The following is a 72089-nucleotide window of genomic DNA, read 5'->3' on the forward strand; positions in this document are numbered from 1 at the left end:
AATCCCAACTCTAGCCAGCCTTGAAGATCCACCTTCGTTTTTCTCCTTCTCCCCTTTTTCTTCTTTTATTCAAGTCTTGATCGAACAACAGGAGGAGGGAAGGTAGGGCAGCCAAACCCCCTTGGCATGCCTTCCATCTTCTTCCTTTCCCCTCCCATTCTTCTTCTTCTTCCTTGTCTCTTCTCCTCCACGGTTTGGCTTGGAGGGGAAGAGATAGGAGAATATGAGGCTAAACCTTATCTTTTAAGGGCCAAAAGAGGCCTTAGGGCCTATTTGCCTAAGTGCCTCTAAGACACAATATAGTCTTTTGGGTTTAAATGAACCTTAGGGCCTGTTTGACCAAGGTCACCACCTAATTAGTCTATTTAGTTAGGACATGTTTGGGTCTACCCTAGGTCTTATAAATGACACATTAACTTTAGGGCTTGTTTGGTTCAAGCTAAGTAGAAGAATGCATTATTTATTTAAATTAAATTTTATGGGCCCACTTTCATGGCCCAACTAACCAATTGAAGGTAAGGGTGGGGGTCCATCTTGTCTAAAGGTCTAGTTATGATGTTCGGGACACGAGGATGTGGGTCCCGCACGAAAATAATTCAAAAGGGCAAGAAACAGTACAGACGGATCCACAAACGGAACCATTCTAGAGAGTTTGTTCGTGACTCTGTTGCTACTGTCAGGGCCCAAACCTCAAGAAAAATTGCAAGGCTTTGACCCGTACTTTCAGGGTTTCGAGGGGATACGTATAATGGAAAATTAAAGTTCAAGGTCACAAGTGTTGACCATTGCCATCGTGGCATTACCCGTTGGTAAAAGTCTAATTTGACCCGGGGTATTAGGATATATTCAGCTAGAGGGAGCATCTCCACTTACTGATCGGTCCGCTAGTTCACGCCAATTCGAAGAAGTTATCACAGACGAGCCACATGCAGGGAAACTTGCACCTGTGGTTCTGGCCGGGGTTTCCTTCGGTATCTAATAACCTTGCTTCTGCTCACCGCTGGCGCACCTCTCCTAACTATTGCCCATTTTCGGGTGCGGGTGTAACATAACTACTCATTGGGCTCAGTGGAGCTCACTCCTCGAGGAAATCTTCTTTTAGATATTGATGTAGGTGCAACGGTGCCGGGCGGCTCAGACTATGTGGTTCCCGATGGTAGTATTGACGATTGGTGGACTCCTGAGATTGAGGAGCATGAACTAGACTGGTAATGTGATGCTTGTTCCTTTGGGGAATAGTGATGCTCGACCCCGTGGCCATATTTTTTTGATACATTTATGTATTCTTTTGTTTCCTTTCATGATCGATGTATTATTGAAATAGTAATTAATACATAAGTCTTAATTGGAAAGAATTGTAACTTTTGGATAAACTTTAACAGTTGTTGTATATGATACAACCTAGCTTTTGCAACTTTGATCTTGTTATTATTATATTATCTCCTTCTTGATTTATAGATTTTTGTTGGAATGAGTTAGCCTCTAGATACTGCATCAGTGATCTTGGTGGAAAGTGGAGCGTAGCTGTATGCTCTAGTCATACTACCCTGTGGTACAGGGATCGGTGTGTGACATACTTGCAATTCTATTTTGAGGAGATCAAGACTATGGCTTATGTTGTGAACTAGTAGAGATTCTATATATTGGTGAGGAGATGGATGAACCAATCTAAGAGATGGATTTGGTTCTTGTAGAAGGAGATCAAGCATCCGATTAGAGGGTATGTGTTTAGCCCATTACCGTTGGAGAACTTATTAGCAACTTGCCGGAGATAATAATGTAGGAACAACCAAGAAAATAAGATGAAGGCAAAAACCTATTGGAGGGTCACTAGAAAGAGAACTTTTCAACAACCAAAGGCATCAAACGGTGCCTATTGCTTTCCCATCTTTCGTCCCAGTTTTCATAGGGCACAGGAGGAGAGCTTGGCTCTCCTACAATTGTGGCGGGAGCTGGAGGATCCACCCCAGCCAAAATAGGGGGGTTTGATCATTTTATAGGGGCCCGCTTGTTAAATGACCCAAACACCCCTGTTTTGGCTGAGGTGGACCTCCAGCTCCCACCATGGCTGGAGGAGAGCCAAGTTCATAGGAGGATGATGGTGAGAGAATATTCTCTGACCGATACTTCATAAAAGATGTGTAATTACAGTTATTACCTTAAAGATACGTAGTTTTTTTATTTTTTAATTCAAAGTTGGGAAAGTACATGTCTGTATTTGTTCTGAGTTTTGACCAATCATATTTTTAGTATAATGGGCATTTTAGACCACTGAAAGTACGTTACAACTTTTGTAATCTAACTGAGTGACAATTAGCTTTTCGCTTTTTCTAAAGTTTTGGACTTGAAAATGATGTTACAACTTTTGTAACCTTACCTAGTGACAATTAGCTTTACCCTTTTTCTAAAGTTTTGGACTTGAAAATGTCGAGCATTTTCGATTGGAAGTAATAACTGTTAATATCACCGGAAAACCCAAAATCTCACTCACTCTGAGTGTGTGAGCCAAGCCAAGATACAGTGATGCAGAACCTTGAGAAAGAGAAAACCACAACAGACGAAGTGGTGCTTCATCTTGAACAGCCAAACCCCAAACTCAAAGTCTCCTTTGAGACAGAGCCGCTCAACGACACAGTGACCAACAAAGACGAGAGGTCCCCAAACCCAACAAGAAACCGCACCCTCCGTCGCCTCAACTTCTCCAAACCCAAATCCCGATTCGTCGAGATTAATTATCCACCACCGGCTTCAAAATCTATCCCTGAATTAGATTTACAGGAACCCCTACTCCCCAATAGAAACGACCTTTCCTCAACCGATGATGACGAAGATGACGATCTCTTGATCGAAGGTGAAGAAGATGGAGAAGATAATACGGGAAAGTACCGAAAGAAGAAGCGAAAGATTGGTAAGAGACTTATAATCGAATGGGTTCTATTTGTGATCATTTTGACTTCCTTGATATGTTCCCTCACGATGAAGTCCCTCAAGTACCAAGTCAAGTGGGGGTTAGTGATATGGAAATGGTGTTTGATGGTCATGGTCATCTTCTCTGGTCGCCTTGTCTCCGCATGGCTCGTTGGTCTCCTTGTATTCCTCATAGAACGCAACTTCTTACTTCGCGAGAAGGTTCTTTATTTTGTGTACGGCCTCCGGAAGAGCGTTCAGAACTGTGTCTGGTTGGGCCTGGTTTTGCTTGCATGGACATTCATGTTCAACCCAGAAGTTGAGAAAGACAAGAAGATCTTGAATTTGGTGTTTAAAGCATTGGTTACGGTACTAACCGCAGCGACGATGTGGCTGGTGAAGATTGTGTTAGTGAAGTGGTTGGCTTCGTCGTTCCATGTCGCAACCTTCTTCGACAGGATAAAGGAGAGCGTGTTCCACCATTACATACTCGAGACATTATCCGGCCCGCCCCTTGATGAAGAAGAGGTAATTAATCTATCTATCTATTTTCATATATTCCCACATCTTTCTTACTACAGTATATTAAGTCAGAGTTGTTTTTTTTTTTTTTTTTTTTTTTGTGCTCTTGCCAAAAAATTATTAGTTGAAGGAACAGGCGAAGAAGGAAAGCTTTACACACTCGAAATCATTACCGGCAAGGTTGAGAAGGGAAGGTGGGACGAAGAGGGCAATGATGACGACGACGAGGTCGAAGAGGTTCGGATCAAGGAGGATTGATATAGAGAAACTGAGGAAGCTAACTACCACTGCATCACCTTTTAACGTGAAGAGGCTAATGAACTACGTGAGATCTTCGGGGCTGTCGACGATCTCGAGGACCATCGACGATTTTGCTAACGCTGAGTCGGAGATCACTAGTGAGTGGGAGGCGAGGAACTGCGCCCAACGCATCTTCAAGAACGTTGCCAAACCAGGAGCCAAGTAAGTACGTACAACTCCTTCAAAGTTCGTTCATACATTAATGAATTGCTTCATACTGCTTCTTACTTCACAACCTCCGTCGCCGGTTGTCAGTGCTTCCCGTCGGCCGGCGATGGCGCTTTTTGAGCTGCCACTTCTGCTAGATGGTGCGCTTTGTCTCCGTCAAAGCGGATTTATTACTTTCTCAGTTACTTTTCACTCTTTTTGTCGTACGAGCGAGGGAACACCACTAAGTTGTACAGTTAAAGAGTGTTGATTAGTGTCCGTCTCCCTCTGGTAGGGCACAGATTGGGTCCGAAAGGAAACCGCGAATCTATGAAGGATTCTTATCACAAAACCAAAAAAAGAAAAAGAAAATCTATGAAGGATTCAATTTAACGATCAACATCGCCTATCCTAGTGGACCCTAAGTACAGGTTGGATGCGCATATTAATTCAAAGCTAATAATATTCTTTGTTTCTATCCAAAAATGAATTTTTTCTAACAAAAAATAAAATAAAATCCAAAAAAGAATTTTAATAAAAAAATGTTGTATAAAGTGGTAATTATTATCACTCCACTACATTTAACCTATATTTATTAAAAATATCCTACCTTAAATTTCTTTAAATTTATTAAAGTGGTAATCACTCCCCTGTTTTTAAACTTTTATATTCGCTTTTCTCCTCATGTTTTTAAATACCCATATTGTCCTTCCTTTTCACCTAATAACCTGGTAATCTATGTAAAATTTGAATTCAGCAACTGAGCCTTTTTACTCTTCTTAGGGTTTTAATTTTATATATATATATATATATATATATATATATATATATATATATATCAAAATATGGTGAAGGTACACTATCCTAGGGTTTTAAAATATATATATATATATATCAAAATACCCTCTCGCATGTTTCTAAAGCCCAGGGTGAATGTATTCCCATTCACAGTGACTTATGGAAAACTCAATCTGGTATGTACATAGTACCCTTCTTCTTGTTTCCTATTTTGTAGAGAAGTCCTTCAACTGAGAGAGAGGTTGAGAGATAATATGGTGAGCTCTATCGAATCGAGGAAGCTCTGCCTCTTCCGCCTAAGCAGATTAATTGGATTAAAACTCTTCACTTCATATTACTTATGACTCATCTATTTAAAGAGATATAATAAGTTAAATAACTACTCCCCTGATAATAACTCCTCCCACGATAATTACTCCTTCTGACTTCTTAATGCTTCCAACTCAGCCACTTAGGAGAGAACCATGCACGTGAGGTTGCACGCAACACAATCATGTCTCTCTCCTGTTTTTGTAACCAATATTCTATGAACAGGACAGGTTTCTGAACTGATCTTTTTTATGTGTTACTATCCTATTTTAGCTTTAGTGTAGGTGTGTGTAACCAGGTCGGCTTGGTTCGACACTTCCTGAGTGATCACTAGATCAGATTTTAATTTAAGGGTCGAACCTAACCCATAGGTTGAATAAGCCCAAAAACCCAAATCAAGAAATATTAAGAATGGTCACAGTAATACCGTCAACTCAAGAACAATTGATCCTATCAAAAAAAAAAAAAAAAATTCAAGAACAATTGAGAAAACAATAAAGGACAAAGATTGGTCTCGGTGGAGTAGGCTTGCTTTTTTATATGTCCATTTAGGTGTTGGTAAAGACGTAAAGTGCATAATTATTGGATTGTTCTTATCAAACAAGTGCATAAGTATTGTCTAAAAACAAATACAAAGTGTACATCTCAGGGAGCATGGTATGAAAATTGGCGTGGCTTTGGATGGATTTATCAACCAAGTCGTACAATTTATGTTTTGATTTATTCGCACGTGCTGAAAAAAGTCATGGTACAGTTGGTGACTTGAAAATTCCCTCACTTTTTTTTTTCTTTTTTCTTTTTTTTGTCGTTCCTGATCGTGGTCAGCGGTCAATGGTCAGTTATTAGTGATTAGTGATCCCAACCAGCGAACTGCCACACATTTCAAGGACTGCCTTCACTCTAGGTGCGGCTGAAAGTTGGCGTCGCTTTGGATGGATTTATCAACCAAGTCGGATAAATTTATGCTTTGATTTATTCGCACGTGCTGCTTGGGATGAATGTTCTTTGTAAGAAGAGTGGTTCTATTTCTCGGAGACTCAAGCCTATTATCAAGGACTGCCTTCAATTCTCTCATTCATTTGAGGATATTTAGTTCAAGCATACTTTTCATGAAGCTAATACTGTAGCCGATTGTTTAGCTTCCGTTGGGGTTTCAGTTAAGAACAATCTTGTTTGATACCAATCTCCCCTAACTGTATTCTCCTTCCTTTATACGCTGATTCTCCGAGAACTTTGTTTTCTAGATAATTAACTCTTTTCACCAAAAAAAAAAAAAAACTGCCACACATTTCACTCGACTCCCTTAGAAAAATGGTCCCACTACTTTCCACTTAGGAAGTGCCTCCTGTACGCGCATCATCAAACCACATTCCACCCTTCCTCTCAATTATTAGACTTTTCTTTTGAAAAAATTACAAGATTAACCAAAAATAAGGTTTCACTTTACTAAAATAACCACTCTACCTTTTCTTTTTTTCCTCTACCTACGACTTGGACAATTTTATCTACGGTTTTCTTCTACCTCCATCCAATTATATCGCTACTCAGCAGATCATCCATAAAATGTTCTCTCTCTCTCTCTCTCTGGTAGACTACGGCTACATCGCCGTCACGAGTGCTCTCCCTTGTGCATAGTTCGTGACGTATATTAACTTTGGAATTTCTATCGTGGTCTTCAATGAGAAGAGTCACACTGAAATTGACCTCATTGATTCCGTTACAACGATTACAATGAAATTGGTAATCCCATAAGATAAGAATCAGAGGATATTTACAAGATCTAGAATCTAATCTCAAGGTGAAGAGGGGAGCTTGCGGATCTTCAACTTGTCTTGTAGGAAGCTAAATCGAGAGGTGGATAGAGCCTTGGTGACTTGGTGAAGATATCGACTAACTGATCTTTTGTGGAGATAAATTGAACATTAAGATCTTTCTTCGCGATTCTGTCATGAACAAAGTGAAAGTCATTTTCACATGCTTAGTGCAAGCATGGAAAACCGGATTGGCAGACAAGTAAGTGGCACCGATATTGTCACACCATAAGATTGGTGCTTGTGTGTCAGGAATGCCAAGTTCCCCAAAAAGAGAGTGCAGCTAGGTGAGCTTAGTAGAGGCATCTGCAAGGGCCTCGTAATCAGCCTCAATAGAAGACCGAACAGTCTTTTGCTTCTTGGATGTCTAGGAAATATGATTAGATCCCATACAAATGATATAAACCGCTATTGGAATTGCAATCATTGCCACTGCTGGCCCAAATCAACATCTGTAAAGGCTTGAACTTGAAGATTTGTGGAGCGATTAATAAAAACACCATGAGACTGTGTGTGCTTCAAGTAGCACAGGATGCTTTTCACATGGGACCAATGGACATTTGTGGGTGAATGCATGAACTGACAAACGCGAATCATTGAGTAGGCGACATCAGGTCGTGTCAGAGTGATGTACTGGAGAGCGCCCACGATGGAGCGGTGCTGCATAGGATTATTGTTTGGTGGTAGCGATGGGATCAGACCTGCGCCCTATCTGCTCTACATCGATAACTTGCTTCCCTTTCCCACACTTCGTCAATTTGACGCCTTCAGCCTCTTCTCTGTTCTTAGCAATACAATCTATATTAGCCATCTTTGACAAATGCACGAGAAACTTTCCCTCTTGGATTTCTATAACAAGCCCTTCTTTCTAGTATTACAAAGACCTGGTCTTGGAGGCCTATGTGCAACCCCTTCACGACCACCCCCGCCTCTTCCACCATGAGTAGTGACTCCAGAAACCCTCTAAAACTTCTTCACTCATCCGCTCCCTTTCTTCTTGCCAATAGATTGAGCACCGGCATTATGATGAGAGGAAGAGTCTAATTGGGAGGCTGCCTCAATTTCATATGTTGGGTTAGCAGCAAAGCTCTCATCGCTTGAACCAGAGTTCACATCATTGGAGGCACTCTCACCCATCTTGTTATCTAACCCAACTTCTAGGTCTTACACTATTAGGTACTTGACCGATATGCCAAAAGCTCCGAAGTTGATGGAACGCGTTAAATCAAGCCCTTTAACCTATCGCATACTAGGCTGGCCCAATCTATCGCCCACACACTAGAGTGGACCCCATTAGGCTCATAACATACCACCATGCTTCCGCAACTGTCGTCCTCGGCGGCTCTCACTCTAGGCAGCTCTCACTCTGGCGAAAGGTGACCCTTTCCAATCGACTCCACTTTGCTCTAGGGTTTTTGCCTGGAGGCAAGTAGCCCTTTCTTGACAGCTTTCACTCTACTCCAGGTAGCCCTTTCGGTGATTCGAACCCGTGATGTAGTGTCCAACTCTAATACCAAATGTTAGGTACTTGACAGATACTCCAAAAGCTCTGAAGCTGATGGAACGCGTTAAATCAAGCCCTTTAATCTATCGCATACTAGGCTGGCCCAATCTATCTCCCATACACTAGAGTGGGCCCCATTAGGCACATTACAAACCCGGTGCAACTATTTGGATCCAAGTCCACATCAGCCATAGGATTATCCACCATTCGATTCAAGTGATCAGCCCAAGTTCTAAAAAGAGACCCATGATTCAAATTTGCTCCATCCGAAATCATGGGGAATGTTGTCCCTTCAAAGTTATCATTATGGCTTGGATTCTCCAATTGTGTTTCATAACAGCCAAGCGCCCATGGTGACTTGGAACTCCCCAATTGTGTTTCCATAACGACACTGAGGGATCTCGTGCAAGGAATCATATATATGATCTGGCTAATTAAGGAAAGAGTCCCCTCCATCTAAGGAAAATTTAGGATTTGCTCCCTTGTCAACCTTTGTCGGAGAAGACCTATTGCGTCGGCCAAACTTAGCCCCTTACTTATCAACGTACACAACACCAACCACTCCATATTGCTCCTTTTAATCAGCTCTCTCACGAGCGTCGGCAAATTTCTTCTCACGATAATAGGAGATGAGATGTCTAGCCTTGCTGTAAAAACCACACCATAAACCAGAATCTTCAATAATCACTGCTTGGGTGAATATTTGTAGTTCAGACGAACCAAGTTGAACACGTTCAATCTGTATTTCTTTGAGCCTACTGCTCGAGACAGGAACCTCAACCAGAATCCTTGCAAAACTCCCCACCGAAGCCATACGAGTTCAGCGATCTAGCGTGACTAGTTTACCTACCACCTTTGCCGTCGAGAGGAGAATACACTCGTGCCAGTATTCGAAAGGGAGGTCAGGAAATCTGATCCATACGAATTTCGTCAACACTTGTTCTTCATGGATATTAAAGTCAGCTTTTCACCTTTGAAACTGTTACGTGTTCCACATGGTATGTTGGTTGATTACATGGCCATGGTCGATTAGATTGCTATTGAGTGATTTATTTGCCTTATGATTACGTTAAATTAGTAGTTAGTTATTTAGTCAATATGGGTTAGTGGTAAGTTATTATGGAGTGTGTGTTGTTGAGTCATTGGTCATATTGTATTATGGTTGGTTGTAGAGAACGTAGAGGGAGTAATGAGGAGTTGTAACTAAGAAATTGGAGAAGTTGTGTAACCGCTGCCCTTTTAGCAACCTATTAATTAGTAATATGAAGATAAGAATGTCATTAGGAAAAGTAACCTATTTTAATCTCTATGAGAATACACCAATTAACTCCTGCAATTTCTCTATTCTCATCTACTCTCATCTTCTTCAAGATAGGTAAACGCAGGGAATCCCTTCACGTACCAGAAACCGAAAGAATTGGTTTCCAAATTGTATCGGACTGCATCGCCAAACTGCTGCCATGTCTTCTTCCGAGGCAAATTAAAAGAAAACGTAGCCTCTACCCAAGAATCAAATGAATGGGCCTTTTAAAATGTCTTATAAGCCTTCAAGCTCTAACTCTAAGTTCAAAATATTATATACAATTCAATTAAGAAACTATTTCCAACATCACAAAATTAATGTCTTATAAGCCCTCAAACTCACTCTAAGTTCTCAATTCTTATACTTTGGAGCTATACAAGCCTTCTCACCTGCCTCCTCATCTAAAAAATTTCAACACATAAAGTGATGAGATGATAGCCTAGTGAGGTTAACATGTTAACATACATACATGTGGACATGTGCATAATAAACAGAGCATTTTCATAGATAACTGATTATAAAGCTTCATTTCTTCTTATTTAGATCAAGGTTTGCCATCATTAATATAATGTTCTAATGCTCATCCTAGCCAGTCACCGAAGCACCGAGGAGAATCGATCCCCACCCTACCTGGTTGGACACCACAGCGTTGGGGAAGACCGATCTCCATCCTAGCCGGTCGCCTAACCATCGGGGAAGACTGACCCCACCCTAGCCGGTCACTGAAGCTTCGGGGAGAATCTTCTCTTTAATGGCTCTTGCTCTCCACCCTGGCCGGTCATCAAGGCACCAGAGAAGACTAGTCTTCACCCTGGCTGGTCACCTCAACACCGGTGAAGAGCATTCTCTAACATATCTAGCTAGATCACTTGTTTATTCCATGTATCTGGTCACCATGATTACCAGGGAGACCAAGCTCTAGATTTAATTATATCTTAAATTTACACACCACAGGCGCCCAAAACACGAATGTAATAGTAAGTACCTCTCAGCTATGGAGAGAATAGACTATTAGAAATTCTTGTTGCCAAACACAACTGGCGGTGAACCATTCAAAATTTTTAATGGATCAATGTTCATATTTATATTTCCTAACCAATCTCTATTGGGGAAACATACCATACGGCAACCCTAGAACAAAGTGTCCAAGTCTTTCTGTAGTTGAGAACAAATAACGATATAATAAGGCAGTTGGATAAAACATAACAATTATAACAATTCAATAGTGGACTTAGGATCAACTAGTGGTAGAAGACACTCTACATTTGTAATCTTACTTTAGAGCATGTTCATTTTATTGTATTCATAGGGAGATCATCTCTGTTGCTAACTCCTTAGCAAGGAAGACTCTATTGGTAACATGTATGACAGTTTGGCCAAAGTCCACTCCATGGTTAGAGGAGTCACATGGCTCAACAACTGTGCGTTCTCCTTGTTCTTATGAATGAATTTAGTTTTATCATAAAAAAAGGTAACGTCATTAATTAAATTAGGTTAAATGAACACACATCAAATGTCAAAATATCCAACATGGTTTGGTTTGGGTTCAATATTCATATATGTAGACACAACTGTAGTTCCTCTTTGTGGCATCCAGGTGATTTTTCTCATCCCTGCTAACTAAATATTGATCTTTTAAGTGGAAATCACCGTGAAGGAGAGACAAACTAACATTACGACATATTAAATTAAGAGGAGGTATTGTTTTGAATTTTGTAATTGCAGGTACATCGAAGAGGAGGATTTGATGAGGTTCTTGGGAAGGGAGGAGGTCCATACCATATTCCCTCTTTTTGAAGGTGCATTGGAGACTGGACAAATCAGAAAATCATCTTTCAGGAATTGGGTGGTAAGCCACAACTAATCCCTTTGATTGTTTTGATTATGTTGTAGTAGTATTATGATTAATTATTTAATCACGTACCTGCCATGCATGCTGCAGGTACGAGCTTACATTGAGAGGAAATCTCTAGCACATTCACTTAATGACACAAAAACAGCAGTGCACCAACTTCATAAGTTAGCAAGCGCCATTATTAGTTTGATCATAATTGTGGTCTCCCTTCTGGTGATGGGGTTGGCTACAACCAAGGTCATCCTAGTGGTCACATCTCAGCTGCTACTAGTTGGTTTCATGTTCCAAAACACATGCAAGACTATCTTTGAGTCTATCATCTTTGTCTTTGTCATGCACCCTTTTGATGTTGGTGATCGTTGTGTTATCGATAAGGTTCAGGTATAGTAGTTTTTCAACAACTAGCCCTAGCTTCAATTAATTAATTTATGTAACTCTAAATATTTTGATTCTTCTATTTTTACCCAACTTTTTCCACAGATGATTGTTGAGGAGATGAATATATTGACAACCGTGTTTCTCCGTTATGACAATGAAAAGATTTACTATCCCAACTCTGTTCTGCTCACCAAGCCTATCAGCAATTTTTATAGAAGTCCAGAAATGGCAGACACCATTGATTTTACTATTGATATCTCTACATCTATTGAGACTATAACAGCTCTTAAGAAGGCTATACATGGGTAAGCATCCTTTCTCATGCTATTTTATTTTGTTTTCATTTTCATTTTTCCTTGATTTACAACACATACAAATTGCTTGAGTATAATCCATTGTTTCGAGGTTTCACATCTAAAAGCTTGAAATTGTTTGATTGCCTTAGAATCATAATGTAATATATTGTAGGATTTTGGAGTACTCCAATATACCAAGGACCTAACTCAGTTCACTCAGGGAACTTGTTCTGTATTGGGAAAATAAATGGAGATTACTGTATGAAGGTGTATGAGCTGTTGCAGCTGGGATCTTCCCTCCGTGGTCTGGTCCTGTTCAGTGCAATCCTGCACAAAGATAGAACTAGAAGACAAGGAGAGTTAGTACCCCAGAGTATGTCCCGAGGGAGGTCTCTCCGATGACTAAGTCAGATCTCGAAGTAAAACAACAATTAACGGGGCCAGAGATGGGGCCTTTGGTGTAGGAATAGTCATGTGATCATCTTGGGTTCACAACTATTGGAAATCTCTGGGTCACTCCATGGTCGCCCATGGGACCCTAGGGCAATCCCATGGTTGCCCATGGGAACCCTAGTGAATCCCAGTTAGGGTTTGATATAAAAATTTTACACTAAACACTTTCTGTTCTTGTCCCTTAAAATCATGGGATCCACAAGAATTGAGCAGGTCATCTCTTTTCCATCCCATGAAAAGAGTGATCCATCCCATACTCGAATGCGCAGCGGAAAATAGATCAATTGGGGTTTCTTTCACATCCCATTATTATTAAATAATTAAAATACTTAATGCATAAAATAAAAATTAAGATCTGCTAACCTGTAGAGTCTTAAGTGTTGCTCCTCCTCCAGATAATGGTTCTTCCCCTAATGCGCCGTTCAAGAAAGCCCCAACTTGAATCTCCTTGATGTAGTAGAAGATCCTCAAGCCAAACCAGAATTTCTTCTCCAAAAACACTGGATCCAATCCAAAAACCAAACTAGGGTATCCAAAACCCTAATAGATCTCACAACGAGAGAGAGAGAGAGAGAGAGAGAGAGAGAGAGAGAGAGACAGGGTGTCACGCCCCTATCCCGATGTAAGATATTTTACCACATAGGGGTATGACTGGGACAATCACACATCATCCCAACACCTACCAGGATCGCAGATACAGTGTCCCGAGCCACAGTCCACCCTGTCATGACTATATGACAACAGAAAGGAACGTACCAAAAGGAATAAATCGTTCCAATCACAGAGTTAGCAGAAGCGAAATTAAATTCAAATATGTGAAATTATAGAGCATCAGTTCTCTAATGATAACACATAGTACAATAACAATGTTCGTAACCATGAAGTCTGTCCTAATAAATAAATATACAGTTTATACAAGATTGTTGAAAGAATACAAAAATTTAATAATAATAAACCATTGCCCCAAGGGCACAAATGCTTGAGTGTACATCTACATCCAAGTCACAGTCATCAACTCTACTTGATTTGCATCCAATGGTGCTCGTCAAGAGGCTATCTGCATATAAACTAAAAAGTGGTTATACAACGGGGTTAGCTACACTAGCTAGTGAGGGAGCAAAGGGGAATGCACATACACCATACAATCAATATCAATCAGGATGATGCATGCTAATGTTAGATTCATTTTTCACCTAACACACAATTCTATCGGTCAAGTATATGCTGCTGTGATAACTCGGGAAACACTGAGGGTCACTTATCTTATCGCCCCAGTGAGACCTCAATTATCACAAAGGGACCTGTGCAGGTAGAAGCCATCATGAGCACCTAGTGGCAAACCTCAATAGCCATCACTACCCCTGCCCTGGCCTCTCCCACCTCCACAGACCGCAAGTGCTCAGACTATCCAACACATAAACTGCATAAGGGAACAAGCATCCTAGCCACAGATATACTATATGTGGGTTCTATCATCCCGAGAGGTATTCCGGGTGCATCAACGTCTCATTCCATCTAGTACCCGGATACCAGCACGGTACGACACATATAGTTCAGGATGACATACAACAGTTTTCATAATTTAAATAAATTGGGGTTCCGACACCGGCACACCCAACACTGTAGCCCGATACAATGGTGAGCATGCTATCATAGTCACAACAGTTCATAATTGAATAAAATGCAATGCGCACAATGCTTATAAGTATAAGATAACATGCTTAATATTAACAATTATATAATAATCAAACCCAACAAAGTCACCCAGAACCCACTCACCAGGCATAGGTGTCACCAAACGTGATTGGCATGAATCTCCCCGGGCATCGGGTGTCATCCGGCATGGTTCACATGAATCTCACCGGTGCACCAACCTAACATGTCAAAGAAAGCATTAAAACAAGTATAGGAGGGGTCCCATGCTAGACCCTCAGGGTTAAAACCAAGTTTCAACCAAGATAGCACGAGCGAACTCACGGGCGGTCTCAGCAGAGGTGAATCCGCCCCTGACTCCATTCATGCCAAAAGGTAAAACCAAGGCGAGCGGACCCACGAACGGAACTTCTTACTTGAGTCCAATGGTTGATCCGTTCGACACCTGAGACAAACTTAAAAGGGAGCGGATCCATGGGTGGATGTGCTTCTTGGGTCCGCCCCTGCATCCGTTCGATTTCCTGAGACAGACCCGAGAGCAACAGGTCCCAGGTGGAGGCAAACAGAGTGAATCCGTGCCTTCGTCTGCTCAGGCCAAACACATAGGGTGCCCCTGACTCCGTTCATGCCAAAAGGTAAAACCAAGGCGAGCGGACCCACGAACGAAACTTCTTACTTGAGTCCAATAGTTGATCCGTTTGACACCTGAGACAAACTTAAAAGGGAGCAGATCCACGGGTGGATGTGCTTCTTGGGTCCGCCCCTGCATCCGTTCGATTTTCTGAGACAGACCCGAGAGCAACAGGTCCCAGGTGGAGGCAAACAGAGTGAATCCGTGCCTTCGTCCGCTCAGGCCAAACACACAGGGTTTATACTGGGCGGACGACGGATGGTACCACGATGGATGGATCCGATCGTTCGTCCGCCGACAGTCTCTTCCAAGATTTCAAGGAGTTTCAGCTCAAGCTTGGGGCTTAGAGCTCCTTAGCATCTCAGGAACAGGGAAGGGATGTCTAAGCATTCCTAGGGTCACTAGAACCTAGGCTTGAGCTTATGGATTCAAGATCCACAAGGTTGGGTCTCAATTTGGGGTCTAAGGGTTTGGTTTCAAGGTCCCAAGCCAGGGATCACCAACAATGGCTGCAATTGCAGCACCAAGGGGTTCAAACCATACCTAGGTCAGCTCCATTAGAGCTCCAACTAGGGACCGAGCTTCACCTTGAGTCCCAATGGAACTCTAGGTCAGTCCAAGCTCAAGGATTCTACCAAAATCAAAAGGTAAAAATGGGGAGAACCAGGTTCAGGGAGCTTACCTTGGTGAGATGCTCCCATGGAGGGGTGGAGTCCAAGGCTAGGTGAGCCTTCATGTTCTCCTCCCTTCCTTTCCATCTCTTCTCCTTCACCTTCTTCTCCCTTCTTGGTCCGATCAGCAAGAGAAGGAGATGTGGGGCAGCCAGCCATTTTGGCATAGCTCCCATCTTCTTCCCATCCCCTCTCATTCCTCTTCCACTCCTACTTCTTCCCTCTTTCTTCCTCCTTCTTCTCCTTCTCTTGTCTCTTCTCCTCCACAGTTTTGGGGAGGGGGAGGGATACGAGAATAAGAGAGGTTCTTTTAGCTTTAAGAGGGTAGAAGGGTCCTTAGGGTGTGTTTGGTTAGGGGTCTTTAGGATGTGGTTTAGGTCCTTAGGTTCTAAATGAGTTTTGGGTTAGGCATTAGGCCATGTTTGGTCCAAGTCATGGGCCTTAGGTCCATTTAGTTAATTAGGGTCTGTTTGGGTTGGGTCCATGCCTCACTTAGGCATATTAGCCTTTATGTCCTGTTTGGTTTAGGCTAGTGTATACAGAACCCATTAAATATTTAAGTTAGGCTTTGTGGGCCCCACTTCATGGTCCAAATAATCAATCCATGGCAAGGGTAGGGGTCCATATGGTCCAAAGGTCTAATGGTAGTGTCCGGGACACGGGGATGTGGGTCCCATAGTAAAATAATCCAAAAAGACTGATGACAGCACAGGCGGATCCCCGAGTGGATTCAGTAAGAGTGAGTCCGTTTATGACTCCGGTGCTGCTGTCACGGCCCAAACTTTAAGGAATTTGGCGGGGCTTTGACCCACACTTCTAAAACTTCGAGGGGGTTCTTATTATACTACTTTCAGTTCAAGGTCATCAGGGTTGACTATGGTCATAAGGCATTACTCATTGGGTAAAGGTCTAAACTGCCCCGGGTATAAGGTGATATCTGGGGTGCGAGTGTAACATCCCCCCAACCCTATTAAAAATTTCATCCTCAAAATTTGAGGCAACCCGGGTCTCAGGGCAAGAGCTTGTTGAACACTCAACATCTCAAATTACCCACTACTTAAAAACTAAGTCAAAGGTCGGGTCCAGGTAGGGTAGTGCCTATTTGACACAGCAGGTCGGGTTCCAAAATTCTCTTCCCCACATGGTCACATTACCACAGGGGTGTGGTCCACAATAACCTAGGCTCACTTTGAACCTTTCGAGTCGGTGGTCAAAATATACCAGCAGGTCAAGGGGTATCTCCTGGTCTGGAGAAGTCTAGGGAACTTTCTGTTTCAGGTGGCTTAGTCTAGGTATAGGGCACCATTCTGACCTTCACAACTCTGGTTACACTTGGGTTATAGAACTCAACCCGTCAAGTCCTCATTATAGGGTTCACACTCTGAATGCTTTCACTTCTGGTTATCTCATTACCTTACCCAACTGTAGAATGACTTGGAATATTGATGGAATCTCCTATTGTTCACTCCCAATACGGAGGGAACGCATTTGGTGACCCATTACTCCATTCATATCTGTTGTTGGAGAAGGTCTTGTTACATCCTTCAGTTTCAACCTTCAGATCTCTGTACCCGTCTCACGGTGACTACACAGGAAAAAGTCCTCTATGGTCCTCTTTCGAGAGCCAAACAACCTCCTATGGTAGGTCTAAGTCAACTCATGCTAATTAATCTACCCGCTCATTATTAAATGCACTTATTACTAACCCGTGATCAACATGACCAAGGGTCTAGGTTCAACTAGGTGATCACAGTAAGGTCATACTTGTAGTACCAGAGGATTCACTCTAGTCACACAAGTCCAAGGTCTTAGGGGACATACCTATAAATACATACATATATATCATCAATTCATAGGCAAAATTCAAGAATTACATTCATATCCCTATGGACATATCTGTCATCTAGGTCAGATCATAAGAACAAGAGTCCTCGAGTATGGTTCACTAAGTCTTTTTGGAAGGTCAACTCACGGTGTGGGACTCCCTCTATAAGTCTATACATGGTTTGGAAGAACCAAGTAAAGTACAAATAGAGTCGTCACTAACTCATGCGTCATGGATGGCCTCCAGCTACACATGGCCTCTGTGGCTCATTCAAATGAACCAGTCCAATTTAGCCCATTAGCTCCTTACTTAATATCAACCCACAGGGTTAGGTTTCTTATCCATTAGGTTTAAGTCCATAAGTTCACAGGGTATAGAGGTCTTTCTCCTCAAAAGTAACTCTCCTCCCTTCCAGGTAAGAGGGGAGTCACGACAGTCATCAATGCCTGCCATTTCTCATTGGTTGGCATGGCTGGGTACAAGTCCTAATCTCCTTCAGTTCATGGTATTGGCTAACTTAGGTGGTCCCCACAATTGGGCCACATAGCAAAGGTGTCCAACCTAGGGTATATGCATCAAATCATCACACCAAGGGTTGGCCAAAAGGTCTCAAAAGTCTAGGGTCAAAATCCTAAAAGAACAGCCAGCGGACTCATGAGCGGTATCAGTGCTTTGGTTCCGTTCGTGTTTCCCTCGCAAGACAAGGAGAACGGACTAACGGGCGGATGCGGAATGTGAATCCGTTCGTTCGTCCGTTCTCAGAAGATCATAAGCCCGATAGAAATATGAATCGATCGGATCTACGGGCGGACTCATGGCGGTGGATCCATTCATTGATCCGGTCGGTTATAAAGACACGACCTTTCAAATTCTAGGCGGGATAGATTGGCAAGCGGAGTCACGATAACTGATTTCATTTGTTGTTCCGTTCGAGGAGTCTTCAACAAAAACAGAACCGTGAGTTCAAAATTCACTTTGGCTTCAAGAGGAAACACAACCATAGGGAGGGGAAGAAAGACTCTACAACTTCCTAGAGGAGATTTTGTGCAACTTCAAGCGTCCAAGATCACTTCCTACTTGTTTAAGGAAAAATTCTTCTTCTCCATTTTCCCTTCAATTCTCTATTCTTCTCATTGAGAGATTTTGCTTATGTCTCTTCAACTTCTCTCTCATTTCTCTTTGGATTTGTGATAAATCATTCCAAGTATGACCATGTTTTGACTTTGCTTGCATTCTTATGGCCACATACACCATGTTTATGCCAAAATCGATTTAGACTAAGGCCTTTGGGTTTGGGAATCATGCTCTAATGATCAATGGCACTATAGGAACGGCTTCTTACTTGACTATTGCATTCTCTTAAGCATTTTAAAGATTGTTTAACATTGTTTAGTTAATTATCTTGGATTGGTTCTAGGCTTGATTGAATAACTCTCCCATTCCTTCATACTTTGAGAAGCCTTTCAAGTTCATGGTTAATCCATTGCATATACCTAAGCTTTATCAAATCATTGCATTGATATACCATCAAATACATTTCTTATACATTGCATAATAGTAGATAAAATCGTTGGAGTCTATCTTCTTTTCTCGGTATATCATCCTCTTAATGTACTCCCAAATGCATTTTACACTCTTGAGATTACTTGCACAATCCTTGGTATTCATTTTCTTTCCTCAACAAATGATTCTTGTCTCAAGTTGAGATATTCCATTCCACAACTTGTTGGTTTGACATATAATGAGGTATGAATAAATCAATACATGCTCACTATTTACTTCAGTCCATTCTTCACATCCATGTATAAGGGATCACATGTGGGGCTCTATTTGCATAATATCCTTATCTTTTCTCCTTTCTCCAAACACATTTCCAATGATTTCCACGTTCCCATACACATTTTCATTTGTACCTTTCCCTTGATTTTCCCATCATGCATAGTCTTCCATTCAATTCATCTCCACATCAATTGGCCATTCTCGTACACCATTATTCCATTTTGGCTTACCTTCTTGTTACTCTACTTGGTATTGATTCGTATGGGCAGGTAACTTCATGGCTTCAAAAAGAGAGAGAGACACTGCCATCGTGCCTGCCATTCCTATCACCCACTGGGTGTCTCGGCTGACCACTGGAGGAACAGAGGGACACTCCCAGGGACATCTTTTCAGCAGAAGAATCCTCGTGGAAAGGGACATAACCATTTAGGAAATGATGGCATATCAGGTGGAGATTAGATTTGAGAAGTTGGAATGGTCCAACCTGCTAGTTCTGCCCGAGTTTTACTACCCTGCTCTGATTAGAGAATTCTACTCAAAATTGCTACTGTCAGAGGGAGATGATGGTGATCTTAGACTGTCTACAGTAGTAAAGGGGGTCTCCATCAGTTTTACCATTGAAGAATTGGGAATCATCCTTGACGTTTTGACAGAAGGGAGAAAGGTTTACTATCCTTCGGACGGGCACCCAGACCAAAGCCTGCTTCCAGAAGAGAGCAAAGAGTTGTTCCAAGTGCTAACAAACAACAGATACAAGAAGAATAAGGATCTCTCCAAGTTTCCTCCTTCCCAGCAGGTCCTTACTTTCATTGCCAACACAATTCTGGTTCCCTCCAAAGCAAGTAGCACACACCCTCCTCTGATGTCTGCGGTATTGGCTCACTCCCTCTACACTGGCCAACCTGTTTGTCTCCCTTACATAATCATGAAGCATATGGCTTGCACTATTATGGATTCCACCCAAAGGCACGCACTGCCCTACAGTCAATTACTCACTTGGGTGTTCCTTTGCTTCGAGGTTGACCTTGATCAGGAACCCAGGAAGTCAAGCACTAGGAAGCCTATCGGGTTTGACACCCTGCGAGAGATGAATTTGTACCCTATTTATGACAGTGCAGGAGGACCGATTCAACATGGTAAGGGAAAACGAAGAAAAAATGATGAGGAAGATGACAGTGGGGCCGACTTTGAGATCAGGGGTCCCAAATCACTTGCAGCAGGTACCTTAAAGATCACAGGGGGAGGTGATGACTTATCAATGGCCATCAAATGGCTAGGCGTCCGAGTGGCAGATGGCTTCAACAGAATCAGGAAGTAACTAAATGCCCAGGCTTGGCGTATGTCGGATATGGGGCATGGAATAGGCGACATCAATTGCTTCCTTGGCCGTGGTGTTGACGACAATGCCAACGATTAGTTCTGCTCTTCCTCCGAAAATCCTCAGGAATTATCTTATCAGACCAGTTCTCTTAGTCTCTTGCCCCTGAGGGGTAATTTGTAGAACTATTTCATTTTACTGTCCTTCAGCTTCTTGCATTTCTTTTTCCTTTCTTTTGATCAGACCTTGTGAACAATCTAGGAAAACTTTGGAAACCTTCAAAATCAATAGATGAATATAGATCTTGCGTAACTGCCATCAAGTATCTTAGGTTGAACAGGTGAAATTTGGTGTTTTAGGTTGGGAGAGGGCATAGTCATGCCCAAATAGGGAATGATACAATCATGGTTAGGTTAAAAAAAAAATCTGGGTTAAGCAGAATAGAGTCACAGGCGTCAAATGGTGAAGAACACTAATTATATCTAGGAACATTAAATTCTTTGGAAAAGTTATATTTAGTGTTTACATATATACATATATAAGTTATTCCCTCTTTTAAATCATTGTAGATTATTATGGTTGGTTAAATTAATAAAATACTAAACATAAATTATAACATATATATAACCGCCCAGTATCTATTTAAGACTCAACCAAGCAAATACATAATTATATCTCCAAATCTATGTTTTCAAACTCTAGGTTCCAGGTTGTCTATTATCATCTAGATTCTTACTTCCACTCCAATCAGTCTTCTCCCTAAGTCCACATACAACAGTTTATGTTCTTGAGATTTTTACTTTATAACCTATTTGTGGAGAGTAAATCAAGAGGTTACGTCCAGACTGTGGTCGGTGCAGAGCATCATGGCTCTGATACCACTCTGTCACGCCCTTATCCCGATATAAAATATTTTGCCACATAGGGGTATGACTGGGACAATCACACATCATCCCAACACCTACTAGGATCGCAGATACCGTGTCCCAAGCCACAGTCCACCCTATCATCACTATATGACGATAGAAAGGAACGTAGCAAAAGGAATAAATCATTCCAATCACAAAGTTAGCGGAAGTGAAATTAAATTCAAATATGTGAAATTAGAGAGCATCGATTCTCTAATGATAACACATAATATAATAACAGTGTTCGCAACCATGAAGTCTCTCCTAATAAATAAATATACAGTTTATACATGATTGTTGAAAGAATACAGAAATTTAATAATAATAAACCATTGCCCCAAGGGCACAAATGCTTGAGTGTACATCTACATCCAAGTCACAGTCATCAACTCCACCTGATTCGCATCCAACGGTGCTCGTTAAGAGGCTATCTGCATATAAACTAAAAAGTGGTTGTACAACGGGGTTAGCTATACTAGCTAGTGAGTGAGCAAAGGGGAATGCACATACACCATACAATCAATATCAACCAGGATGATGCATGATAATATTAGATTCATTTTCCACCTAACATATAATTTTACCGGTCAAGTATATGCTACTGTGATAACTCGGGAAACACTGAGGATCACTTATCCTATCGCCCCAATGAGACCTCAATTATCACGAAGGGACCTGCGTCAGTAGAAGCCATCATGACCACCCGATGGCAAACCCCGATAGCCATCACTACCCCTGCCCTGGCCTCTCCCACCTCCACAGACCGCAGGTGCTCAGACTATCCGACACATAAACCCCTATTGGCAAGGATCGTAGCATAAGAGAACAAGCATCCTAGCTACAGATATACTATATGCGGGTCCTATCGTCCCGAGAGGTATTCTGGGTGCATCAATGTCCCATTCCATCTAGTACCCGGGTACCAGCACCGCATGACACATACAGTTTAGGATGACATACAATAGTTTTCATAATTTAAATAAATTGGGGTTCCAATGCCGGCACACCCGGCACCGTAGCCCGATACAATGGTGAGCATACTATCATAGTCACAACAGTTCATAATTGAATAAAATGCAATGCGCACAAGGCTTATAAGTATAAGATAACATGCTTAATATTAACAATTATATAATAATCAAACCCAACAAAGTCACCTAGAACCCACTCACCAGGTATAGGTGTCACCGGGCATGATTGGCATGAATCTCCCTGGCCATTGAGTGTCATCCAGCGTGGTTCACATGAATCTCACCGGTGCACCAACCTAACATGTCAAAGAAAGCATTAAAACAAGTATAGGAGGGGTCCCATGCTAGACCCTCAGGGTTAAAACCAAGTTTCAACCAAGACAGCACGAGAGGACTCACAGGCTGTCTCAACAGAGGTGAATCCGCCCCTGAATCCGTTCAAGCCAAAAGGTAAAACCAGGGCAAGAGGACCCACGAACAAAACTTCTTACTTGTGTCCGGTGGTTGATCCGTTCGACACCTAAGACATACTTAAAAGGGAGCGGATCCACTGGCGGATGTACTTCTTGGGTCTGCCCCTGCATCGGTTCAATTTCCTGAGACAACCGCAAAAGCAACAGGTCTCGGGCGGAGGCAAATAGAGTGAATCCGTGCCTTCGTTTGCTCTGGCCAACACACAGGGTTTATACTGGGTGGACTGACAAGCGGTACCACGATAGATGGATCCGGTCGTTCGTTCGTCGGCAGTCTCTTCTGAGATTTCAAGGAGTTTTAGCTCAAGCTTGGAGCTTAGAGCTCCTTAGCATCTCAGGAACAGGGAAGAGGTGTTTAAGCATTCCTAGGGTCACTAGAACCTAGGCTTGAGCTTATGGATTCAAGATCCACAAGATTGGGTCTCAATTTGGAGTCTAAGGGTTGGGTTTCAAGGTCCCAAGCCAGGGATCACCAACAATGGCTGCAATTGCAGCACCAAGGGGTTCAAACCATACCTAGGTCAGCTCCATTAGAGCTCCAACTAGGGACCGAGCTCCACCTTGAGTCCCAATGGAACTTTAGGTCAGTCTAAGCTCAAGGATTTCACCAAAATCAAAAGGGAAAAATGGGGAGAACCAAGTTCAGGGAGCTTACCTTGGTAAGATCCTCCCATGGAGGGGTGGAGTCCAAGTCTAGGTGAGCCTTCATGCTCTCCTCCTTTCCTTTCCATCTCTTCTCCTTCACCTTCTTCTCCCTTCTTGGTCCGATCAGCAAGAGAAGGAGATGTGGGGCAGCCAACCATTTTGGCATAGCTCCCATCTTCTTCCCATCCCCTCTCATTCATCTTCCACTCCTACTTCTTCCCTCTTTCTTCCACCTTCTTCTCCTCCACGGTTTTGGGGAGGGGAGGGATAAGAGAATAAGAGAGGTTCTTTTAGCTTTAAGGGGGTAGAAGGGTCCTTAGGGTGTGTTTGGTTAGGGATCTTTAGGATGTGGTTTAGGTCCTTAGGTTCTAAATGAGTTTTGGGTTAGGCATTAGGCCATGTTTGGTCCAAGTCATGGGTCTTAGGTCCATTTAGTTAATTAGGGTCTGTTTGGGTTGGGTCCAAGCCTCACTTAGGCATATTAGCCTTTAGGTTGGTTTAGGCTAGTGTATACAGAACCCATTAAATATTTAAGCTAGGCTTTGTGGGCCCCACTTCATGGTCCAAATAACCAATCCATGGCAAGGGTAGGGGTCCATATGGTCCAAAGGTCTAATGGTAGTGTTTGGGACACGTGGATGTGGGTCCCATAGAAAAATAACCCAAAAAGACTAATGATAGAACGGGCGGATCCTCAAGCGGATTCAGTAAGAGTGAGTCTGTTCATGACTCTGGTGCTGCTGTCATGGCCCAAACTTCAAGGAAAGTGGCAGGGCTTTGGCCCATACTTCCAAAACTTTGAGGGGGTTCTTATTATACAATTTTCAGTTCAAGGTCATCAGGGTTGACTATGGTCATAAGGCATTACTCATTGGGTAAAGGTCTAAACTGCCTCGGGTATAAGGGGATATCTGGGGTGCGGGTGTAACACAGGGACAATCTCTAAGGGGGAAAAAATTTTCCCAAGCATGTGTAGGTCGTCCTATTGGAAAATTGCAGTCCATGGGATCATCAAACACATGAATTAATTATCTGTCATGTCGGGTTCACCAACAATTGAAAATCCAGGGTTGCCCATGGGTACCCTATTTTAAATTTAGGGTTTCCCATGGTTGCCCATTGGAACCCTAGTGAAAACCAATTAGGCTTTGGTATAAAACTTATTACCAAACACTCTTTTCTTATCCCATAAAAATATGGGATCCACAAGAATAGAGAAAATCATCTCCTTTCCATCCCATACCCGAATGCACAGCTGAAAAGTAGATCGATTTGGGTTTCTTTCACATACCATGATTACCAAATAATTAATAACACTTAATGTATAAATAAACATCAAGATCTGTTGACCAGTTGAGCCTCTAGCGTTGCTCCTCCTCCACATAATGGTTCTTCCTCTAACGAGCTCTTCACGAAAGCCACAACTTGAATCTCTTTGAGGCAATAGTAGATCCTCAAGCCAAACCAGAATTTTCTTCTCCAAAAAATCATGGATCCAATCCTAAAAACCTAGGGTTTCCAAAACCCTAAACAACCCCAAACACAAGAGAGCAAGAGAGTAAGGGAGAAGAGAGAGGAGAGAGAGAGAGGATTTCCAAAGGGGGGGGTAAAATCCATCCAAGCATATGACGTCCCCCCCTCCTTGTGTGTTTAAATAGATGAGGTTCTATTAAGAGCCTCATTTCCAGTGAGAGTCTGACAGTCTCTCTCTTCTCCAGTTTGACCTGAAACACTGATGGGCTTGTTTGATAGGATTCTAATTAGTGAAGAAGCAGAATCTAAAAGGGAAGAACTGTAATTAATAAATTTAAACATTAATGGATCTTAAATAAATAGCATCAAGCCCAAATTAGTCTAAATAAATTAATTATTAATTAGCAATCCTAAAAATACCCCTGCATAACAAATATGCACCAACCCTCCACTAAACAACATCTTTATCATGGAATCTAGGGCATGTACACTAGTACTGCCAAACCCATTCCATGGTACATCTGTATTAGATCGTTTGTGTACGTGATTGGAATCCACAAAACACGATTAAAAATTTAATCAAATATGTACAATACTTCATTTTATATGAAAATAAGTTTTGCAAAACCATTTATAAAAGCGTACAGGATTCTGATTCAAATCTTACCATCCACAGACTAACACCCCTTGATGTTCCTCAATCGAGCAGTGGAGACCATGTTGAGTGACTCTTTCACTCACATAATATTTATGTATTCCCAGAACATCGGCTTTAGTTCTTTTGAACCATAGTCATTGGTGAACCAAAGAACACGCTCACATCATGCAGTGACAAGGCCCTCTCAGGTACTGGGTCTCAGTGATACATGTCTATCCCAAACCTACATCTTATAGTAATACATGAGGGAACTGACAAAGGAAGATTCTTCTCCAATAGACATATCAACATGTGCGTACTCGCATTCGTATCCCTACATCAGACATGTCTAGGTATACCCATCATGATGACCATATAACAAGGGTTGCCCAATCCAAACCCTAGTCGTGACTACCAATTTAAAGTAATACTTATGGACATACATTTCTCAAAAAATTTATATCATATTTGATCCTATTAAAAAAAATGTATGAAATGTTTAATACATAATGAACCGGGTCGAAACGGGTTGAACCGGGTTTGATGAACACACATATCCAACAATCTCTCTCTTGTACATCCAAACCAATTTCCCATACATTTTAAACCCATGCCCTCCATATGTTTCCAAAAAATCCAGGGGATAAACCCTTTGTCATGGTATCCAACACATTTTTTAGCTTTGTTCACTTTGGAGATACTCACGTCACCCTGTTGAATAATCTTCCTGATAAGGTGATACTTCCCTCCACGTGTTTATTCCTTTGATGAGCCCTAGGCTCCTTGGCTTGTGCAATTGCCCCTCTGTTGTCATATAATAAGGGAATAGGGCATTTGACAAGGTCAAGGACCACCTCCAGATATGATAGAAATTTTCTCATCCAAACACCTACCTTTGCCGCATCACATGCTGTAAGGTATTCTGCTTTGGTAGTGGAATCGGCTATAAACTCTTGTTTTGTACTCCATATAATGGCACTACCTTCCATTAAATAAATCATCCCAGACGTGGATTTCATGTCATCTTTATTGGTTTGGAAATCTGAGTCAGTATACCCCATAACTGATAACTGATTACATCCATAAACTAAGAAATAATCCTTAGTCCTCCTCATGTACTTAAGGATGTTTTTTCACATCACTCCAATGCTCTCATCTGGAATTTAACTGGTAATGGCTCACAATCCCTACTACATAGCAAATATCTAACCTCTTACACAATATAACTTACGTAAGACTCCCTACTGCGGAAGCATAAGGAATCCTCTTCATCTCTTCAATGTCCATTTGAGTCTGAGGACAATGGGATTTGAAAAGATTGACTCCATGTCGAAAAGGAACACTTCCTCTCTTAGAGTTCTCTATACTGAATCTGGCTAGAACTTTGTCTATATAGAATGCATGTGATAACCCAACATCCATCTTTGACGATCTCTCATGAGTTTAATCCCTAGGATGTAGCTGGCCTCTCCGAGATCCTTCATCGAAAAAGTAGTGGATAACCACTGCTTAATCGATGTAAGAAAACCGACATCATTTTCGATGAGCAGTATGTTATTTACATATAGAATAAGAAAACACACTGTACTCCCATTAAATTTCTTGTGAACACACGGTTCATCTATGTTTTGATCAAAACCAAAAGATTTCATTGATTGATCAAATCTGATGTTCCAGCTTTTGGAATCCTGCTCCAGACCATAAATAGATCCTTGCAACTATGCCGTGTAGATATCCTCATCGAGGTATCCATTTCAAAATGCGGTTTGCAAATCCATCTGCTAGATTTCATAATCAAAGTATGCTACGATTATCAATAAAATCCTAATGGATTTCATCGTCGCCATTGGGGAAAAGGTCTTATCATAGTCAATGCCCTCTTTTTGGGTATATTCTTTTGCCACCAGTCTTGTTTTGAATCTTTTTACTTTTCCATTAGGCTCTTTTTCCTTTTGAAAATTCATTTACATGTAATGGGTTTAACCCTAATCGGTAGATCAACTAGAGTCTAGACCTTGTTGGAATGCATTGAATCCATTTCAGAGCGTATTGCTTCCAACTATTTAACGACATCAACATTCTTAAGAGCCTCAGAGTATGTTATCGGGTCATCATCCAACTCAATTGACATCATGTGGAGCTCTTCCACTGTTTTCTCATCATCTGTGAGAAAAACTAACCTTGTGGGTGGTCTAGATATCCTCCCATTGCATCGAGGTTCTTAAGGTGTCGGGGTTTCAGAGGTTTTAGTGGGTATGTTGCTTGGTCTCACTTCAGGGAGTGATGTTTCTGAGTTATCCAATAACTCCTTAATAACTACAGGTTCTAATTTTCTAGTGAGTGTTTCCTCCTCAAGGAAAGTATTGTGTTTACTTACAATGACCTTTTGATCATTGAAGTCATAGAAGTAATAACCAATCATGCTTTTTGGGTAACCCAAGAAATAGCATCTTGATGTCCTAGATTTCAACTTATCTATCTGTTGCTTACTCATATGTGCGATATAACCCCATACCTTAAGATGTTGTAGGCTAGGCTTACGCCCTCTCTAAGACTCAAAAGGTGTTTTGGCCATAGCTTTAGTTGGAACCCTATTCAAGATATAAATCGCCATCTCTAGGGCAAACCCCTAGAAAGATAGAGGGAGCTCATTATAAGTAAGCATACTCCAAACCATATCCAATATAGTTCAGTTGCGCCGTTTGGATACGCCATTCTGTTGTAGTGTTCCAAGATTTTTTAGTTGACTAACAATCCCCTCTAATGTGAGATACTCTATAAACTCATCCGATAGATATTCTCCTGTGCAATCCGATCGCAAGGACTTGATGCGTTTATCCAACTATTTTCCAACTTTAGCTTGGAATTCCTTAAATTTCTCATAAGCTTCCGATTTCCTATATGTCATTTTAACATACCCGTATCTAGAATAATCATCAGTGAATGTTATATAGTACTCAAATCCATATATGTTTATGAGTCCACACATGTTAGTGTGTATTAACTCTAACAAATTTGTGGCTCTAGTACTTTTATTACTAAAGAGTTTTTTGGTCATCTTGCCTTCAAGGCATGACTCACATGTGGAAAAGGATTTGACTTTTAGACTCTCTAGAGGTGCATCCTTTACCAGTCTACTGCTTTGATCTATATTGATGTGACATAATCTTAAATGCCACAGGTATATTAGATTCACTGGAGCTGCTTTTCGTTTCAAATCAACATTTGAAACCAAATTCGTTTTATCAGGGCAATCTAGAAAGTACAAACCATTTGGCAAATAACCAAATGCCACAAAAGAATTATTAACACGAATAACTAATTTAGAATTAAAGGAAAAACTATATCCGTCCAAAACAGGTTTTGAAACTGAGATAATCTTCCTCTTAAAAGAGGGTACATAGTAACAGTCCTTTAAAACTAAATCAAAAGAACTAAAACTTGGTGTCCATCCTCATGCGCACCTCATTTCTTTCTAGCTTTCTTGTCTCCCTGAACCCCTGCAATACATTACAAACATGGATAGTGGCACCAGAGTCCACCAACCATGAATTAGACGGTTCAATAGATAAAATAGACTCATAACGAATATTTATATCAAATGTACCTTCTTTAGAAGTACCTGATTCTTCCGGCTTCTTGTCTTTCATAGTAGCTAGGAATACACGACAATTTCTCTTCTAGTGCCCCTCCTAGCAATAAAAGCACTTGCCACATGCCTTCTTATTTCCATCACCCTACCCTTGGCTTTCAGGGTCTTGCCCTTGTTGACCTTTTTCTTCTTCTTATGCTTGAAAGAAGGCTTTGCATTATGGTGTTAACCTCAGGGTTGTTCCCTTTTAGGGTCTTCTCTGCCTCGACCAAAGCATTGGCCAATTCAGTCAACTCCAGTTGCCTTTCACTGATTTTGTAAGACATCCGAAAAGGAGCATATGACCCTGGTAGAGAGTTCAGATAACATTCGTCGTGTAAAGACGATCGAATGCTATCCCTATGGTCTCCAATTTCTCAAAAGATTTATCATTTTCAAGAATTTATCCATTACTAGGGACCCTTGGGACATCCAGATATAATGGATCTGGCTCACCACATCATAATGTGCATGAGTGAGCTGTCGATTAAACAACTCAGCAGGCTTGTCCATTTTACCCCTAGCCGTCCTTATGTCTTTTACAGACTCCACTAATGACTTATCGATAGAACCCTAAATGTACAGTGAGGCCTTAGAATCCCTCACAATGAAGTTTTCATAGAACTCTTGTATTTTAGATCATCATCTAGGTGGGGTTCTTGGGGTAGTTGCTCATCAAGAACATTGACGAGTCTTTCTATGGTTAGGAGCAACTTAATGCTGCGGTACCAATCAATGTAGTTGGGTCCAGTCAATTTCAAATCCCTTATAAGAGTCAAGAAATTTGAATTAATGGCAACCATCACAATTTAAATTTATACATGTACAAGTTCGATCACATGAATTAATAACCATTGATAAAATAGTAAAAGTGAGCAATCATCATCAATGGTCTCTCACAATTCAAGTCTCCCTCATGACTTATAAAGTGAATTGGATACCTACCACCCTTGCATGCATAACTTACCTTGTCGGGAGTCATCATACATACCTTGGCAGTGTGGACTATGTTGTGTGTCCCTAGGGCTTCCAATATTTTTAGCCACCTAAGTGTCATGTTCAGATCTTGCTGGCTAACACATACTCAAGTCATGTACATACCTATCGCATTGGTCAGTGTCATAGAAACATAAACGATGGCCCACTGTCGCAGTGCCCCCTTACTATCCATACCCTAACTTAGCCAGGAGGAGATATATAGATAATTAGGTGATACGAACCGGGCCTTATCCTGGAGGCATTAGCGAGCCAATATCACAAAACTTCTACATTTATCCTCAATGAAAGGCCATGGATTTGATCTATCAGATTAGATTAATCCATAGCATACATGTATTACCGTTAAAGAGGAATAATAACAACTCTTACATCATGACATGGATACAATATACCGTTAGCAATAAATAAAGTGATTATGGGTTGACAACAATTTTAAATAGAAGCGATAATTAAATCCTTCCATAAAAAATCAAAATAAATCTAATAACTTTCTATGAATCATGGGTGCATCATCATGCCAGGATATTCCAGATGCCTTGCCTCATCCATCTTCTCCACCCAATCAAGTCTTCAAAGTTGGTGATTTGCATCTCCATAACCTTTTAACACCAAATGTGGATCAACATCAACATGCCCTGAGAGTCCTAACTCCACTAAAATTACAATTGAAACCTAAAAAAAATTCTATATACTTCTCTTTTCTTAATAAAGAAACCCCCATAGAGAAACCAACCCACCATTTGGGCTGCCCATGGGGTGGAATAAAAAGAAAGGAGGGAGAGAGAGAGAGAGAAGCATTACATCCACCCATAATCGCATAAAAAAGCCAATGCATCACATGTATAAACACACCATCTATTTTAATAGAAAGCCAATCCCATAATCACATAACCAATGCAACATTATGTATGGGCATTCGCACTGCAAGAAAATAAAACATATGGATTCCATCAAAAATTGAACCACCACATCGCATGTGATAACATGTACCCAAGCCCATAACAATTAAAAACCCAATTTTTAATTCCAAGTGGGTGGAGAGAAGTATCTCTTCACCATCACCTTCCTCCCTCCACAAAACTAATTTTTGTTTTAAAAAAATCCAATTTGTTTTTTTTTTTATTTAATTCTAGAGGGAAAAATGCCGCAGTCAAAAAGTCAACAGACCGCGCACACACACACGGGTCGCGGACAACACCCATGGGTTGTGCATGGTACTGGCCGTGGCTTGTTGCAGCTGCGCGCATGCAACTTGTGCGCAACGTTGCTGGCCGCACACCGCATGTAGGCTACGGGTGTGGTCATGGGTAGGGGGCAGCGCTCCACACCCACATATCATGTTCCAAAAAAAATTCTTCTTCCCTTGCATTGGGTACAATATTTCAAAATTTAGAAAACTAGGGTTTTCAAACCCATGGTTAAAATTAACCAACATACATAGGCAAGTTGTTACAAAGAATAACAACCTAATCATTGACAAAATAACTACCCATGCGCAAGCATTTATAAAAGGAATCTTGTTTCCAAAAGAAAAATAAGATACCATAACAACATTCAAGAAAGAATCTTAACAACTTGCATCCCATACACAATTATTACGTCAAAACATTAATTATATGATATCCATGGGTGAGAAAGGTGGTTCTGATACGACACTATTGGCAAATTATAGTCCATGGGATCATCTAGCACATGAATGAATTGTCTAAATGTTGGGTTTGCAACAATTGAAAATCCAGGGTTGCCCATGGTTTCCCATGGGCACCCTATTTTAAAATTAGGGTTTCTCATGGTCGCCCATGGGAACCTTAGTGCAACCAATTAGGGTTTGGTATAAAAATTTATTACCAAACACTCTCTTTTCTTGTCCCATAAAAATATGGGATGCTCAAGAACATAAAAAATAATCTCCTTTCCATCCCATGGAAAGAGGGAACCATCCCATATGCAGTGGAAAAGTAGATAGATTCGGGTTTCTTTCACATCCCATGATTACCAAATAATTAATAACACTTAATGTATAAATAAACATCAAGATCTCCTAACCTGTTGAGTCTCAAACATTACTCCTCCAGATAATGGTTCTTCCTCTAATGAGCTTTTTACGAAAGCCCCAACTTGTATCTCCTTGATGCAGTAGAAGATCCTCAAGCCAAACCAGAATTTTTTTCTCCAAAAATTCACCGGATCCAATCCTAAAAACCTAGGGTTTCAAAAACCCTAAACAGCCCCAAAACTCAAGAGAGAAAGCGAGCAACGTAGACGAGCGAGGAGAGAGAGAGAGAGAGAGAGAGATGATTTCCAGAGGGGAGAGTAAAATCCGTTCAAGCATCCGACGTCCCCCCCTCCTTGTGTGTTTAAATAGATGAGGTTCTATTTAGAACCTCATTCTCAGCGAGAGTCTAACACTCTCTCTCTTCTCAATTTTGACCTGAAACACCGATGGACTTAAGTGATGGGCTCCTAATTAGTGAAGAAGCAGAATCTAAAAGGAAAGAATTTTAATTAATAAATTTAAACATTAATGGGCCTTAAATAAATAGCATCAAACCCATACTAGTTTAAATAAATAAATTACTAATTAATAAATCTCAAAAATACCCCTGCATAACAAATATGCACCAACCCTCCACCAAACAACATCTTCATCATGGAATCTAGGGTATGTACACTAGTACTGCCAAACCCCATTCCATGGTATATGTCCGTATCATAGCGCTTGTGTACATGATCGGAATCTGCAAAACACGATTAAAAATTTAATCAAATATATAAGTATAATACTTTATTTTATATGAAAATAAGTTTTGCAAAACCATTTATAAAAGTGGTATAGGATCCTGATTCAAATCTTACCATCCACAGACTAACTCCCCTTGATGTTCCTCAATTGAGCAGTGGAGACCATGTTCAGTGACTCTTCCACTCACACAATATTTATGCATTCCCAGAAAACCGGCTTTAGTTCTTTTGAACCATAGTCATTGGTGAACCAAAGAACATGCTCACATCATGCAGTGATAAGGCCCTCTTAGGTAGTGGGTCTCGGTGACACATGTCTAGCCCAAACCTACATCTGGTAGTAATACATGAGGAAATCGACAAAGTAAGAATCTTTGCCAATGCACACATCAACATGTGCGTACTCGCATTCGTATCTTGACATAAGACATGTTTAGGTATACCCAATAAGACGACCATTTGATAAGGGTTGCCCAACCCAAACCCTAGTCGTGACTACCAATTTAAAGTAATACTTATGGACATATATTGCTCAAAAAGTTTATATCGCATGTGATCATATTAAACGAAAATGTATAAAATATTTAATACATAATGATTCGAGTCAAACCGAGTTGAACTGGGTTTGATGGACACACATATTCAACACGTCCCCCTTAGTTGTTTTTAAATAGATGAGGTTCATTAGAACCTCATTCTCAGTGAGAGCCTGGTACTGTATCTCTTGTTTGACTTAAAACCTTGATGGACTTCTAATTAGTGAAGAAGCAGAATCTAAAAGGGAATAATTATAATTAATAAATTTAAACATTAATGGGCCTTAAGTAATTAGCATCAAGACCATACTAGTTTAATAAATTAATTACTAATTCATAAATCTCAGAAATACCCCTGCATAACAAATGTGCTCTAACCCTCCCCTAAACAACATCGTCGTCATGGAATCTAGGGCAAGTATACTCGTACTGCCAAACCCCATTCCGTGGAACATGTTTGTCTTAGATCGTTTGTATACTTGATTAGAATCCACAAAACATGATAAAACAATTTAATCAAAAACATAAATATAATACGTCATTTTATGTGAAAATAAGTTTTGCAAAACCATTTTTAAAATGTTACAGGATCCTGATTCAAATCCGACCATCCACCAGCGAATGCCCAGTCCCCCTTCAGTCTCTGGTCATGTGATTTTATGCCATCCCACCCAATGATGGCGCCTCCCCCATTCCGAGTGGCTCCACAAAAAATCTGAACAAATGCTATTAAATTTTCTAATCACTGTATTGGGGAGATCTAAAGTTGAAATAATATGGATGGGCATAGATGCAAGGAAGTGCTTGAGGAGAATAACTCTTCCACCTGCAGATAATAAATTCCTTTCCATCCAGCCATTTTCTTGCACATTTTAGCCAAAAATTCATCAAAAAAGTTGGTTCGAAGACGCGCTGCATAAAGAAGTGCACCAAGATATTTAATCGATAGATTTTTCCTGGTAAAACCAGTAACCATTCAACCATACGATGTTTGTTGCCATCAGCTTCCCCCCCCCCTCCCCAAAACAAAATAGCTCTTTTGCTTATGTACTAGCTGCTTTGAAAAGCCTTCATACCTACAAATAAGCCCAATAATTAGTTTGAGGGAATTTTTTAGGCTAGTAAAAAGAATTATTGTGTCATCTGTAAATGGGCTATGAGATAATCCTAGACATCCCCACGACAGCTGATAATATCTCACTCTTCCTTCCACAAAAAGAGTTCTTAACCTTCGACTAAGGACTTCTTTCGCTATAATAAAGAGAGAGGGTGAGAGGAGATCTCCCTGGCGCACTCCCCTTGATGACTTGAAAAAGCTAGTAGAATCCCTGTTCAGAACAATCGAGAACTAACAATTTTCCACTATTTTTTTTTATCAAACCAATCCACTCCTCAGCAAAACCAAACCTGGCCAAAACTTGATACAAAAACTCCCATTCCAGATGATCATACGCCTTAGACATGTCCAATTTGAGGACCACATTACCACCATGAGATTTCTTGTTATGTCTTGCACAACCTCTTGAACCAAGGTGATATTATCATGAATACAACGACCTTGGACAAAACCACCTTGCTCCTCCGATATTATGGATGGAAGAATTGAAGCTAGTCTAGATGATATAAATTTAGCAATAATTTTATAAGAAAAATTACACAAACTAATGGGGCAAAATCAAACATTACCTCCGGGTTTTCTTTTTTAGGTATTAGCCCTAGGTGAATTGACATGTAACTCCTTGGCAAGAAACCACCGGCAAAAAAAATCCTTGATCTTCCCCAACATCATTATCAATAATCTCCCAACATGCCGTGAAAAACTTAGCCTGAGAAGCCATCAGGACCAGGAGCACTGTCTATTGACAACTCAAAAACTACTTTCTTGACCTCCTCCAATGACGTTGAAGTAAAAGAAAAGTATTATATTCATCTGTTACCAGACGAGGTATAAGCTATAACAAATCATCGTCTCTGAATGCCTTGAGAAGAGAACATATCTGAGAAATATCTAATTGCCTCTGCTGACACCCCTGCTTCACCCGAAACCCAATCACCATTTCCATCTTTTATTTTTTGTACCCCTTTTTTCTTTCTTCAAACATTAACCAGTATATGAAAAAATTTAGTGTTTCTTTCCCCCTCTTTAAGCCTCCACTAGCGCTTCATGAGTCACATCAAAGGGGCTTTGATCAAACTCAATCTCAGCAGTACTCACCCTATCTTCTGCATTCTTGGCATTCTAGTGAACATTATTAAAGACTGATTTATTCCATGATTGAAGGTTAGTTCAAAGCAACTTCAACTTTAATGAAAGCATATAAAGAGGCGAACCAAACACAGGCATAGACCAACACTGCCTAATATAATCCATAAATCCTGGATGTAAAATACACATTTGTTGAAATTTGAACGGAGAAAATCTTGATGCAACTTGTAACGTGTATTCCAGCTTATATATGTTACAAAGAAGAATACCCTTGTCGATCTACCATACATCAAAATTGAGAGTTTGAGATTAATTACACTACATGTAAGAGACTCTAAGTCCAGCTTGAGCGGCACATGCAATATGGAGAGATAAGCTTAAGCTGTTACATGAGAAGTGGAGAGATAAAGCTGTTACATGTGATATAGTTGAGTTGAGTTCGGCTAGGATTATGCATCTAGTGTTTGAGTCTACGTAGAACATTAGAGAAGCCTGACTTAAAGTTCCCAAGAGAAGGGACACTCTAAGTTGGTCAATACACCCCCTCAAGGTGGAGAGTCACATGAGTAAACATTTAGCTTGTCTCAAATAAATTGGAACAGATGGGAGGAAAGAGCCTTAGTTAATACATCCACGATCTGATTAATGGTGGAGTTGAATTGGATTGAAATTGACTATTGGAAACCCGTTCCCATTCAAAGTGGAAGTCAATTTTGACGTGCTTGGTTTGAGCATGAAAGACCGGGTTTGCAGATAAGTAGGTGGCATCGATATTGTCACAACAAAGTATAGGTGGGCCACATAACGAAAAGTCCAACTCCTTAAATAAAGGCTCCAACCAAATTAAATTGGCAGAAGCATCTGGTAAGGACTTGTATTTGGATTTAGTGGAGGAACGTGGCACTGCTTTCTGCTTTCAAGACATCCAAGAGATAAGATTAGGTCCCAAAAAGATCGTATAAGCTCTAGTGGATCACCAATTGGAAGCATTCCCTGCCTAGTCAGCATTAGAGAAGGCTTGGAGAATGGTGTTTGGGGATCATTCAATCAAAAGACCATGATGCATTGTGTGCTTGAGATAGCGAAGAATTCATTTGACTAGAGACCAGTTATCATCCGTAGGGGAGTGCATGAATTGACAGGCCTTGTTCACTGTAAATGATACATCAGTCCAAGTGATGGTGATATATTGTAGGGCACTAACAATAGAACGATAAAGGGTGGGGTCAGCCATGAGAGCACCCCCTGAGTTGGATGCCGTAGTAGTGGTGGAAATATGAGTTAGTATAGGCTTGTAGTCGCTCATACCTGTACGCTATATAAGATCCTTTTTATATAATGGGATTATGATAATAACATGCCCTTGGAGTGGGGAATGACCTCAATCTCAAAATAGAAGTGCAGAGGGCCCAAGTCCTTAACTGAGAATTCTGAAGCAAGCTGTGATAAAAGAGTGGAGACCTGTGACGATATGTTGCTTGTGATGAGGATTTCGTTGAAATAAATGAGGACATAGATAGTGTGAGAGCCTTGTGTGTAGAAAAATAATGAAGGGTCTATGCGGGAAGCAAAGAAACCCAGCTGTAGCAAGAATTGTGATAGTTTGTGAAACCAAGCCCGGGGAGCCTACCTGAGGCCATATAATAACTAATGGAGTTTACAAACATGTAGAGGCGTTATAGGGTCCAAAAATCTAGGTGGTTGTGACATATAGACTTCCTCATTTAGAATGCCATGTAGGAAAGCATTGTGGATGTCCAATTGTTGAAAGGACCAGCAGTAAGAAACTGTAATAGCAAGAATACAACGAATGGTGGTTGGCTTGACCACTGGACTAAACGTTTTTATGTAGTCAAGGCACTCTTGTTGGTAAAATCCCTTGGAAACAAGACGGGCTTTGTATCGGTTAAGGGATCCATCAGCCTTTCTTTTGATACGATAGACCCATTTACAACCAACTAGGTTCATCTGAGGGGTACGTGGCACAAGAGACCAAGTTCCATTTCTAAGCAATGCATTGAATTCATCTGTCATGGCACGAAGCCATTCCTGGTGCTTATTTGCTTGTTAAAACCAAGTGGGTTCAAAGGAGGGGGGATGGGGCTGTATCTGTTAGTGCATGGGGGGCAGCCTGGGAGCGTAAGTGCATACGATGGAGTCGCGCTTGGGAAGCCGGGTCAAGGATGAATGGTGCATTAGCATGGATAGGTTGGAGGTCGGTAGGGAGATAGGTAGAGTGTGGGGAGGTGGGAGAGTATAACTCAGTGATAGGCCTGGTTTGAAGAGGAGGAGATGGCATTGGTGAAGTGATAGGGGATCCCAAGGGAATAAGAGTTGGAGGGTGGGGAGATCGATGTCGCTATGATATAGGGGTTAGGGATCAGGTACATGTGACATTTGTAAGGGCTGGGAAGCCAAAGTGGTAGTTTGGATGGGGGCCGCACCCCAGGGTTTAGAGGAAGAGGGCGGTAAGGTGCGGGGGCACCAAAAACAGAAGTAGAGAAGGGGAAGGTCTCCTCGTCAAAGCATACATGGCAGGTAATATAGAGACAATTAGTGGCACACCGGTATCCGACATGGGACAGGCAACCCAAGAAAAACACAAAAGGGACAGTCCTAAATTACATCTTATTGGTATTATAAGGTCTAATAAATGGAAAACAAAGACAACTAAACACTCACAAGAATGAATAGTCTGGTGCCCTATGATGAAGCAACTGGTAATGAGAAATCCGATTAGTGGTTTTGGAGGGCATCCTATTGATGAGGTATATTGTAGTTTCAAAGGCATAAGGCCAATAATGCCGTGGAACAAAGGCATGATGCAAGCAAGGAGAGGCATATTTCCACAATGTGTCGATGTCACTGTTCCATGAAACCTTGTTGTTCATGGGTGTGTGGACAAGAGACACGATGCACAATGCCAATGGATTGGAAGTATTTTTGATAAGGAGAAAAATTCTGCCATAACTTGTAAAGTAAGAAAGGTGGGAAAAACATCAGATTTGTTAACTAAAGGATAAAACCAAATAAATTTAGAGTTATTGTCCACAAAAATTACAAAATATTCCATTGGGGGAGAGCGTAGGGAAAGGACCCCATACATCACTGTGAACAAGATCTAAGGGAAAAAGACTAATAGAAAAGGTTTGACCTAGATGGAGACAACTGGCCTTACCCAATTTGCAGGTAGGACACATAATACTTAATTTAGATGAAATAAAAAGTAAATTATAGGAGCATAGCATAAACTGAAGAAGTGCAGCATGGGGGTGGCCCAAACGACAATGTGACCCATCAATGGTAGTATGAACAACAACATTTGTAGAAGGAGAGCGTGCAGAGGGAGAGGGAGTGGTGTATAGCCTGCCTATACTCAGTCCAGATAGGAGGATTCCCTTGGTTACCTGATCCTTGACAAGAAAGTGAAAAGGGTGAATTCAAAATAAACACCATTATCACAAGCAAATTTTTGAAAAAAAAGGAGTGGTTTGTTAATGGAAGGAATATGAAGAAGGATATTTAATTGAAAAGAACGAGAAGGAGAAAGAGATGAAAAAGATGTTGAACCAATGTGGGTGATAGGGAGACCTTTACCATTGCCAACCTGTAACTAATCATTACCAGTGTATGGATCATAGGCTGATAGAGTTTTGGAGATCCGGTGTAACTTGATGTGTAGCTCATGTATCAAGGTACTAGGGTAGGGTAGTTGTGGGGTTGTAGGGAAGGGAAGTGGGTAAAAGAGGTGGTTGTTGTTGATAGGAGAGGTGGGCGCTAGGTTGGTTGGAAGGACGGTTTTGATAGTCATAAGAGGGTGGATTAGGTGTGCTATAGTAATAGGTAGAGGTAGAGTGGTTGTTTCAATGACAAATAGAGCACCACATAGATAGATTATTGCCATGACCTTGGGAATTACCATAGCCATGAACAATACCAGAACAACCTCGCTCACGACCACGACTGCCACGCCTTGAAGAAGGAGGGCTGGAAGAGCCATCCTTGTGAACTGTGTTGGCGCTTGGAGAGTCCGAAGTAGGAGGTTCAGATACAGTGAACTTTCTAAGAGGACAACACAAAAATTGGCACAATATCCTGAAGATTGATGCGAAGGCCACAATAAATATGAAGATTAAAATTGGCAAGAGGAATAGGCTGACCGACAGTAGTAAGTTTGTCAGCAATATTCTTGACATGCTGCATATATTGAAAAACCAATTCATCATTCTTTTTGAGAGATTTCTTGAAGGATTAATGTGAGGGACATGAGAAGAGTGTTAGAGGCATAATCATAAGCGCCAATAAGAGCATCCCAAATGGCTTTACTTGTCGATTTGCCGACAACATGAGGAAGGGCCTCATTGGATAAAGAGGCAATAAAGTCACGGCCCAAACAACCCCTTATAGTGACCCGAATGTCTGACAACATCCACTAAACCTCTAGGATCTAGAAGCAATTTATATAAGCTCAAAAACACACACCCACAAGAAAGAATGGATAAGAACATAAAGAGTGCAATGGAAACTAAAAGGTTATCCATAAGGATTCAAATATGTACATAATTGATGTTTTGTTCTCCCACCTACTCATGTTTACACAATAAATACAATCCCAACTAAAGCTTTACATATCTACAAAAATGGGCTAAGTCAACAAAAGAGCCCGAGAAGCTTTACAAAAGAAGGGGGTTAGTAGATCCTATTTACTCAAAAAGAACCCCTACAGGTCAAAAAGGTAAACTGTCCATCACTTAGGGTTCATCTTAAAGGGACACCCTGATCATCCACATAAGAGGGATCACCTCCCTCAGAGTCCACACCAGGATGGTCACGATCACCATCAGCCTCCACCTCGAGATAATCCTTCCGGTCATAGATATGTCCACCTGCAGTATCATCAAAAAAAAAAAAAGAGGTTCCACGAGTGTGAGCTCCATCGAGCTCATGAATGAAAATAAATCATGCAGGTATATTGAAAACAACCATGATCCTATATGCATGAAGTTCATTTTTATTAATTTAAGCCACCTAACAACAAAGCTAAGTCCATGTAAGAAGGTACTACTACAATCCCAATACATGTATCCCTGGTGCGGGCTTATAACCCCTTCTCATGATACACCCATTGAGTTTTCGGAGAACACTAGTCAGCTCCAGCATACACTCCATGGTCAGCCCGACCGGCCCTCTATGATTACCTGTGATACCATCCCCCTTTTCGAAGAATGGGTCATAGACCAAAAAATGCCCTATGCATTAATTCTCTCACAGGTATCCAACACCTTAACCCTTGCTGGCAAGGATTTGTAGTACGGGTAGTGAGAATCCTAGCCATATGCATTTCTGCATGACATCGTATGATTCGGGTGGTGCCACCTGCATCCCATACTACGGGCCACCACTAGCCTCATTTCCAAGCCGGCTACGACATGTAATCAAATAGTTCATGTGTAAGCATGTCATCAATAGTACCATATCTCTAACAATTTCCAATTAAATTCTAGAATATAACAAGGATTAATAAAAGAGAAGCAATGTAAATCATCCATCACATCACAACACAACAACCATGTTACACCTACATGTATGACATATTCCCACTCACCTTAACTAATTCCTGTTTGTTCTCTTGATTGGCGAGTCTCGGTTGGAATTTGACACAACTCGTTGCACACGGAATTATAACCTATGTTAATTAGATCATTAGTACATGTTAAATAATGTTTGAAGTAGTTTAGAGTCCTAGGGTTCCCTTACTGTTAGGTTAGAACAAAGTCTAGACCCAAACAGGGCAGACAACAACTCTGGACGATTCTCTGGATCATCTAGATGGTCCAGAGTGGATCGTCAAGACATGAAAATACAGAAAAAGTAAATGATTTTTAGGGGCTTCTATGTGTTTCCACACCAATAGCCCAAGGGAATAGGTTTAAGGGTCTCCAATTGATTTGTTCAAGGTTTGGTCCTAAGATGCAACCCTAGATCTTTGTATTGGATCTTCCAGATGAGCCAGAGTGGATCATCCAGACATAGGACAACAACAAGGCTATAAGAACTAAAGGAGGGGTGGGGATCTTATGTGTTTTAGTCCCAATGGTCCTTAGGGACAATGTTCAAGGTCATATGGTGTTTGGGTCAGGTTCTGGTTTCAAAAACCAACTCTGGACGATTGCACTGGACCTTCTAGATCGTCTAAAGTGGATCATCCAATGCCTGTACAACATAAAAATTTGAATGTTCATAGGGTTTTTTGCTTGGATTCACCCAATTGGCTCAAGGGAAAGGACCAGGAGTTCACCCCATACTGTTGGCACATCCATTTAAGGTCTAGAAGTGGAATCCCATCAAATTGGAACTTGAAATCAAACATGCATGTTGGATTCTATGTGAGTTTAGTTAAAACAACCATGCATGGCAGTGTGGGTTGGTTTCTATCATACCCAATTATCATAACAGCTAAGAATAGAGTCTAAATTAAGATTCATGTATTTGGTTGATGAATTTAACATGCATGCAAGGAGTTATTGTTTTATCCTACAGGGCATCACCCACAGCCATCATTTGGCATGCTGGATAGGCATGCTATGGCTGGAATAGTTGTTCATGAAAAATCCCAGGTTTAGGAAGGAAAGAAAAAGAAATCAGAAGGGGGGTTTGAGCATGCATGCAAGGGATTATGTTCCTAAGCATTCAAATTAAAGGAATCTAGCATGGAAGTATGATGGATCATGACCATCAAGTATAATTCTATAATTGATCAGTCCATCACACAAGAGTGATATAGAAGATGAGAACTGAGGTGAGGAGGTTGCTTTAGAATTCCAGAAAACAAGAAAGAACCCTAAGCCTTCCTTCTTCTCTTCTTCTTCCTCCTCTCCTTCTTTCTCCTTTTCTCTTCTACGTTTTGAATAGCAGAGGGCTATAGGAAATGAGTTAGTTTATATAGTTTTAGTTCCTTAGGGCCCGTTTGGCTAGGGACAGCCCAATAGGAAAATGCATTTTCTCTTAGTTTTTCGCGTATATGGGATGTTTTGCGGGTCCCACTTGGTCTCATTGCCGGGGTAAAATTTCTATGAAGTATTGGGGACATGGTGAAGAGATCCTCGATGCGAGACACTAGGCCTCACACTCTCAGAGTGAAAAACACTTAGTACAACAACTTTGGACAATTGCTCTGGACTATCCAGATCATCCAGAGTGGATCGTCTAGAGTGCCCCTCTTTGTTGTTTTTGCTTTAAAACCTCTCAAAGGCCAAGGCCTTCGTACAGACAGTCACCCCACATGTTTATTTGGTCAACTTAAGTATAATTTGGGTACGGACATGGGAATACCAAAAGAGTTATTACCTTGGGTTGTACATCTGATGATGCATAGAGCAGTTGCAAGGTGGTGGTATACACCACCTTGCTGGTATGTAGGATGTCATCAATGGGGACACATCACTAAACTCAACCACTGGGTTAATGCACCACAAGGCAATGGTGTTTGTGACCTCGAACTTTTGACCTATTAGCAAGGTTCTAGTCAGAATGGGGGCAGGTATAACAAATAAGAAGGCTCATGATCAAAGCATCTTGGTCTTTCTAAGCTTGAGCATCTCTAGGATCTGTGGGGCAAGGGATGGTACCGGAAATATTGCCCCACAATTTTTACCACGAAGGAATGGAATCATCTGGGTGAGCCATAATATGACATTTTTAGAAGACAGGTTCAAGGGCACAAAGTGATGTGCTTCATTGAATGAAGAAGGGAGAGATCTGACTAGTGGTGCAACAACATTGGAGGGAACTATGATGGAGATAGAGAGAGACATAGTGAAGAGATGGATAAGCCGAGCAAGAGAGAGAGAGAATCGGGAAGATAAAAGAAAAAAAATCAGAATGCTCATGAGATAGGGTTACTAGCAATGTAGATGGCTGCTTGGTTGTCACAGTACATCTTCATAGGTGTTGCCACAGAAAACCCATCTCAAGAAGTAAAGATCGAATCCACATCAGCTCAGCAGTAGTATGAGACATGGCTCTATACTCTGCCTCAGCATTTGATCTAGAAATGGTGGTTTATTTCTTGCTATGCCACGTAACCATGTTACCTCCCCCTGTAGTAAACCAATGATCACTAGCCGAACCTGTCCAATTTGCATTAGAGTATGCCAACAACTCCATATGCCTGTTGGGATGATAAACAAGTCCTTTTCCAGGAGCATCCTTTAAGTATTGAAGGATCTGAATAGCAGCATCCCAATGAGCCTTACAAGGGGACTGCATGCATTGACTAAGAACACCAACAACAAAAGATATGTCCAGCCTTGTGACAATCAAATATATCAACTTCCCAATTAGGCTTTTATAAGAATGCACATCCTTGAGAAGTTCACCATCATTCGCCCCAAACTTCTGATGAGGGTCTATAGGAATATCCATTGGCTTTGATGTAAGCATACCGGTGTCAGACAATAGATCTAAAACGTATTTCCTTTGAGATAGGCTGATTCCCTTTTTACTTCTAATAACTTCAATCCCAAGAAAATAATGGAGTTGACCTAAATCTTTGGTCTGAAAATGCTGCTAGAAATAACTTTTCACCTCTGCTATACCATCCTCATCATTACTAGAGACAATAATATCATCTTCATACACAACCAAGACAACTAACTTCTATCCTTTGCGATGAACAAACACTGAATCACCATAGAGGAAGGCATTTTTATTGTCCAACTAAAACATCGGCCAATCAAAATTAATAGTGAAGGAGATAAGAAGACGTACAAAATTCAATCGAGCAACTAGAGAAAAGGTCTCAAAGTAAACAACTACATAGGTCTAGGTATACCCTTTGGCAACCAGAAGGGCTTTCATCCGCTCAATAGAACCATCAGAGTGGTACTTAATAGTGTAAACCCACTGACACTTCACTAGAAAAAGAGAAGAGAAAGAGAGAAGAAGGAGAAACAAAGCTGTCTAAATAGGAGAGGACAGCCTGCAACAAGAATAGAATAACTTGCCGCAGGACTGCTCCCTCATATATATATATATATATATATTATTGAATCATAAAATAAAAAAATACAAAGGGAGAACTACCCCTGTACCCCCACAATACTGTTCATCACACTGTTCATGTTATTATTCACGTGAACAGTGTCATAACCCGCATTGTTTATGACACTGTTCACGTGAACAGTGTCATAGCCTACATGACCAATTTACTCCTGGAAACTCAACACCCCCCCCCTCAAGCTAGAGCATATATATATATATATATATATATATATATATATTACCTATGTTCAACTTGTTACAACATTGACGAAAATTAGAAGCAAACAAGGACTTAGTGAACACATCAGCAAGCTGATCTGATGAAGAAACAAAGGGAGTCTCAATCAATTTCTTCAATACTGCACTCCGAACAGAGTGATAATCCACTTCAATATGCTTGGTTCTCTCATGAAAGAGAAGAAGAGAAGAAGGAGAAACAAAGCTGTCTAAAGAGGAGAGGACACTATTAATGGAGGCCCTATTGGTTTCTTTCGAGTTGAAAGGAGGCTGCGGTAGGGAGATCCTTTCTCTCCATTGCTCTTTATTATTACTGAGGAGGTGCAATGTAGAGGCCTTAAAAATATGGTGGAGGAGAACAAAATAAAAGCTCTAAGAGGTCCAAAGGATACCCCAACCCCTGGACATCTCTTATTTGCTGACGATGTTTTTATTTTTTTTAAATGACTCTTTCAGGTATGTGTGGGATTTGAAAGATTTTTTTGGAGAAATATCAAAATTTCTCTAGCCAAATGATCAACCTGGAAAATGCAAGTTGTTTTGTGGATCTATTATCCCTTCTAGGAAGCAACATATTTCAAAATTGTTAACTATTCCCTTGTGTAATTTTCCTACCAGATATTTGAGCATTGAGATCTTTAAAGGTAGGGTTACTAGGGAAGTTATGTTGCCTCTTGTGGATAAGTTCAAACAACGTCTTTCGGGGTGGAAAGGAAAGCTTCTCTCCTTCGCAGGCAGGGTAGAGCTTGTCAGATTAGTCATCATGAGCATCCCAATTCATAATTTCTTAGCATACTAATGGCCTTCCTCTTTGGTGGTTTTGATGGAAAGTTGGATCCGAAATTTCATCTAGAGCGGTGATCTTGAGGTTTGTAAAGTTGTTACAGTAAAATGGGATGTGATTTGTAGGACAAAGATCGAAGGAGGGATGGGTATTTGAAAACTTCGTGATATCAATAAATCCCTTTTATGCAAGCTAGTACGGTCTATAAAACATGATTCCTCTATGGTCAGCCGCTTCTTTAGAGCCAGATTCGTCAATGCTGATGGGTCCCTTAAAATATTATAAGTCATCATCGATTTGGCTTGGCATAAAAAAGGTGTAGGATGTGGTTCAACATCATGAGAGGTGGGTTATTGGTAATGGTGCCTATCAATTTTTGGAAGGACCAATGGCTAGGAAATGAATCAATTGCTGAAGCATTAGGTATTCCCTTGGAGTTATTTCAGAATAAATCTACAAAGGTGGCGGAAACCATTATCAATTCGTCTTGGCATTTCCCCTAGGTATCCTTTATTTTCCTTCGTTAGATCAATTAATCTGCCGTCTCCCCTTATAGACGAGAAATCCAAGGGTTATTGGAATTTAACCCCTTCAGGGAATTTTTCTGTCCTTTCCGCATGGGGCATATTAGAAGGAGGAATCTAAGGGTTGCCTGGTATAGTGTGGTTTGGAATAAATCCCTTCTTCTCCGACACTCTTGCTTTGCTTGGAGATTAGTGCATGGAAAAATTCCAACCGAAGAGATTATTAGGTTGAAAGGTGTGTAGACTGCTATGCGGTGTGAACTGTCACACCGCCAGAACGCCTAGACCTAGTGGGCCCATGATTCAGGATCTAGATGGGGTCTGTGCAAGTTAAATTTAAAAATTCAAGTTAAACACATACTATGCATAGATCATAAATATTCATGGAGTCTAAAGATCCATAACATAATATCTACTAGAGATCAGCAAAAACATTCATAGGTTAGGGGCATCAAATTCAAAACCGTTAAACCAATCAACAATCAATAAACCCCAATACCCATCTAGCAGGTAGTAACATTGTTGGCATCTATCCTTAAAAATATTTACAATCATCCTTCAAAACATTCTTTAAATATCTATAAAAAATCCAATGTCTAAACATCCATAATATTGACCTTTTTTTTTTGATCTAAAGGTCAGCAAAGTATTGTATTAATCATAAAAAGAAATCATTACAGAGAATGCCCTAAACAACTCAATGGAGTTCCTTCCCCACCTTCAGCATGGCCATCAACAGGGAAAATACACCCACAACCACAATAGGAACCAAACAACATCACCTAGAAAATCTATATTGGGGTCTTAGATTTGCATCCCAGATAATATCATTGAGTACGCAATTTGGAGTCGCATCCTAGATACCTGACGTCCTTGTTGAAGTTGTATACTTGGCTAAAATGTCCTCTACCACATTAATTTCTCTATAGCAATGGCTTATCTTCCAGGTAATCCCCGCCAAATAGGCACTATAGTAGCTCCATCTCTGTTGGAATCTCCATGGTATAGAATTATGTTCCATACAACTGACCAAAGCAGCAGAATCGCTTTCAATCCACAATTTATCAACCTTCATAAAAAAAGCATGGTGAAGACCTTTGAAAAATCCTTCAAACTCTGCCATAAAGTTAGTACCTACTCCAGTATAATAAGCAAAACAACACCGAATACTCCCAATGTAATTTCTCAAAATTCCTCCGGCCTCTGACCGTCCTGGGTTACCAAGAGAACAAGCATCAATATTCAGCTTGAACCATCCTTGAAGAGGAAGCTCCCAACTGATTTCAAAAATCTTCCTACTAGGTTGACGAGAGACATTTATAAATAATTTTCTTAAAAGTACCAAATTAGCCACAGAAGAGATTTGCATTGGAACAATAGATGACACATATATTAAATCCTTGAGTATCACTTTTACAGTAGCTGCAGGATTACGATGCTTATTATCAAATCTTTGTCTATTCTGTTCGATCCAAATTTGATACAGCACAAGAATAACCAGTGTTGGCCATATTTTTGGGAGCACAACACCAGCCTTTTTCCTCTTCCACCGTGAAAACAGCTCCTCAATAGATGGGAAGCCGGACCATCTCTGATCAAAAAGAGCAAGGATCGTAGACCACACATGGGAAGCAAATTCGCATTCAAGAAAAATATGATTAACCAATCTTGGCATTTACAACATAACTCACATCGAGACATACCTGGAATAGCACGCTTTGCAATATTTTCATCGGTTGGAAGACACTTATGCTTTAACCGCCAGCCAAAGATCGAAGACCTTGGGAGCACTCCTTTTTGCCAAACCAATCGTGACCATCCTTGCTATGGCACTTTACATTGCAACACCTCCCAAGCTGATTTAACAAAGAATGTCCCCAACTCAGTCAAAGCCCACACCCTTTATCCTCATGATTTGTAGATGGAAAAGTTACCTGAAGAATTTGGTTACACACCGATTGCAACTCTAGCAACCTGATAGCCGAAAAAACCCAAGCCCCATCTTCTATGTAATCAACAACTTTTTCCTTAAAAGACCTTGGTAACATTGCATGTTGAGGAATAAGATCACAAATACGCTGCCCATTCACCCACCGATCATACCAAAAATTTATCATCTTCCCATTACCAATAATCCATCTTTTAGACGAATTCACCAAATCCCAAACTTTTCGAATGCCTAGTAAAATGGAAGACTTCATCCCCTTTTTTAAGGATCCATCTAAGGCAATAAATCTCCCACGCAAGAAAGCAACAAATATGGATTTATCACATTTAACATACCATGCCAATTTAGCCAGAAGAGATAAATTTACCTCTTTAAGACGACGAACACCAAGACCACCTTCACTCTTTGGCTTACACAACTTACTCCATCGAACCGTAATTGCCTTAGTAGCTTAAGCATCCCCACTCCAAATAAAATTCCTAATCCACCTTTCCATAAATGCCACTGACGAATCCAGCCATAGGTACACCAAGAAATTGTGGATCGGAATGCTACTCATCACAGCCTTCACCAACTCCACTCTCCAGCCATAGATAAAAGTCTACCTTTTCACCCTGCCAATCTAGCCTTGAATTTATCAACCAGAGGGAGAATAAGCTCTTTTTTTTACTCTACCCTTGAATAATTCCACCCCTAGGTACCGGGTTGGAAAGCCACACTCAGGAATTTTAACCTTGCATTTTCTTTGGTCCGATATAGACCCCATAAAACCTTTGCTCTTATCAACATCTCTTTTCACATTGAGTCTTCATACTCACATTCTAATGTTCATCCTTTATATCTATCATGCATGGATAGTTCATAGTTAGAATAAACCTTAGTTATCATTCATTCCAATCATCATTCATACATTCCTACCCTAATAGCTACATGTTCTAACATAATTGAGTATCGTTACTCACCTTTCGAATGCTTTGTGATCTTCAAACTTTTAGTCAATTTTGAATGGCCTTATGGGTTACCAAACCATCAAATTAAAATATGGTTTTTGGCATCTAAAGATTGACCAACAGGGTGCAACTTTTACCATATAAAAAAATCTTTCAAAATATAAAAAAGCCCCTATAGGTCGACCGGTTGCATCGACCAATTGCTTCCTGAGAGCATCCAGTCTATGCCTGGTCGACCTCCAAAAAAACCATTGGCGACCGGTCGACCGGTTCTTGGAAAAGTCTACTCGCGAAGTCTAAGCATCCATGGAAACTTGCCCCAACTTAGGAGTTTTGTCCACAAGCCTCCATGCATAAATCTCTTAAATCCATTGTAGTTTTAGCTTCAACACAACTTAAATAAGACGTTGAAACCCTTAATAGAATGAACCCTCACTTGGTTGCAAAACCAAATCACTTCCAAGATCTTTATCTTAAGAAATAATAAAAAATCACCTAAAAATGAAATCATACTTTAGCTACCTATGGTGAAAGCAAACGAAAATCAAAGTTATAATACCTCAAAATCCCTTGAATGAGTTCACTTCCTCAATCTTTTGCTCTAATCCTTCATTAATCACATAAATCTTCAATCATAAGTCTTCATTTCACCAATTCCAACTTCAATCCAACATCTTCAAGCTATTTCCTTACTCTTCTCAATCTCCTACCCTAATTTGATGAAGTGGAGAAGAAACCTTGTTATGAGAAAAAGCTTCTACATAAAGAATACTTCTAGTCAGTGACAAACTTGTCTACTTGAGCTTCTCAAGATAATTCTCATAAACTAAAACAATAATCCTTACCCTAAATCCAACAGCCAATATTGAATTACCATAGGGTATCTACTTAGGGTCTTTCCTATATGCCCTTGGTTATCTAGCTTAATAATAAACTAGACCAAATTCACTTAAAATGAACCAAGGCATTGAACTAACATTTAACCATAATTGTAAGTGAACCCAAAATGTCTCACATACTCCTAGGTTACATAAATACACATATCCCATCATAAACCATAGTGTATAGAATCACATCATAGTCTATAAAATAGAATAATGGGCTACCAATCAATATAAATGTTCATGATGGCCATCAACCATACATAAGTCTAATAATAATAATAAATCATGGTAAAACATAAACACATGAAAAACTTGCCATAATCTTGCAACATCTACCAATAGGATTGGTCCCATTCCGTCTAGTCTAGACATTCTATCAATTCAACAATAAACAATTATTAAATTGATAGTTCTAGAATCGGGGTATTACATCCTCCCCTCCTTATAAAAATTTTATCATTGAATTTGACGTACATTGATCATCATACCATTGAGGATAATTTGCTCGCATGTTGGACTCAAGCTCTAAGTTACTTCTTGGCTTGTATGGTTTCTCCATAAGACTTTCAACAAGGGACAGCTCGATTCCGCAGTACTTTATTGTTTTGGTCAAAGATCTCTACTGGTTCTTCCATAAATGATAGGCCTTCCTTCAATTATAACGGTTGATAATTCAAGACATGGATACGTGGAAAACACCACGGACGTTGGACAACTTTGTTGGTAAGGTAAGCCTGTATGCCACTGGTCCAACCCTTTCAAGAATCTCAAAAGATCCTACATACCTTGGACTTAACTTTCCTTTCTTCTCGAATTTCATAATTCCTTTCATTGGAGCTACCTTCAAGAATACCTTGTTGCCCTCTTCAAATTCTAGGGGCTTCCTTCTCAAATTTACATAACTTTTCTACCTACTCTGGGCAGCTTTCATTCTTTTCTGTATCAACTCCACCTTTTCACATATTTATTGCACAATGTCTGACCCCAAAATTTATCTCGCTCCTACTTCAGTCTAGTAAATAGGTGATTGACACTTCCTTCCGTAGAGTACTTCATAGGGTGCCATCTCCATTTTGAATTGATAACTGTTGTTGTATGCAATTCTATCAATTCCAAATGATCACTCCAACTTCCTTTGAATTCAATCATGCATGCTCTCAACATATCTTCTAAAATCTGGATGGTCCTTTCTGACTAACCATCAATTTGAGGATAGAACGCTATGTTGAAATGCAACTGAGTCCCCAAGGCCTTTTGTAAACTCTTTTAAAAGCGAGAGGTGAACCTTGGATCTCTATCTGATATAATAGAAATTTTCACTACATGCAACCTCACTATCTCTTTCACATATAGCTCTACAAGTTTGTCCATTGAGTAGTTAATCTTGATGGGGGAGAAAATGGGCTGACTTTGACAATCTATCTACAATCACCTAAACTGCATCAAAATCTTACAAAGTCTTTGGTAAAGCTGTAACAAAATCCATAGTAATCTGCTCCCACTTCCATTCCGGTAATGAGAGTGGCTGCAATAGAATCAAAGGTCATTGGTGCTCAACTTTCACTTGCTGACATGTCAAGCACTTTAGTACATACTCCGCTATCTCCCTCTTCATGTTGTTCCACCAACAAACTTCCTTAAGTTTGTGATACATCTTAGTACCATCTGGGTGAACGATGTATGGGCTGTAATGTGCTTCTTGCATCAAAATCTGCTTTGGTCCACTGCCATTGGGCACACACAGTCGGTTCCTAAATCTTAAGGATCCACCATTATCAATATGGAAATCTGCCTGCTTACCTTAACCAATCTCTTTCTTTACCTTTTCAAGGAATGGGACTTTGGATTGTTCTGCCTTAATTCTTTCATTGATGGAGAGTTGCACCTGCAAACTTGCTAACATCCCTATAGCATTGGGTATTACAACTTCCAAATTCAACTTCGTTGCATCTTCTATAATATGAGGTTGGTTAGTCAGTAGTGTTGTTGTATAACCTTGAGATTTCCTGCTTAGAGCATTTGCTACTACATTTTCCTTACCAGGATGATAGTTAATACTGCAGTCATAATCTTTCATTAGTTCTAACCACCTTCTCTGTCTCAAGTTGAGTTCCTTCTGAATGAAAATATACTTCAAACTCTTGTGATTTGTATAGATTTCACATTTCTTACCATATAAATAATGCCTCTATATCTTAAGTGCAAAAATTACTACCACCAACTCCAAGTCATAAGTGGGGTAGTTCTGTTCATGTGACTTCAGCTGTCTAGAAGCATAAGCCACCACATTGCCATGTTGCATAAGCATATAGCCTAATCCTTTCTTTGAGGCATCACTATAAATAATAAAACTCCCTAATTTTGTAGGAATAGTCAGGGCTGTTACAAGCTTGTGCTTCAATTCCTCGAAGCTGCTTTCACATTCCTTAGACTATATGAAACAAACTCCCTTCCTTGTTAATTTGGTCAATGGAACAAAAATACTGGAGAATCCTTCAATGAACCGTCTGTAATAATTGATTAGACCAAAAAAGCTCCTTATTTCTATAACATTTGTTGGTCTTTCCCAATCCATTACTGCTTGTACCTTTCCTGGATCTACCATTATGCCTTCCTTTGATATGACATGGCCTAAGAAAATGACTTTCTCGAGCCAAAACTCACATTTCTTAATTGCAAACAGTTTCTCTTTCCTCAAGGTTTGCAAAACTGCTTTCAAATGTTCCTCATGTTCCTCTTTGCTCTTAGAATAAACTAAGATATCATCTATGAACACAATCACATACTGGTGCGGCACATCATGGAACACTTTGTTCATTAGGTCCATAAATGTTGTTGGTGCATTTGTTAATCCAAAAGGCATGGAAAGAAATTCATAATGGTCATACCATGTCTAGAACGCCGTCTTTGGAACATCTTCCTCTCTAACCTTCAATTGATGGTACCCTGATCTAAGGTCGATCTTAAAAAAGACCTTAGCTCTTTGTAATTGGTCAAATAAATCATTGATATAGGGTAATGGGTAATTATTCTTCACTATCATCTTCTTCAATTCCCGATAGTTGATGAACATCCCCATTGCCATCTTTCTTCTTTACAAATAGCATTAGAGCTGCCCATGGGGAAACACTTGGTCTTATAAAACCCTTATCCAGTAACTCTTGTAATTGCTCTTTCAATTCCTTTAGCTCAACAGTCACCATCCTATACGGTGCCGGGTAAATGATCAATACTGATCTCTACCTTTCTATTTGGAGGTATTCTTGACAAATCCTCCGAAAAGACATCTATAAAATCACACACCACAGGTAAATCAATTATCAATGTATCCTTAGCTGTGGTGTCATGAATTGCTGTCAAGAATCCTTGACATCTTGGCTTAGCAACTTCTTAGCTTGTAAGGCCGAAATCATCATCGATGGTAATACTCTAATCTTTACTCTAAAAAATTTGAATTTTGATTCTCCAATCGGTCTAAGTACTACCAACTTCTCATAACATAGTGCATTAGCACTGTAAGCTACCAGCCAATCCATAGTACTACAGCAAAATCCTTCATATCTAGTAACACTAGATTGGCCTCTAATCTCTTTTCATCAATGTCTATGACACATGACTCATAGATCACATTTGTCTCTAAAACATGTCCAGAAGGTGTCGACACACACAACCAACAATCCATGGACTTAGGTTCCATACCCATCTTACTAGCAGACTTATATAAAACAAAGGAGTGCATTAACCCCAAATCAAATAACACATAGGCATGCATATTAGAAATACTCAACACACCTATCAAACATTAACATTAGACATGGAATATGACGTCAATCATACATTATGTCCTATATGAAACATAACATATAACATAATAATCATAAGGAGAAAACTATACCTACAACTACTGAAGGTGAGACCTCAACATCCTAGGTGGTCATAGTATAAACTCTACCAGGAGTCTTTTACTTCTGGTTGTCCACAACTTTCTTGCTTGCCTTATCATTCTACAAAGGCCTTTGGTAACTACCTCCAGCCTTACATGCTTTAGCAAAGTGTTCACTCTTACCAAACTTGAAACAAGTAGTGGTTCCCATCAAGCATTCTTCTTTGTGACTCTTGCCACACTTGGGATAGTCCACCTTAGTCCTTTCTATTAAAATTTTTTTTTTTTGGTTTTTAGCCCACTTCCCCTTGAAGTTGTTGGGCTTGAGCTTCTTCTTTGGTGCTTCACCCTCAGATTGGGTGTTCCTTTTATCAGCTGCCTCATAAATCTAGGCCTTCTACAAAACCTCTATATAGGTTTTCAACTGAAAAGTAGCTATCACCTTCTTAATGTTGGGTTTCAAGTCTTTCTCAAACTGATCAACCCTCAACTCCTCAGTAACCACCATGTGTGGAGCATATTTGGACAACTCTTCAAACTTCCTTTCATAAGCCATAACAGATTGGCTTCCTTAGGTGAGTTATATAAATTCCTTCACATTCTGTTTTCTCATAATGGGAGGCAAATACTTATTGTCAAAGGCAACCTTAAAGTCTTACCATGTGATAATCTTTCCTCAGCTCCCAAAATAGTCTTTGTCATTTGCCACCATTGATCCGCTCTCCTCGAAGCATGAACGCAATACATATCACTTTTTGGGCGTTTGAGCACATCACAACCTCAAACATATTTTCCATCTCATGGATCAATGTAGTAGCCATTGATGGGTCCATGCTTACACCCTTAAATGAAGTAGGATGTAACTTTTGAAAATCCTTCAACATATTCATATTAGTGGCGGTTGGGATAACTTGCACACCACTACCACTTCCTATTTGTACCAATAGCCTCTGTCAATGGTGATGCTTCTTGTGTGGGCACTTGGTCAAATACTTCATCCTCTTGTGCAGGTGTTGCACCCGCCTGACTCCTAGTTCTCCTCCTTGGAGGTATGTCTTGATCATTAAAATCATCTCATCTTAGAATCTAATTCAAGATCCTAAACATCAATACTTAGAGAATCGACTCTAAAGTCCCATGCCAATAGGTTACAAGTCTACAGAACCCTTAAACTTCACTCTGATACCAAGTCTTGTCATGCCCCCAAAACACCGAGACCTAGTGGGGCCTATGACATCAGATCTAGTTGGGATCCGTGCAAGTTAAACTTAAACATTCACATTAAACACTTACTCTGCATGGATCATAATCATTCATGGATTCTAAAGCTCCTTTACCTTAATAGGTCCCCATTCAAAAGATCCATAACATAATATCTATTAGAGATCAATAGAACATTCATGGGTTAGGGGCATCAAATTCAAAACCGTTAAAGAATTCAACAATTCATAAATCCCAATACCCATCCATCGGATAGTAACACTGTTGGCATCTATCCTTCAAAATATTTACAGTCATCCTTCAAGACATTCTTTAAACATCCATAAAAAACAAATGTCTAAACTTCCATAATATCGAGCTTAACTAAACTTGAAAGAATAGAAAGGTCTTCTTTAGTTTGAGTGATCTTGTTCAATCACAATTTCTTTCCCTTTATCCTTAGCTCCTTGCTTAGTAAAAAACTTTAACATTAATGGAATAAGCTTTACAAACCAATGAGCAAGGTAAACAATCATAAGATATACATATACATAATCCATAACAAGTCCTAGGGTAACATACATCATGCATCATTTCCATCATTATTTAAATCATACATATGTCATCCAGTTCCATTCTTAGCCTTAGTCTCAACTCCTCTTTTTGTGTGGTATGCCTTTATACTGGGCCGTGTCTTGGCTAAAACCTCAACGCCTCTCATAGCATTTTTGTTGAGTCATGTCTTGGCATTAGCCTCAATGCCTCTCATGACACCATTTTATACCATCTGGAGTCGTCTATTGACTTACGGCTTTAAATGACTTTCTTTCCTTATCTTTAAACATTCATTGTGTACTAAATGTACCATTTCATAATCCATTCTTAACATCATCTTGAACATGATATGACACATAGGGAGCATACCATAGTTGCATGCACAATATGAGTACATACATTCATTCTATTTTCTAGTTCATTCATAGTCCTATGTACTTATTCATTCATTCATCCATTCGTGTTATAATAGACATGGAAAAATAAACATTATATCATGACCAATCATAACTTTGCATTTAGATTCCTACTCGTAGTCCATCAATCATGCATTCTTGTCATTCTAACCAATCATCATACACATAATACATAATCAACATCTCTTTTCATATTGAGTCTTCATACTCACATTCTAACATGCATCATTTATATCTATCATGCGTGCATAGTTCATAGTTAGAATAAACCGTAGTTATCATTCATTTCAATCATCATTCATACATGCATCGCCTAATAGCTACATGTCCTAACATAATTGAGTATCGTTACTCACCTTTCGAATGCTTTTCGATCTTCCAATTTTTAGTCAACTTTGAGTGGCCCTATGGGTCACCAAAACATTAAATTAACATACGGTTTTTTGTATCCAAAGACTGACCAGAGGGAGAAACTTTACCATATCAAAACACCTTTCAAAATACCAAAAATGCCACTACTAGTAGATGCCTACCGGTTGACCTGTTGCTTCCTAAGAGCATTTGGTCGATGCTTGGTTGACTACCAAACAAACCATTGGCAATCGATCGATAGGTTCTTGGAAAAGTCTGCTCAAGAAGTCCGAGCAACCATGGAAACTCTCCCCAAGTTGGGGGTTTCATCCCCAGACCTCCATGCATGAATTTCAATGCATAAACCCATTAAAACATGCATCCTAAACATCCTAGAATGCTCAATTAATTCATACATGAACAATTAAAGAAACCAAATCCATTATACCTTCTTCTTCAATGAAAACCCCCAAAACTTAGTGTTCTTTACTTGGATCCTCAATCAAAATGTGGAATCTCTTCAATCCATTACAGTTCTAGCTTCAACACAACCTAAATAAGACATTCAAACCATTAATAGAATGAACCCTCACTTGGTTGTAAAACCAAATCTCGTTCATGACCTTTACCTTGAGAAATAACCTAAAAACCTCCCCAAAATGGGATAAACTCCTCTTAGAGTGCAATACCTATCAAATACAACCAATAACCCTCTTAATGAAGCTATTCTAATAATAATCTAAGAAATTAAATCAAACATAAGCTACCTATGATGAAACCAAACGAAAATCAGGGTTATAATACCTTAAAATCCCTTGAATTAGTTCACTTCCTCAATCTTTAGCTCTATCCTTCATTAATCACATAAATCTTCAATCATAAGTCATCATTTCACCAATTTCAGCTTCATTCAAACATCTTCAAGCTGTTTTCTTACTCTTCTCACTCTACTGCCCTAATTTGGTAAAGTGGAGAAGTAACCTTGCTATGAGAATAAACTTTTCCATAAAGAATACATAGTCAGTGGAAAATTTGTAAATACTTGGGTTTCTCAAGAGAATGTCATAAAACCAATCCAATAATCCTTACCCTAAATCCCACAACCAATAGTGAATCATTATGGGGTATCTACTTAGGGTCTTTTCTATTATGCCCTTGGTTCTCTTGCCTAACAATAAACTACACCAAAATCACTTAAAATGAACCAAGATAATGAACCAACATTGAACCATAATTATAAGTGAACCCAAAATGTCTCACGTACACCTAGGTCACATAAATACACATATTCCATCATAAACCATAGTCTATAAAAATAGAACCATAGTGTATAGAATCACGTCATAGTCTATAAAATAGAATCATTGGCTACCAATCAATATAAATGTTCTTGATGGTCCACTAACCATACATAAGTTCAATAATCATAATAATTCATGGTAAAATATAAAAACATGAAAAACTTACCATAATCTTGCAACATCTACCAATAGGATCGGTCCCCTTCCAACTAGTCCAGTCATTCTATCAATTCAACAATAAACAAGTATTAAATTGATAGTTCTAGGATTGGGGTATTACATGAACTCTACCGTAATGCTTGAGTCCATTCAACACCTATTTTTTGAATGTGAATATTCAAAACAAGTTTGGTGTGACTTTCTGGATTTTTTTGAACTACAATGGCCCTCCCCCATTTCTTTTGAAGAGCTCATTTTTTGGTGGAAGAGAAAAGCCAAGGTATTATACTTTTCTGATGCATGGTTGACTGGTGTGGTCTTGATTCCTTATGTTCTATGGCTGGAATGAAACTATAGGAAGTTTGATGAAAAATCTCGAGTTGTTGGCCACACCCTCAATATAATTTTAAATCTTTTAAGGGAGCTAGCTATTTCTTTCACTTCTCCAATCAATAGTCCCCAACGTTTGATTTGTGCAAGAAGGTTTAAAATTCCTATTGTCTCTAAATAACCTCAAGTTGTCAGGGAGATTTTTTGGTGCTGACCACCTAGGGGGTGGGTGAAACTGAATGTAGATGGTTGTTCTATCGACAACCCAGTTAGAGCTAGTGTAGATGGAATTATCAAAGATGAGAAGTGTGGTATTATCTCAACCTTTAGTTTGTTCATTGGAATTAAAAAAAAAATTATGTTGCTGAGTTTGAGGAGGTACTACAAGGCATTAGAGGGGCTAAACAATTGGCTGTGTAAAAGTTATGGATCAAATGTGATTCGACAGTGGTTATTAGTGCTCTTCACTCCAAATCCATCCCATGGTTCATAATGTAAGAGTGGATCACCCTTGAACCCTTCATGAATCATATCTCCTGAAAAATCTCTCACTATTTTAGGGAAGCAAATCCCATAGCGGATTACCTTCTAAACTAGCAGCAAAATATGGAGTATCTTCTCAGGCGGTATCTAGCTTCCCTCTCTCTGTTAGGGATGGATTATCGAATGATTTTATGGGGTGGGCAAGATATCACTTTCATTAGTTTGAGGTGATCTTACCGATCTTATTTTTTGTAGGGATTTTTAATCCCTATCTTTTGTTTCCTTGTATTCGTTTGGGAATGCCTGGATGTTAAACACTTGTATGTTTTTTCCTCTTATCTATTAAAATCTTGCTGACCTTTAGTAAAATAAAAATTGAGTTCTCCAATAAGGAGAATATATATGTTACAAGGAAGAATACCCTAGCCGATCTACCATACATCAGAATTGAAGTTTGAGATAAACTACACTACATGTAAGAGACTCTAAGTTCAGCTTGAGTGTCACATGCAATATGGAGAGATAAGCTTGAGCTGTTACATGAGATGTGGAGAGATAAGTTTGAGCTGTCACATGTGATATAGTTGAGTTGAATTCAGCCTGGATTATGCATCCAGTGTTTGAGTCTAAGTAGAACATTAGAGAAGCTCGACTTAGAGTTCCCAAGAGAAGGGTGATATAGCACCTCCCGCTCTTTATCTCTTTTTTATTAATCTCCTAGTCCCATAAGCATATGTTCTTCTTGTTGTCACTCCATGTGGTACCGGAGTCAAAATTCTATCTAATCAATGCTCTTCCTCTCTAGAACAACCCTGCATTAGTGTTTTTCTTGTGTTGATTATTTAGTATTTTTTTTCTTTTTGTTTGTTTGTTTGTTTGTTTTTCTAAGGAAGGAAATTGTTGTTGTTGAATGCAGATACATAGAGAACAAGCCGAAGTATTGGAACCCAAAGCACTCAGTGATAGTTACAGAGATTGAGAACGTGGACAAGATGAAGATGTGTCTGTGTGTCCTACACACGATGAATCACCAGAACTACGGTGAACGGAATAATCGGAAAACAGAGCTTGTGTTGGAGTTGAAGAAGATCTTCGAAAACCTTGGAATAAAGTACCACCTTCTCCCTCAGGAGGTCCATCTTACCCAATTCCACATGGCCAATGCCAATGCATTCTTGATTGATCATGTACGTGGTCTGGTGTTCTAAAAATCTATGGTTGCATTAATAAGACATGGATGAATATCTGGATTCACTCATTGCTTTCTTCCCTTTTTACTTCCTTTTATTTTGTTTTTGTTTTTCCAATTATGGTGGGATTGTAACTGTTATGGTGTAATGCATATCTTCTTGAATGTTGAATCGTATGAGGTATTTTTCATTTTGTGGAGAAACTTGCATGTGTCACCCCAGCAAGCGTATAGTTATAGGCTGGCTCATGGGTTTTTCAAGTTGGCCCATTCACAGCTCTGATTGGGCTAGTATGGTAGGTTCATCGATACGCCCAGAGAAGGTTAACAAGTGTTAACCTCGTCTCAAGTGGTATCTCTATCCAAACTCTTAAGACTGTTATCACATTTTTTTCCCACTAAAAGGATTCATTAAAAAGAAAGGAAAAAGAGAAAATACAAAATCAAAGCCTGGCCATTCCCAACCGAGAAGCAAAAAGAGGAAAAAGCCCCACCTACGACAAAGCTCTTAGCAAAAGCTGCACCTCTATATTGGATGAGATAATTAGGATTTCATTCATATCTTTAACAATCGGTTACAAGGTGTATTTATAAGGGATTAGAGAATCCCAAAGAGGTTAAGATTCCACATGTGATAATAGGAAAGAGTCCATATCACATGTGACTATACAGGGTAAGAAGATATACACAAATCACTAGATACATGGTAGGAGATATACAAATATAAGGAAACCAATATAGCACGTTCCAAGAGTGAGAACGGCTATATTGGTCAATACACTCCCTCAAGATGAAGATCCGATGGGGAGGATCTTTGGCTTGTCTCTCATGAACTGAAATCGTGTGGAGGGCAGCGCCTTAGTCAATATATCCGCTATCTGATAATGGGTAGAGATGAACTGAACTTGCAGGGATTTGGCAGCAACTCTCTCACGTACAAAGTGAAAGTCAATTTCCACATGCTTGGTACGAGCATGGAAATTGGATTCGCTGATAGATAAGTACCACCGATATTGTCACGCCATAAAATTGGAGGAGTGGATTGAGGAATCCCAAGTTCTTTGAATAGGGTCTGTAACCAAATTAATTCAGCCGCTGCATTGGCAAGGGCTTTGTATTCGGCTTCAGTGGAAGAGTGGGAGACAGTCTTCTATTTCCATGAGTTCCATGAAATCAAGTTGGGTCCCAAAAATATGGCATAGGCCCCTGTGGACCAACGATCAGTGGGACTGTCTGCCCAGTCCGCATCCGTGTATGCCTGAAGAGTCATGGAAGGTGATCTATGAAATAAAAGACCATGAGACATAGTACCCTTAAGGTACCTGAGAATCCTTTTTACAAGGCTCCAATCATCATTTGTGTGGGAGTGCATAAACTGGCAAACGTAGTTCACTGTAAAGGCCACATCTGTTCGAGTGAGGGTGACATACTGTAGAGCACCCACTATGGACCTGTAATGACTGGGGTCAAAATAAGATACACCCTTGTATCCGATGGCTTAGAAGAAATTGGCATTGGTGTAGATATCGGCTTACAGTCCTTCATACCTGCACGATCAAGAAGATCAGATATGTAGCGCTTTTGAGAGAGAACCAGCCCCCCACGATGATGAGATGCTTCAATGCCCAAAAAGTAATGTAACTGGCCCAAATCCTTAATAGAAAATTCCTTGGCCAAGCTGACCAGCAGGGCCAAGATATTGGCGTGAGAATCACCTGTTACTAATATATCATCAACATATATCAACACATAAAGAACCGAACTGCCCTGTCGAGAAATGAATAAAGATGTGTCAGTCTTGGATGCAGTGAAGCCAGTGGATATAAGGAACCTGGACAAGCATTGGAACCAAGCCTGAGGCACCTGTTTAAGGCCATAAAGGGATCGATGCAGCCTACAAACATAGGCCAGGTTGGACTTGTCTTCAAACCTTGGTGGTTGGACCATGTAAACCTCCTCTATCAACTCACCATGTAGAAAGGCATTCTATACGTCAAGTTACCTTATGGGCCAGCCATTTGAAACTGCTAGGGAAATGACTGTGCGAATGGTGGGTTGCTTCACCACAGGACTAAAAGTTTCACCATAGTCCACCCCCTGCTGTTGATGAAAGCCTTTGGCCACAAGACGGGCCTTGTACCACTCAATGGACCCATTGGCCTTCTATTTAATACGGAAGATCCACTTGCAACCCACTAAATTCTGATTTGGGGATGGTGGTACTAAACTCCATGTGCCATTTCGAATGAGTGCATTAAATTCTTCAGCCATGACAGTGTGCCATTTTGGAACCTTGACAGCCTGCGAAAAATATGACGGTTCAATGGGTTGGGGTGGTGATGTAGGTAGGGTGTGATGCGTAACTTTGTGAGAACGCAAGCGCTTGGGATGATGGGAAGATGGTGGTGGTGGGTCATGGAGGGGCGGATCCGTGTAGAGATCCCGAATGGAGCGGGTACGGTGGGGAGGCGATGGAGGGTTGGACACAGGGCTAGGAATTGGTCTGGTATGCCCAAGTGGAGGTGAAATGGGAGTTGTAGGCTGGAGGGGCGGTGAGGCCTGTAATGGTGGGAGGGGTCAAGGTGGTGCGGTGGGTTGTGGTGGTGGCTGCGGCAATGGTACATGGGTGTTGGGTACAACAGCCCAAGGAATCGAGACTTGTTGTGATGGCGGTGATGCAGGTGTGGGTGTTGCAAATGGAAATACATCTTCAGAAAAGGAGACATGTCAAAAAATTTGGATTCGACTAGTGGACCGATCCAAGCACCTATAAGCTAGATGAGAGGGACTGTAACCCAAAAATACATACGTGGCAGATCTATAATCCATTTTGTGCGCATTGTATAGACGGAGAAGAGGGAAACACAACCAACCAAAGACACGAAGAAAGGAATAGTTGGGGACCCGATGGAATAAAGGTTGGTAGGGAGAGACCCCTGAAGAAACACGTGAAGGTAAGCGGTTAATTAGGAAAACCACAGTCTCAAAGGCAAAGATCCAATAAGTCTGAGGAAGTGAAGCATGGGCTAGCAAGGACAGTCCGGTTTCTATAATATGCTGATGGCGGCGTTCCACTGCACCTTGCTGTTCATGCCTATGAGGAGTAGAGATGCGGTGGGAGATCCCAACATTGACAAAAATTTGGTAAGGTCCAAAATCCCCCCCAGTCTGTCTGAATAGACTTGATTTTACAATCAAATTGTCTTTCAACCATCTTTTGAAAGGTGATAAAAATTGCAAAAACCTCAGAGTTACGAACCATTGGGTAAAACCATATAAACTTAGAATAGTCATCAACGAATATAAAATAGTAACGATGTCCAGCAGGGGAGGGAGTGGGGGAAGGACCCCAAACATCACTATAAATTAATTCTAATGGAAATAAACTATGAGAAAATGTTTCGCCCAAAGATTGGCGACAAGCTTTACCCAATTGACTTGCAGTACATAAATTATTCAAAGAAGAATTGAAAGACGGTAAATTATTATTCTTGACAATTTGATGAAGGAGTTGGGCATGAGGATGGCCAAGATGACAATGCCAGCAATCAAGAGAAGTATGACAAGTAAGGTGAGTCGAAGGAGAAGTGTGCGCAGATGAGGGAATGGTGTAAAGACCGCCATCACTCGGACCGGACAGAATTGTAGTTTTGGTTCTCCGATCCTTCACAAAAAAACAAGAGGGATGAAACTCAAAAAATACATCATTGTCAGTAGCAAAGCGATTAACAGAAAGGAGAGGTTTAGAAATTGAAGGGACATGCAAAACATCAAACAAAAGAAAAGTGTGAGAGGAGGAAGGAGAAGGAATGGAGGTTGTACCAACATGAGAAATGGGAATACCCTTACCATTGCTGACCTGCAGAGAATCTAAACCTGTATAGGGATCATATGAGGATAACGCATGGAGATCAGGTGTCATGTGATGGGTTGCGCCTGTGTCTGGGTGCCATGGAAGTGGCTGGCTTGGTGTGTAGGTGGGCATGGGGAGGAGGGGTGAGTTCGGTTGGACATGGTAATTGGTGTAGTGGGCAGCAGGGGTGGTGTTCGGCTGGTATTGAAAGTGGGAAGATGGGCAAGAAGGGAATGAAAATTGGGCTGGTGGTTTCGGTTTGCTGTAACAGTGTAGGGTGTCATATGTATCTTGATTGTACCAATGACACCATAATCTTATACCCTGAGATCGACCACGTCCACCTCGACCACGACCACGCCAAGAGCCACCCCAACGGCCAGAAGAGGGAGGGTAGCTGTCCATTTGAGAAGAGGTCTTTTGGACCTGATTGGTAGAGGGAGGAGTGCTAGTGGCACCACCGTCAGTGAGAGCTAGCTTGGACAGCTTAGATCCATGTAAAAATTTGTGACTGAGAAGCATTACATGCAGATCATCATAAGGCAATGGTGTGGTCCTAGTGAGCAGAGAGGAGACAATGTCATTAAAATCGGATTTCAATTCCCTGAAGATGTGGAGATTGAAAGTACTCTGTCACTGTGGGTGTCCAGTGGCACTTAATTCTTCAGATATGGTCTTCGCACGTTGAAGAAAAAGGGAGACTGATTCATCAGGCTTTTGCTCCAAATCTTGCAAAGCCATGGTCAAAGACATTATGCGGCTCTCAAAGGGAGAGGAGAACGCAGTGTGTAGGGTTTCCCAGATCTCTTGACTTGTTCGTTTGCCAAGAATTAAGGGAAAAACCTCTTCAGACAGAGAGGAAAGTAGCAAACTGCACAACAGAGAGTCCTGACGTTGCCAAGTGCTTGCAGCAATGGGATCGGTTGGACAAGGAGTGGTACCATCAAGATGATCGAATAAGCCCTAGCCATCAAGGAAAGGTTCAATCTGGGTTTGCCAGAACAAATAGTTTTTAGAGGTAAGCTTCACTGAGAGATAATGGTGAGCGTGATGAAGAGATGGAGATCCAGAGGGAAGGAGAGTTGAGTTCTCAGGTTCGTTTTCACCAGCCATGGAAAAGAAAAAAAAAAAAAAGATAGGAGAGAAAGCTCGTTTGAGCAATTAGGCTCTGATTGATGAGATAATTAGGATTTCATTCATATCTTTAACAATCGGTTACAAGGTGTATTTATAAGGGATTAGAGAATCCCAAAGAGGTTAAGATTCCACATGTGATAATAGGAAAGAGTCCATATCAATGTGACTATATAGGGTAAGAGGATATACACAAATCACTAAATACATGGTAGGAGATATACAAATATAAGGAAACCAATATAGCACGGTCCAAGAGTGAGAACGGCTATATTGGTCAATACTCTCCCCCTCGAACTAATAAAAAACTGTTACCAATAAACTATCTTGTACGGCATCGTTTGATAGCGTGTTGTTTCTGTGCCAATAATGTTCCCAACATACAAATGGCACAAAAAAAGCGTTTGATAAACCTGTTTTGTTTCAGGTGTTTTTTATAACAAAAATCAAAATTTATAAGAATGTATGGCTAAAATAAATTTTTTGAAACAACTTTTTCTTGTAATGACTGTTTTGTGGTCCAAAGTAAAAAATTGTTGCACGATTTTACATGAAGGAAAGCCCTCTAATCAAAAGTGTTGCCCTATAGCTTTCAACATATGCAACTCTTCTGAAAGCCCTTCTCTCTATTCGAAACGCTCCAACCTGCAACCTCCATCATTGTGGAAACAACACATATCTCTTGACTCTCAATGGTACCTTCTTATCGTCTTCTCAACTCAAGCTCTCATCATCTTCAGCTCCTCTCATCATCTTCAAGCTCTCAAGAACGGCAAAGTACCTTGCCAAGCTCTCATCGTGCCTAGCTAAGCTCACCGCTATTGTCCCTCCACTGTCCAGGTAAACCTCTCTCATCTCTCTCTCTCTCTGTGTCTCTCTCTCTTTCTCGTTCATGGCGGAATGTATGAGAAAAAGGTTTAATTTTAGGGTATTGATTTTAGAGTTTGAGCAGGAAATCAAAATCCTAAAATCAAAACCCTAGATTACTACCAGACTGGTTTTCTCTAAGGAAACCTACTGCTAAGCAAAACCCTAGAGCTCAGCAACCATCCGTCACTTTTAGGTGATATTTGGAGGACCATAACAGCATCCCAGGACCTCTACTCGACTGGAGTATGGAAGCTATCTGGACTCTGGTTTGGGAGAAATAAAAAACCCCTAATTGGAAACTTGCTCTGTGTTGGGGAACTTCAACGGCTGACGCTTCTTCTTCCATAATGGCATTGGATTAGAGCTTGAAAATATAAAGCCCCAAGGGAGTGCTTATCCTCCAGAGACGATTAGAGAGGATTTTAAAAATTGATCCAAGTTAGGAGTTGATCAGAGCGACAGTAAACAGAGGTAATAGCATTGCCCAGATTTTGGAAGTATCACATTTAGGTAATTAACCAATCTTTCTGTGTCTCTCAACCCTTAAACTGAACTAGGATTGAACAAAAAAATATACACAATTAGTAATTGAAAGTGATGAGCTTCAGTAGATATACCTAGAGAAAAGTCAGATTGTAATTGTTCTTTCTTGCCGTGTTTTTATTGCATTCCAATTTTTCTGGGTTCTTATTAATGGTCAGGGTTGAATTCCTTTGCTTTTGGCCTTAGGCTTTCATGTTAATGGTCACCACTTGTCTTTAATAAGTATCGAGCCCATCATCTCTAAATGTAGTCTACTGAATCTCTTCTGTCCTAGCAGGGTGTATGTTTTACTTTTTGATGCAAATTTCTTCCCTTGCATTTACTCCTAGTGTCATCATTTTACTGCGGGGATTAGGTAAACCACCACGTATACCCATTTGAGAAAAGGACTACTATGGCAATTATTGAGATTCCTTTTGGATTGATAATCAAATCTAGATTTTATTTCCACAAAGAATGTTATTGCTGGCTGTTAGAATTATGCTAAGTAAAGCATTGAGCTAGTGCCAATGTGTCATGCCCCCATCCCAATGAAAGATATTTTACAATAAAGAGGGTGACTGGGATGGCGGGTGTCATCCCAATACCACCAAGATCACAGATATAGTGTCCCAAGCCACAGTCCACCCATTTATCAAATCATGATAACATCAGAGGACGTATCCAATGGAATAAATCGTCCAATTACAGAGTTAGCGGAAGCAAAATTCATTTAAATTATGTAAATATAGAGCATCGATTCTCTAATGATAACACATAATGCAGTTGCAATATCCTGTAACCATCCCTTACCTCCGTACATTTACACATAAAGTTTATACATGAATGAAGATGGATAAAGAAATAAATAAATAAATCATGACACTAGGGCACCATTCTTGGGTGTACTTCGACATCCAAGTCCCATCCACTGGCTCCGCTTGATTCACATCCATAGGTGCTCATCAAGAGATTACTTGCATATCAACTAAAAGGGGGTTGAGCAACGGGGTTAGCTCCACAAGCTAGTGAAAGAGCAAAGGGGAATACACATACACACAAACACTTAATTTTAACAAATTCATGATGCATGTATATGTTAGATTCATTTTCCACCTAGCACACAATTCTAAGTCAAGTGTATGCTACTGTGATAACTCGGGAGACACTATGGGTCACTTAACTTATCGCCACAATGCAACCTCAGTTATCACGAGGGAGCCTACGCCGGTAGAAGCCATCAGACCACCCAGTGGCAAACCCTGATAGCCATCACTACCCCTAACCTGGTCTCTCTCCCCCACAGGCAACAGGTGCTCAGACTATCCGACACATAAACCCCTATTGGTAAGGGTCGTAGCATAAGGGAGCAAGAATCCTAGCTATAGATATACTACATGCAAGTTCTATCGTCCCGAGAGGTATTCCAGGTGCATCAACATCCTATTCCATCTAGTACCCGGGTACCAGCACAGCATGACACATACAGATCAGTATGACATTTAACAAATTTCATAATTAATTTTGGGGTTCTACTACCAGTACACCCGGCATCGTAACCCGATACAATAGTGAGAACATTATCATAACAAATTCATAGCAGTTCACATTCGAGATAAATAATGCAATGCCACTCTATTTAACTAACTTAAAAGTAATGCAAAGTGAACCAAATTAAAGTGTTAAATTAAACTAATTAAACTAACAAAAATCAATGCATCCTAAATTATAAGCATCTAACAAAATTAAGGGATTAAATCGGCATCCTAACACATGAGCATCTAACCTATCAAGTTAAAGCGAATTGAAAGGAATAAAAATGCAGCCACACATACTAACCACATAAAAAGAAATAAGGGAATAAAAATGCATCCACAAATCACAACCATATAAAATTAAAATAAAAGAAATAGAGGGAGAAGAAGAAGAAGATAGGGAGAGATAGAGGAGATGGAGAATGAGATTGAGAGTTTAGATAGTAAAACTTGGATGTGCTTGCATGAATGTAATTGAAAAGCTTGAATACTTGCATAAACTTACCATGACCTCCTCTTCTAAATCTTCAAGTCTTGTCATCAACTTAAGAACTTAGACTAGAAGGCTTAAAACCTAAACTAGAATTAAGAAATTACAACCCAATTGAAGACTTAAATTGAAATTAAAGCATAAACTAAACCTATTATAACCATTAAATGAAAATATAAAAAAAACTAGAACTAGAAAAGCCAAAAATCACAAATTAAAAGGAGAAGAAGAGAAGAAGAGAAGAAATTTCACTAAGTGAATGAGCCAAATTTACAAGAGAGGTAGGGGGTATTTATAGGGGAAAGGGGAGAAGAGAGAAGAGGGAAGTGTAGGAGAAATATTTCCTAAGAAAAGAGAATATTCTCTTCTCCTTCCTCCTTTACATTGCCTTGAATCCCAAGAAAAAAGAAAAAAAAAAAGAAAGAGGGAGAGAAAAGAATATTGTTTACATAAACCTTCTATTTCTAGAAAAGTAAATTTCTAATTCTTACTTATGCTTCCTTTTCTTTGTAGATATCTTCTCCAAGCAATAAAATCAAAGCATCTTTGATTTTTCAACCTTCCATAGATGAGAAAATATCTTTCAAAATAAATCTATCCCAAGTGAAATTCTAGGAATGCCCTTGAAAAGTTGGAGGAGAGAGAGAGAGTGATGACTAGGATTCCACTCAACCAAATAACAAAATCCCCAATGTGTCCTCTAAAAATTGTGGGGCATTAAATGCAGCCCATAAAAATCGTGGACACCTTGTGGGCCTTCAAAATTAATGGAATCTAATGGCAATGTGGGTCCCTCCATGTGGGTAGCAGTCCTTCTCTTTCTTCAAGAATGCAAAATTGCCAAAACGGCCCTGTACTTGCAGTAGATCTCCACCATTGCTTAGAAATATCTTCTATAATGTTAAAAATATCCTTGGGCAGTGGTAGACTGACTATGGGCTTGCACTACAGCTCCTTTCTGACCCATTATCCTTTCTTGGGTTGAAAAGAATAATCAACTGTACGGTGGGCTAGATGAATGCGTACTTGCGTTCCGTTACGTCCAACTTGCTCCAAATTTAGTCCTCTTTACAGCCATAGAAGGAAAAATGGCAACTTTACGTGTAACTTGGGACATGTTGCTCCCGATAGTCCAGAATAGCCCAAAACCTAAAAAACACAAGTGTAAGTACCATGATTCTCGGGATGAGGGTTCCTCAGCCTTTTGGCGACAAGGATTGGCTTCGATGAATAATGGCGTATCGTTCCGATATATCATCATGGGGATTGGGATCATGCTTTATAAAGAAATGGAGTCGCCACCTAGGATTAGGGGCCTAGGATCCATTGGGTGTAGCCCCGTCCGGGGTTTACGAAAAGGGCTACGTGATTCCATATGGTCTGGTCAGAGATTCAGGGTAAGTAGTCAGGTTACAAGGGTAGGAAGGTGTTAGGCACCCACCTCGCCTGGATAAACCGGTCTTTCTACTAGATGCTGGTTTTCAAATATTCTCCCTTAATAATATATCCTATACTAACATGTAAGGCTAAGTTATGATGCACTAATCATGACAAAGAAGGAAAAATCATTTACTATGTACACTAAGATGAGTTACTTTAATTGTCTACATTATGCCAAAAATAATAAGAAGGAAAGAGACAGATACCTGTCAAGAAATACACGAAATAAATGAAAGTGCATCGAGTGCAAAATATGTGATGTCCCACGACTTAGGTGGAGACGGACGATCGGCTTGTCTCTCTCTTGTCGGACAAAGTAAGGACTATATGAGATGGGTTTCACCACTCAAACTTTGGGCAGAGTAATGGCTATATAAGGGATTCTTGTTATCTGTATGCAGACAGAATAATGGCTGCAAAAGGGATTTTTCGTTATCCGTACACTGACGGGATAACGAAGTTGCGGGATAGGAATCGCTCTTCACTCAAATGGGTAATCGAAGGATCTACCCATACCTTCGGAGTCTCGCTCCAGCAGACGCTCAAGAGGGAGAGAATTGGGAAAAAGGGATAAAAAATGAGCTGGGAGGGTCTCTCTGCTCGAAAAGCTCTGAAAAATAAGGGAGGGGGACCCTCCTATTTATAGGGGAGGGGGGGCCCTCAGCCCTGGCCAAATAACACCTCCACGGCACCACAGAGGTTTTCACGGCGTCGTAGGGGACTTTTCCTTGGCGCCATGGGTGACGTCAGCAGGCTGATGTCACACCCCTTTGCGGCGCCATGGAAAAAGTACACTGGTGCAGTGGTGGGCTCTCATGGTGCCGTGGAAGTGTCCACGGTGCCGTGGGACCGCCATAGTGGGGGAGGGTGAGCAGTACCTCCTTCAGCGTTTAGTAAAAGGGTCTGATAAGTCATTTTAGGGATGTTAGGGTGATTTGGTTCAGATGTAAGGACAAGAGTCCTTCTTGAGAGAGATACCATTGTCTGTCCGTGTCCTATTGTCATCATCGCCGGGGGGGGGTGATAAAATTCAGCGTCTACAACAAGAAAGCACCAAAGTAACTCTGTCCAATGTGGTAAAATGTATGCTTTATGCCCTAAGATTTCACACATAAATGTGCTCATAAACCAGCTATCCATCGAGTTGGGTAGCCTAAGAATGTAAGGGCAAACGTTAAGAGATGTATAGATGGGTCCTATGTTATGCCCCCAAAGTTAAATTTAAGTTTCAACCATGATAGCATGTACAGAAGCAATAGGGTGAGTCCGTCCCTGACTCCGTTCAGGTCAAAAGGTCAAAACACGAGGGGCGGATCCACGGACGAAACTTTCACATGGATCTGTTCCTGCATCCATTCGAACCCTGAGACATACCCGAGAGTGAATGGAACCACGAACGAAAGTGCCTCATGAATCCTTCCTTGCATCCGTTCCATCCCTGAGACATTCTAGAGAGGGAACGGATCCACGGACAGAGGAAACAGAGTAAATCCATTCGATTCCAGTCATTGGGATACACTGGATGGACTGATGGACGGAACCACAATGGTGACTCTGTTCGTGCATCCGTTGGAGTTCTTTCCGAGATTTATTAGGGCTTCCCCTCCAGCTTGGAACCTGGAGTTCATATGGCACTCAGGGTCATGGAGGGGTATCCTAGGTCTCCCTAGGGTTCTTAGAACCTAGGCTTACCTCATGGATCCAAGATTACATAAGGATTTGACTCCATTTGGTCTAAGGGTAGGGTTTAGTGGTTTAAAATCAAGGAATCAACAACAATGGCTGCAAAATGGTTGATAGGAGTCTCCATTAGGGGTTGGTCTTCACTATTAGAGCCCCATTTAAGGGCTAAGCCTCACCTTGAGTCCCAAATGGAACCCTAGGTTAGCTCAAGCTTAAGGAATCTACTTCAAATCAAGAATGGGAATGGAAAAGAGGGATGAAGAGTTAGGATATACCTTGGTGAGTGGAGCTCCAATCCCAACCCTAGCCAGCCTTGAAGATCCACCTCCTCCTTACTCCTTCTCCCCTTTTTCTTCTTTTCTTCAAGCCTTGATCGAACAAAAGGAGGGAAGGTAGGGCATCCAAACCCCCTTGGCATGCCTTCCATCTTCTTCCTTTCCCCTCCCATTCCTCTTCCTACTTCTTCTTCTTCTTCTTTCTTTTCTCTTCTCCTCCACGGTTTGGCTTGGAGAGGAAGAGATAGGAGAATATGAGGCTAAGAATTATCTTTTAAGGGCCAAAAGAGGCCTTAGGGCCTGTTTGCCTAAGTGTCTCTAAGACACAAGATAGTCTTTTATGTTTGATTGAACCTTAGGGCCTGTTTCG

The 72089-nt window shown here is 40.4% G+C and overlaps 1 protein-coding gene across 1 annotated transcript; it reads left to right on the plus strand.

The window, feature by feature from the left end:
- Positions 1-2502: 2502 nt before the first annotated feature.
- On the plus strand, positions 2503-59942 carry LOC122663828 (mechanosensitive ion channel protein 10-like). The gene is made up of 6 exons (XM_043859477.1): positions 2503-3435; positions 3554-3891; positions 11327-11450; positions 11544-11837; positions 11937-12139; positions 59645-59942. Exons 1-6 carry the CDS (start codon positions 2524-2526, stop codon positions 59934-59936), a joined length of 2163 nt encoding a protein of 720 aa, XP_043715412.1. The 5' UTR covers positions 2503-2523; the 3' UTR covers positions 59937-59942.
- Positions 59943-72089: the final 12147 nt, after the last annotated feature.

Source organism: Telopea speciosissima, chromosome 6 (genome assembly GCF_018873765.1).
Source record: "Telopea speciosissima isolate NSW1024214 ecotype Mountain lineage chromosome 6, Tspe_v1, whole genome shotgun sequence".
In the NCBI taxonomy this organism is placed as follows: Eukaryota; Viridiplantae; Streptophyta; class Magnoliopsida; order Proteales; family Proteaceae; genus Telopea; species Telopea speciosissima.

Bases quoted from the DNA above. Each gene is read 5' to 3' on its own strand.
- LOC122663828 (XM_043859477.1), top strand. From the start codon at position 2,524: ATGCAGAACCTTGAGAAAGAGAAAACCACAACAGACGAAGTGGTGCTT. The intron at 3,892-11,326 runs GTAAGTACGTAC...TTGTAATTGCAG, and splicing joins GTTGCCAAACCAGGAGCCAA to GTACATCGAAGAGGAGGATT. The intron at 11,838-11,936 runs GTATAGTAGTTT...CTTTTTCCACAG, and splicing joins GTGTTATCGATAAGGTTCAG to ATGATTGTTGAGGAGATGAA.